General features: G+C 39.3%; 1 protein-coding gene and 1 long non-coding RNA gene across 3 annotated transcripts in view; both read left to right on the forward strand.

Annotated features, from left to right (window-relative positions):
• The first annotated feature begins 11,969 nt into the window (after nucleotides 1-11,969).
• Nucleotides 11,970-30,889, forward strand: LOC140141868 (torsin-1A-like). The gene is made up of 5 exons (XM_072163738.1): nucleotides 11,970-12,264; nucleotides 14,384-14,649; nucleotides 20,310-20,485; nucleotides 28,248-28,363; nucleotides 29,572-30,889. The coding sequence occupies exons 1-5, from the start codon at nucleotides 12,135-12,137 to the stop codon at nucleotides 29,805-29,807; spliced, it is 924 nt and encodes a 307-aa protein (XP_072019839.1). The 5' UTR covers nucleotides 11,970-12,134; the 3' UTR covers nucleotides 29,808-30,889.
• Nucleotides 30,890-66,610: 35,721 nt separating this feature from the next.
• The window catches only part of LOC140141870 (uncharacterized), a 5,870-nt gene continuing 391 nt past the window's right edge, over nucleotides 66,611-72,089 (forward strand). The window contains exons 1-3 of one of the 2 annotated variants that reach the window (XR_011857472.1): nucleotides 66,611-66,822; nucleotides 69,466-69,636; nucleotides 70,171-70,519. This is a non-coding gene — a long non-coding RNA (uncharacterized lncRNA). Of the gene's footprint in view, nucleotides 66,823-69,465; nucleotides 69,637-70,170; nucleotides 70,520-72,089 lie in introns of those variants that run through there. The other variant, XR_011857471.1, reaches the window with a different exon arrangement.

Genomic DNA, 72,089 nt, shown 5'->3' on the forward strand with positions numbered 1-72,089 from the left:
AACCATGAGAAAATGACGATTTCTTAGGTACCTCTTAACACATAAAAGAATAGGAACTTGATTTAGTGGTGTGACCCCTTAAGACCGAGTTCGGTTATAGGCCTGGCTGTTGCAGTAACGTCTGATTTCAATTTTGTGTTTTTTCAGTTGTGTGACCATCATGGATGGAGTAAAAGGAGGCACCCTTCAAGCATTTTTGACTATTTACAAGCAAGATTAATCAAGAAAACAACCAACAAGAAAAGCCTTTAAAAGGGATGCTGGGTTTCATTAGTAATTTCAACTACATGGCATTGCCTACTTGACAGTAGATCTGGATATATAAACATTTGTCTCAACTTTTACATGTGTCCTGTGACTAAATTAAAAACATCTGAAAGGTTGAGAAGCAAAAACATAGGCCCTGCCTGATTATCATATCTTAATGTTGCTATCTTCAGTAGATAGCGCATGATTAGCAATGCACATACTGCATTAATGTGACTCAGAATTATATTTAAAATGATTTCACTTTTAATTGGTCAAGATATGCTAAGAAAGACTGAATATCATGTAACATGATCTTTTAAAACAATTTTTGCTCCCTTAAGGGATCACACCACTAAATCAGGTCCTACCCTATCTGACTGAAGAAATAACAGCCTGTGTTTTTATTCGCTAGCCATACCAGGTGCATTTTAATGGAAAAAAAGTTTGAAATGAAGGCTGGTGTGCCTATTTTTTGGTGATAGTTGTGCTCTTAGGATGTTTTTCTTATCATCCAAGCATAAAATAAAAAAAAAAATATTACAATTCTGACATTTTAGGAAGATTTTTTTAGTTCCATGCACTAAATGACGTCACAGCATAGAGGCGCTGAGATGTAGTGGAAAAAAAGTTTGAAATGAAGGCTGATGTGCCTATTTTTTGGTGATAGTTGTGCTCTTTGGATGTTTTTCTTATTATCCTAGCATAAAATTAAAAAAATATTACAATAATATTCTGACATTTTAGGAAGATTTTTTAGTACCATGCATCAAATGACGTCACAGCATAGAGGCGCTGAGATGTAGGCTTTGGTATGGTTTACATCATGTTCAATGCACCACTGCGAAAATTCGAGCCGCTCAACTACCAAATAATGGTAGTTTCAGGGTAGAATATATCACAATCTTTTAGAAATGTTTTGTTTTGAATGCCCTAGCACGTTCTAACCATGAGAAAATGACGATTTCTTAGGTACCTCTTAACACATAAAAGAATAGGAACTTGATTTAGTGGTGTGACCCCTTAAGACCGAGTTCGGTTATAGGCCTGGCTGTTGCAGTAACGTCTGATTTCAATTTTGTGTTTTTTCAGTTGTGTGACCATCATGGATGGAGTAAAAGGAGGCACCCTTCAAGCATTTTTGACTATTTACAAGCAAGATTAATCAAGAAAACAACCAACAAGAAAAGCCTTTAAAAAGGGATGCTGGGTTTCATTAGTAATTTCAACTACATGGCATTGCCTACTTGACAGTAGATCTGGATATATAAACATTTGTCTCAACTTTTACATGTGTCCTGTGACTAAATTAAAAACATCTGAAAGGTTGAGAAGCAAAAACATAGGCCCTGCCTGATTATCATATCTTAATGTTGCTATCTTCAGTAGATAGCGCATGATTAGCAATGCACATACTGCATTAATGTGACTCAGAATTATATTTAAAATGATTTCACTTTTAATTGGTCAAGATATGCTAAGAAAGACTGAATATCATGTAACATGATCTTTTAAAACAATTTTTGCTCCCTTAAGGGATCACACCACTAAATCAGGTCCTACCCTATCTGACTGAAGAAATAACAGCCTGTGTTTTTATTCGCTGGCCATACCAGGTGCATTTTAATGGAAAAAAAAGTTTAAAATGAAGGCTGGTGTGCCTATTTTTTGGTGATAGTTGTGCTCTTAGGATGTTTTTCTTATCATCCAAGCATAAAATAAAAAAATATTACAATTCTGACATTTTAGGAAGATTTTTAGTTCCATGCACTAAATGACGTCACAGCATAGAGGCGCTGAGATGTAGTGGAAAAAAAGTTTGAAATGAAGGCTGATGTGCCTATTTTTTGGTGATAGTTGTGCTCTTTGGATGTTTTTCTTATTATCCTAGCATAAAATTAAAAAAAATATTACAATAATATTCTGACATTTTAGGAAGATTTTTAGTACCATGCATCAAATGACGTCACAGCATAGAGGCGCTGAGATGTAGGCTTTGGTATGGTTTACATCATGTTCAATGCACCACTGCGAAAATTCGAGCCACTCAACTACCAAATAATGGTAGTTTCAGGGTAGAATATATCACAATCTTTTAGAAATGTTTTGTTTTGAATGCCCTAGCACGTTCTAACCATGAGAAAATGACGATTTCTTAGGTACCTCTTTAACACATAAAAGAATAGGAACTTGATTTAGTGGTGTGACCCCTTAAGGGCGAGTTCGGTTATAGGCCTGGCTGTTGCAGTAACGTCTGATTTCAATTTTGTGTTTTTTCAGTTGTGTGACCATCATAGTATCATGGATGGAGTAAAAGGAGGCACCCTTCAAGCATTTTTGACTATTTACAAGCAAGATTAATCAAGAAAACAGCCAACAAGAAAAGCCTTTAAAAAGGGATGCTGGGTTTCATTAGTAATTTCAACTACATGGCATTGCCTACTTGACAGTAGATCTGGATATATAAACATTTGTCTCAACTTTTACATGTGTCCTGTGACTAAATTAAAAACATCTGAAAGGTTGAGAAGCAAAAACATAGGCCCTGCCTGATTATCATATCTTAATATTGCTATCTTCAGTAGATAGCGCATGATTAGCAATGCACATACTGCATTAATGTGACTCAGAATTATATTTAAAATGATTTCACTTTTAGTTGGTCAAGATATGCTAAGAAAGACTGAATATCATGTAACATGATCTTTTACAACAATTTTTGCTCCCTTAAGGGATCACACCACTAAATCAGGTCCTACCCTATCTGACTGAAGAAATAACAGCCTGTGTTTTTAGTCGCTAGCCATAGCAGGTGCATTTTAATGGAAAAAAAGTTTGAAATGAAGGCTGGTGTGCCTATTTTTGGTGATAGTTGTGCTCTTAGGATGTTTTTCTTATCATCCAAGCATAAAATAAAAAAGATATTACAATTCTGACATTTTAGAAATTTTAATTCTAAGAACTAAATCACGTCACAGAAAAGAAACGCTGAGATGTAGTGGAAAAAAAGTTTGAAATGAAGGCTGATGTGCCTATTTTTTGGTGATAGTTGTGCTCTTTGGATGTTTTTCTTATTATCCGAGCATAAAATTTAAAAAAATATTACAATAATATTCTGACATTTTAGGAAGATTTTTAGTACCATGCATCAAATAACGTCACAGCATAGAGGCGCTGAGATGTAGGCTTTGGTATGGTTTACATCATGTTCAATGCACCACTGCGAAAATTGAGCCGCTCAACTACCAAATAATGGTAGTTTCAGGGTAGAATATATCACAATCTTTTAGAAATGTTTTGTTTTGAATGCCCTAGCACGTTCTAACCATGAGAAAATGACGATTTCTTAGGTACCTCTTAACACATAAAAGAATAGGAACTTGATTTAGTGGTGTGACCCCTTAAGACCGAGTTCGGTTATAGGCCTGGCTGTTGCAGTAACGTCTGATTTCAATTTTGTGTTTTTTCAGTTGTGTGACCATCATGGATGGAGTAAAAGGAGGCACCCTTCAAGCATTTTTGACTATTTACAAGCAAGATTAATCAAGAAAACAACCAACAAGAAAAGCCTTTAAAAGGGATGCTGGGTTTCATTAGTAATTTCAACTACATGGCATTGCCTACTTGACAGTAGATCTGGATATATAAACATTTGTCTCAACTTTTACATGTGTCCTGTGACTAAATTAAAAACATCTGAAAGGTTGAGAAGCAAAAACATAGGCCCTGCCTGATTATCATATCTTAATGTTGCTATCTTCAGTAGATAGCGCATGATTAGCAATGCACATACTGCATTAATGTGACTCAGAATTATATTTAAAATGATTTCACTTTTAATTGGTCAAGATATGCTAAGAAAGACTGAATATCATGTAACATGATCTTTTAAAACATTTTTTGCTCCCTTAAGGGATCACACCACTAAATCAGGTCCTACCCTATCTGACTGAAGAAATAACAGCCTGTGTTTTTATTCGCTAGCCATACCAGGTGCATTTTAATGGAAAAAAGTTTGAAATGAAGGCTGGTGTGCCTATTTTTGGTGATAGTTGTGCTCTTAGGATGTTTTTCTTATCATCCAAGCATAAAATAAAAAATATTACAATTCTGACATTTTAGGAAGATTTTTAGTTCCATGCACTAAATGACGTCACAGCATAGAGGCGCTGAGATGTAGTGGAAAAAAGTTTGAAATGAAGGCTGATGTGCCTATTTTTGGTGATAGTTGTGCTCTTTGGATGTTTTTCTTATTATCCTAGCATAAAATTAAAAAAATATTACAATAATATTCTGACATTTTAGGAAGATTTTTTAGTACCATGCATCAAATGACGTCACAGCATAGAGGCGCTGAGATGTAGGCTTTGGTATGGTTTACATCATGTTCAATGCACCACTGCGAAAATTCGAGCCGCTCAACTACCAAATAATGGTAGTTTCAGGGTAGAATATATCACAATCTTTTAGAAATGTTTTGTTTTGAATGCCCTAGCACGTTCTAACCATGAGAAAATGACGATTTCTTAGGTACCTCTTAACACATAAAAGAATAGGAACTTGATTTAGTGGTGTGACCCCTTAAGACCGAGTTCGGTTATAGGCCTGGCTGTTGCAGTAACGTCTGATTTCAATTTTGTGTTTTTTCAGTTGTGTGACCATCATGGATGGAGTAAAAGGAGGCACCCTTCAAGCATTTTTGACTATTTACAAGCAAGATTAATCAAGAAAACAACCAACAAGAAAAGCCTTTAAAAGGGATGCTGGGTTTCATTAGTAATTTCAACTACATGGCATTGCCTACTTGACAGTAGATCTGGATATATAAACATTTGTCTCAACTTTTACATGTGTCCTGTGACTAAATTAAAAACATCTGAAAGGTTGAGAAGCAAAAACATAGGCCCTGCCTGATTATCATATCTTAATGTTGCTATCTTCAGTAGATAGCGCATGATTAGCAATGCACATACTGCATTAATGTGACTCAGAATTATATTTAAAATGATTTCACTTTTAATTGGTCAAGATATGCTAAGAAAGACTGAATATCATGTAACATGATCTTTTAAAACAATTTTTGCTCCCTTAAGGGATCACACCACTAAATCAGGTCCTACCCTATCTGACTGAAGAAATAACAGCCTGTGTTTTTATTCGCTGGCCATACCAGGTGCATTTTAATGGAAAAAAAAGTTTAAAATGAAGGCTGGTGTGCCTATTTTTTGGTGATAGTTGTGCTCTTAGGATGTTTTTCTTATCATCCAAGCATAAAATAAAAAAATATTACAATTCTGACATTTTAGGAAGATTTTTAGTTCCATGCACTAAATGACGTCACAGCATAGAGGCGCTGAGATGTAGTGGAAAAAAAGTTTGAAATGAAGGCTGATGTGCCTATTTTTTGGTGATAGTTGTGCTCTTTGGATGTTTTTCTTATCATCCGAGCATAAAATTAAAACAAATACTACAATAATATTCTGACATTTTAGGAAGATTTTTTTAGTTCCATGCACTAAATGACGTCACAGCATAGAGGCGCTGAGATGTAGTGGAAAAAAAGTTTGAAATGAAGGCTGATGTGCCTATTTTTTGGTGATAGTTGTGCTCTTTGAATGTTTTTCTTATCATCCAAGCATAAAATTTAAACAAATATTACAATTCTGACATTTTAGGAAGATTTTTTAGTTCCATGCACCGTATGACGTCACAGCATAGAGGCGCTGAGATGTAGGCTTTGGTATGGTTTACATCATGTTCAATGCACCACTGCGAAAAATCGAGCCACTGAACTACCAAAAAAATGGTGGTTTTAGGGTAGAATATATCACAATCTTTTGGAAATTGTTTGTTTTGAATGCCCTAGCACGTTCCAACCATGAGAAAATGACGATTTCTTAGGTAACTCTTAACACATAAAAGAATAGAAACTTGATTTAGTGGTGTGACCCCTTAAGACCGATTTCGGTTAGGCCTGGCAGTTACAGTAACGTCTGATTTCAATTTTGTGTTTTTTCAGTTGTGTGACCATCATGGTATCATGGATGTAGTAAAAGAAGGCATCCTTCAAGCATTTTTGACTATTTACATGCAAGATTAATCAAGAAAACAGCCAACAAGAAAAGTCTTTAAAAAGGGATGCTGGGTTTCATTAGTAATTTCAACTACATGGCATTGCCTACTTGACAATAGATCTGGATATATAAACATTTGTCTCAACTTTTACAATGTGTCCTGTGACTAAATTAAAAACATCTGAAAGGTTGAGAAGCAAAAACTTAGGCCCTGCCTGATTATCATATCTTAATGTTGCTATCTTCAGTAGATAGCGCATGATTAGCATTGCACATACTGCATTAATGTGACTCAGAATTATTTAAAATTATTTCACTTTTAATTGGTCAAGATATGCTAAGAAAGACTGAATATCATGTAAAATGATCTTTTTAAACAATTTTTGCTCCTTAAGGGATCACACCACTAAATCAGGTCCTACCCTATCTGACTGAAGAAATAACAGCCAGTGTTTTTATTCGCTGACCATACCAGGTGCACTTTAATGGAAAAAAAGTTTGAAATGAAGGCTGGTGTGCCTATTTTTTGGTGATAGTTGTGCTCTTTGGATGTTTTTCTTATCATCCAAGCATAAAATTAAAAAATATTACAATTCTGACATTTTAGGAAGATTTTTTTAGTTTCATGCACTAAATGACGTCACAGCATAGAGGCGCTGAGATGTAGTTTAAACAAAGTTTGAAATGAAGGCTGATATGCCTATTTTTTGGTGATAGTTATGCTCTTTGGATGTTTTTCTTATCATCCAAGCATAAAATTAAAAAAAATATTACAATAATATTCTGACATTTTAGGAAGATTTTTTAGTTCCATGCACTAAATGACGTCACAGCATAGAGGCGCTGAGATGTAGTGGAAAAAAGTTTGAAATGAAGGCTGGTGTGCCTATTTTTTGGTGATAGTTGTGCTCTTTGGATGTTTTTCTTATCATCCAAGCATAAAATTAAAAAATATTACAATTCTGACATTTTAGGAAGATTTTTTAGTTTCATGCACTAAATGACGTCACAGCATAGAGGCGCTGAGATGTAGTTCAAACAAAGTTTGAAATGAAGGCTGATATGCCTATTTTTTGGTGATAGTTGTGCTCTTTGGATGTTTTTCTTATCATCCAAGCATGAAATTAAAAAAAATATTACAATAATATTCTGACATTTTAGGAAGATTTTTTAGTTCCATGCACTAAATGACGTCACAGCATAGAGGCGCTGAGATGTAGTGGAAAAAAGTTTGAAATGAAGGCTGGTGTGTCTATTTTTTGGTGATAGTTGTGCTCTTTGGATGTTTTTCTTATCATCCAAGCATAAAATTAAAAAATATTACAATTCTGACATTTTAGGAAGATTTTTTAGTTTCATGCACTAAATGACGTCACAGCATAGAGGCGCTGAGATGTAGTTTAAACAAAGTTTAAAATGAAGGCTGATATGCCTATTTTTTGGTGATAGTTGTGCTCTTTGGATGTTTTTCTTATCATCCAAGCATGAAATTAAAAAAATATTACAATAATATTCTGACATTTTAGGAAGATTTTTTAGTTCCATGCACTAAATGACGTCACAGCATAGAGGCGCTGAGATGTAGTGGAAAAAAAGTTTGAAATGAAGGCTGATGTGCCTATTTTTTTTTTTTTTAGTTGTGCTCTTTGGATGTTTTTCTTATCATCCAAGCATAAAATTAAAAAAATATTACAATTCTGACATTTTAGGAAGATTTTTTAGTTTCATGCACTAAATGACGTCACAGCATAGAGGCGCTGAGATGTAGTTTAAACAAAGTTTAAAATGAAGGCTGATATGCCTATTTTTGGTGATAGTTGTGCTCTTTGGATGTTTTTCTTATCATCCAAGCATGAAATAAAAAAAAAAAAATTACAATAATATTCTGACATTTTAGGAAGATTTTTTTAGTTCCATGCACTAAATGACGTCACAGCATAGAGGCGCTGAGATGTAGTGGAAAAAAGTTTGAAATGAAGGCTGATGTGCCTATTTCCCAGCAAACACAAAAACGTTTTAAAAACGTTTTAAATAAGTTATATTTTGGCTTTTGGTTTAGGTAAAAACGTTTTAATAACATTAAAATGTCGGGTTATATAAAGGTCATGATAACGTTTTAAAACATTTTGTATGAAAACACGCTACAATAATATTTTTAAATGTTTTCAAAAAATGTTATTGTAAACTATTTTTGCAAACATCTTTGCCAAATATTGTGTCAATACTTAAATAAGATTATGTTAAAATATTTGAACCCAGCAAACACAGAAATGTTCTTAAAATGTTTTTTTCAAAACCTGTTAATAACATTTAAATGTCGGGTTATATAAAGGTCATGAAAACGTTTTTAAAACGTTATTGAAAATATTTTGGGCAAACATTTTTCGCAAAATATTTTTTCAACCCCAAAATAACATTCTGTTTAGGATGTTTTGTATCAAGTTTTTAAGAATGTTTTTGGAATGTTATTAAAACGTTTCTATACCCTTTATATAACCCGACATTTAAACGTTTTCTGTAAAACATTTTTGTTTGCTGAGCAGTAGATTATCAAAAAATGTTTTCTAAGGTTATGAAAACGTTTTATACTCTTAATATACCCTTAATATAACCCGACATTTAAACGTTTTCTTACAACCTTTTATAACCTTTTGCGAATGATGTCGAAAACGTTTTGTGTTTGCTGGGTTTTTGGTGATAGTTGTGCTCTTTGAATGTTTTTCTTATCATCCAAGCATAAAATTTAAACAAATATTACAATTCTGACATTTTAGGAAGATTTTTTATTTCCATGCACCGTATGACGTCACAGCATAGAGGCGCTGAGATGTAGGCTTTGGTATGGTTTACATCATGTTCAATGCACCACTGCGAAAAATCGAGCCACTGAACTACCAAAATAATGGTGGTTTTAGGGTAGAATATATCACAATCTTTTGGAAATTGTTTGTTTTGAATGCCCTAGCACGTTCCAACCATGAGAAAATGACGATTTCTTAGGTAACTCTTAACACATAAAAGAATAGGAACTTGATTTAGTGGTGTGACCCCTTAAGACCGAGTTCGATTAGGCCTGGCAGTTACAGCAACGTCTGATTTCAATTTTGTGTTTTTTTCAGTTGTGTGACCATCATGGTATCATGGATGTAGTAAAAGAAGGCATCCTTCAAGCATTTTTGACTATTTACAAGCAATATTAATCAAGAAAACAGCCAACTAGAAAAGTCTTTAAAAAGGGATGCTGGGTTTCATTAGTAATTTCAACTACATGGCATTGCCTACTTGACAATAGATCTGGGTATATAAACATTTGTCTCAACTTTTACATGTGTCCTGTGACTAAATTAAAAACATCTGAAAGGTTGAGAAGCAAAAACTTAGGCTCTGCCTGATTATCATATCTTCATGTTGCTATCTTCAGTAGATAGCGCATGATTAGCAATGCACATACTGCATTAATGTGACTCAGAATTATTTAAAATTATTTCACTTTTAATTGGTCAAGATATGCTAAGAAAGACTGAATATCATGTAAAATGATCTTTTTAAACAATTTTTGCTCCTTAAGGGATCACACCACTAAATCAGGTCCAACCCTATCTGACTGAAGAAATAACAACCAGTGTTTTTATTCGCTGACCAAGTATTGATGTCCATTGGACATCAATACTTGGAAAAATCAAATAAAAAAGCGAAATTGTTTTGGTATTTGCTAATACAACATAACAACATAGACATATGTCATAGAAAATGAGTATGTACATCATTCACAACAATGCAAACAATACTTTAGATACACATTTACACATTCTTACGATCTAGTAGGCCTATATTATTTAATAAATGCTTCATTATTTACCGTAAGCTTTGTCAATTTCATATTTCCATTTGACAACATTTTTTCCCTCCTTCTCAATCTATATCCCCTTTCCCTTCCCTCCCTTTTCAAGTTCTCCCCTCCCTCCCATCCATCTATCCTCGCTCTCTCAAACTTTACCCCTCTTATAATACCCCACTCCAACTCCAGGGCACTCCAGTTTCCCCTACCCAATGGCATTGTCAGGTTTTTTCTTTTAGGAGGGCGTGGGGGACGCGACTTTCAAGGGGAAACATTATTGACAAAAATGGACAAAAAAGGCCTTAAACGTACAATATCACGGCGGCCAGCATCTAACAGGGGGAGGACAAGATGTCCCATGGGGGAGCTGTCCCTCCCCATTAGCTACCGCCACTGCACCTCCCTGTCCACTTCCAATGCCCTCCTTCTCCTCCTCCCTATCCCCTTTGATCCCCAATGACATGTTCTATTTAAAAATATATGCACCTACTTTACTCTTCCAGAGGTATGCTACACTGCTCGCTCCAGTAAAAGCAGACCATTTATACGGGAACTTGATCCCCTTGCCGTTGAAGTTATTAATAAACTTCATTTCGCAAACTGAATTTTTGTACGTCATGAGCACACACAAAAGTATATACCAAGCTTGACGTTTGGAACAGAAAATTATTTTAACGTAATTTAGTTGAGTTCCCAGGGCGGCTTCCCATGCACCTGAATGATCTATTTTTCTAACCTATTTCTTCGTACAGTCATAGTACACATTTTTGCCCCCAAAACAATGACATTTTTTGATGTGTACATAGATAATGAACATGATAGCCCTATTGCTAACTAGCATTATTTAAAATCATTTATCAAAACGAAGATTTTAACACCATTTTCATCAAAATCGGAGCAAGTTTGAAACGTTGACCTTTTAGAGGTCAATTTGAAGTCAATGCCAATGGGTTTCTATGGTCATTGACCTATTTTAATGCGAAATCTAGGTTACAAAACATCATATATATTGCTAATTAGGATTGTTTAAGATCATTTATCAGAACATTTAAAATGTTGACCCTTTAGAGGTCAACGCTTGACCTATGACCTTTTTGGTAATAACTCAAGAACGGTACATTCGACTCAATTTGATGAAGTTTGAAATTTGACCCCATGTAAAGTTAAATGACCTTTCCCCACCCATGGGACAATATTTTGCTTTGGGAACAACAAAATTTGTGTACTAGTAGGGACTTTAAGGATTACGAAGAAATAGGTTATATAAGATGACATCAAGTTGGGGTTCATACTTCAGGATTTCAATCGACATCACAAGTTTCAAGATATAAGGGCAAAATATCGTTTCGCACCCTTGGAACCCAAACGATATAGCTATAGGGCCTACTCTGGAGCTGTACAAACTACAAACAATTTTCATTTTCAGCAGCATTTTAAAAAAACTGTTTTCGACACAGAGATTGTCATTCCCTTTAATTAATCCAATAATACATGCATGGCATTTTGCAACAGGTGATAAAAATAGCCTGGAAAATAATAAACAAACTAACAGGGTTCGAGTGGTAAAGTTCAACGGTTAACGATATACAAAATGGCGTGGTTAGTAAATGTATTACTTGCCACTCCATATATTGCAGCATTTCTTGGAGTTATAATTACAGCAGTTGTAAGCACAGTCGGTATTCGCGACTTTTTTGGTTTAGGGATTAATCAAACGCGGCCTAACATTGCTGATTTAAACAAGAAAATAAGCATCGGCGTCATCCTACCATTGCTTTCGTTTTCTTGCATGCTTGTGGGACCGAGATGAACAAGGCAGACAGTCTTGGAATAAACATCCTTACAACGCGTTCGCTATATTGATACCAACATCGATCGTTTTCGGTTTTTGCACAGGATATGCATTATGGGTTAATTATATACCACACTCATTACCCGACAAAATTGTAGAGTTTACTTTTATTTTTTCATACGTGATGTCCATTCTGCTAGTTTTTGTGCAGTTTATTACAACTGTCGTCTTACCGCAACCGATTACAATATCATCGCTAGTGTCCGAGATTGAAGCATGTAATTCCGACTGGATTTCAGTGGGAAATATTTCAGGTAGAGTACGTAGGCCTATAAATTCGTCCATATGAAAAATATAAAGTAGGGGTGACAGGGGCCGGGGCTGCAGTTCCAGTGGCGTACCTAACCACCTAACCCAGGCCGCTCCCACATGTCCTACCCGGGGGCTGGAGAAAGGGTGAATTTTGCCGCCCCTTCAACAGCCCAAACATGTTGGCCCAATTGTTTTGGAGTAAGTATTTGCATAATCCATATGCCATAGGAAAACAATGCTACCTATAAAAATTAACATAAAAAAATATGTACTCGTGATACTGACAAAGTCAATATATTTTTTGTGAATAGAAAGATTGCTGTGCATGTGCGTATGGTATTATGCATCGCTGCATTTAATTAATACTAGAGTAGATATTTTACCAGCGACTTCGTCATTAAATTTTAAGTTTGATGAATACAATCATGAAATCTTTTATCAATAGGACCCTTTAATTACTCTGTACAAATTATTTTTCTTTCAGAAGTATTCCAAACAGTCTTTTCGACAGAAAGATTATCATCCATTTATTGAAATAATACATGCCAAAATCATGATGATGCGTCACACAGTAAACATAATAAACATATTTGCTGGGTTCAAGGTCAAGTTCAAAGTCAACATTATACAAATGGCTTGGTTAGTTTGTGTACTACTTGCTACTCCAATATTGCAGTTTTTTCTGGGTATCGGCCACTTTTTTGGTTTGGGCCACGGTCAGTAGCGTAGCCAGCAGGGGGCAGTTGGGACAGAGTGCCCCCTGACAAAAAAAAAATGAAAGAGAAAAGTGCCCCTTTGACAAAAATGAAAGAGAAAATCGGGAAGGCAAAGAAAAAGTAAAGGGGCAAGGAGCTTGTTTCCCTCCAAAATTCACCCCGATCATGTGCCAAAATAGTGTAAAATACCAAATTTTTACACGCGCATATTGTCCCAATATAGTCCTTTTTTGGAAGCTCGAACACTTTTAAATGTACAGTCTCTCTCTATTAAACCGGATCACAATGGTGAAACATAATATTCATTCTTCAACTGCTCTGTTTTTCTTCGCAGGTTCTGGGATAGTATAATGTTTTCTTTTCTTTTCGTGTTTTCCTTCTGATGTAAATAAACCAGATTCATAGAGCTCCATATATCATGTTAGACCATTGGAACGCCGATATGATAAGATTACTTCTATAAGTCCCGTAATAGGCTATTCCTGATTTCCGCGCAAATCATTGGAATCAGTACATGGCCATTGTTATTCTCTTTTTTATGTCGAGCATATCTTGGGATTAACAACTGAAATCTAGGAGATAACGCTGACAAAACTTCGGCCAGGCACAAGTGACCTGGTGAAGGGGGTCGCCGTAGATACTTAGTAGCTGGTCGGGGTATTTTTGCAGGACAGGCAAGTGTAACCGACAATCGGGCGTTACCCTGATAAGAACCAACTGTAACGAGGTCTTTTTTATCATGGATCATCTGCCCCGCCATTACCAGATGACGGGGAGTGCGGATATATTTTTTGGTACTGCGTGGAATTGAACCCGGGACCACTCGCACCAAAAGGCAAAGACCTAATCAGTGTGCCACGCTGCTCCCTCTGATCTTAATTTGAAATGAAACAGAGATGAGGAGAACTACTAAGTACCAAGAACTTGTAACACCATTAACGGCATTATTATATTCTAAGAGGTATTTCTGTAATATGTTTGTACAGGATTAAGGAAAGTGAATAGACTGTTATGTGTACATGGTGTATTGGTGTGCTTATTCAAAAATCATTTAATTAAATTTTATATTGGATGATTTTTGACGTAACAGCAGGTTTAATTGTCCACGTCCAACTTTAGTTTCGTTAGCACAGACGTCGACTGTTATCATACTGACATTTACTGATCGTGGGATGTTTCTCACTCAGCAGGTTGAACCAATCAGTAGCTTTATGGCAGCCTTATGATTTTCCCATATTTCTGGTATAGAACGTCAAATGGTGGTTTTTTTTATGTGTTTGGTTGGTTTTGTTTTTTTCAAAATTGGTGGGTTTTTTTTTGCACAATTTTGTTTGTTTATTATTTTGAATTTCAATTTAGACCGAACATAATAGTAATACTCTTTCTTCCTTTCTAATACTTACAGGTTTGCACTACGCCTTCCGTGGACATCTATTCGGTCAACATATTGCAGAGGAACAGCTACCTGTCATTATGCATGGTTTCTTTCATGACGAGAATCCTCAAAGAGCGCTTGTTTTATCATTCCATGGTCGCACAGGGACAGGGAAAAACCACGTGTCGAGTCTGATCGCAGAGAGTATATACAGGAAAGGAATGGGAAGTCAATTTGTGCACCTCAAAGTACCCCAAAGAGATTACCCAGATAAAAACAAACTTCAGAGTTACAAGGTAAATACTTAATAGCTCTTGATAAGACTCTCTGAATAGACCTAGCGAGGCACTGCGCGACTCATTGATCATGTCTGGAGTTCCACAATCTGGTCGTGTTCTTAGAATATACCTTCCAAAGGACCACTTGGGAGGTGACCGATCACCAAGTGAAGTCACTGCTTTCCGACTTGATTCCCTTGACCAATATTAAAGAGGGAGGATATAATTTTTCCAACAGTCAGAGCGCTGGTTAAGCAGGAGGTCGTTGATGTTTTGTTTAACATTCTTCCATTTATTTGATGAATCAGTGACCCATTTAGCAATATTATTTTAAAATTTCCCTTCCATCATGTCCATTGAACAACACCATGCATAAGCATATTGCGCTTCCAATGGCTTTCACGTTCACGATTAAGTTTGGATTTTAAAGCATAAAGAACACATTTGGCAGCCTTTAGCATACATCTTGGTGGGTGGTGGGTGACAAGCTTGTCACAGGTTTAAGTGATGCGTCTAGTGCATGTAGTTGTAGATGTACATGTAGCTGCTGTTTTCCTATCCTTCACACCTATCCTTCCTATTCTCCTATCATTCTCCTAGCTTCACTTCTAGTCTGCTTGCTTGAAACACTCCTATACTGCTAAGCAACCCAACTTGCCGCTGGCTAGCCGAAAGGTGAAAAGACAAGCAGTGTGCGTAAGTCTTCTCCTGCCAGTACACAACCTCTCCTTATTCAAGACTCCTACATAACCTCCCCGTAGGTCACTACCGGTAACTGGATATCTTGCGATTCCAGGCAGATATGCAGGGGATCTCGGAGCAGCAAGCGGCTCTAGAGGTGCAGTATGCATGACCCACCGGCGTGTGGATACGCTCTGGTGCTCACCAACGCTTGCCCCAGCTATGGGCAAATAGTTAAAGGAAGTGTCCGGCAATCACAACATTATGTCTTAAATGTCTGAAAAATAATTATCAAGCACGAATCACATGGTTTTATTCAAAACTAAGTCATACTAACCATAAAAACGAATAAAAACAGCCATCTCTCAACACGCGATATTCAAATTTCCCGGGCCAAAATTGTCTAGAGCAATGACGTCCTAATAATTCAATGAAGCCTGACGAGAAATGATCACAAATAACCACGACGAAAATTTCGGCGCGGGAATTTTGAATATCGCTTGTTGAGAGATTGCTGCTTTTATTCGTTTTTATGGTAAATATTAGTTTAAAAAAAATAAAACCATGTGATTCATGCTTGATAATTATTTTTCTAACATATATAAGACATAATGTTGTGATTGCCGGACACTTCCTTTAAGATATATCACTATATTAGGCGGAGTAGAGATTCAGATTCAAAACGGCAAAAGGGTGCCTGAGATGAGTTCAACCAGCAGCCAGTGATCAAAATCAGGAAGTCCTGAGACCTGAGCTATATACTTGGAGCTATGGTTGGAGACATTAGTGACAAGAGCAAAGGGCGGATGAAGAATTCAGTGCACTGCACATTCTCAACGGCCACTGGATAGCTGTTGATAGGAGCTGCGACCATCAACAGTATTCAGTAATTGAAAGACTTCAAAATGATAGCAACAACTAAACGCACTAGGGTTAAAGCCCCTACCGTAAATCCAAGTTTTGAATCTGTATTAGCTACTAATATTAATGATGTGAGCACCTTAAAGCATCACGGACGGGTGTACACGGAGAGAGGAAGAACAAGGAAAGAAAATCTACTAAAATGTAAGCAATCAATGTTTGTATCAACCTTAAATACAAGGACACTAAGAAGTATTTACCTTCAAGAGGAACTATGTGGCTTAGCTAAGCGTCACAACCAAGATATTTTGGATTACAGGAGCATAAAATAGTCCACCCTGATGAACCAATCAGACATCATGACCTCTTTGATGGATATCACTAGTATCATCATCAGCATGGAGGAATAGAGCAGGCATAGCGGCAGGAGGTGTTGGAATTCTAATGAGTGCAAAGGCAAAGAAGACCCTTCTCTCCTGCATATGCATAACACCAAGGATAATATGTGCTACCTTTGGAGGAAGTCTCAAAACCACCATCATTGTCACATATTGCCCAACTAATGTGTCTGGTGAGAAAGAGTCAGAAGAACGCTATGTGCTACTGGACAAGTCCATCAAACAAGTTCCAGCTCACAACTTCCTTATGGTAATGGGCGACTTCAATGCAAGAGTTGGCAAAGAGCACTACAAATTCCCCTACCATGATTCCACCAACAGAAATGGAGAATTGCTGCACACATTGGCAATAGAGAATGAACTGGAAATAGCAAATGTGGGCTTCTGCAAGAAAAAATCCAGATTATGGACATGTACATTACCATCTGGTTTTAAGGCACAACTTGACTACATCCTAGTACGCAGGAAAAGGAGGAATAGCATTCTCAATTATTGCACCTATATACAACTCCTTCGCAAGCATTGGATTGGATCACCGTGTTGTTACAGCAAAAGTACGTCTCAGATCGAATGGCAAGACACCACCACGGAAGATCAGGTACAACTGGAAGGTTTCGGCACAAGACACGCAACTACAAGACTTGTATGCTGTTAAAGTACGGAATAGATTCAGTGCTCTGCAACATGAAAGTGAGGGCGATGAAGATGCTACATCCACATATCAATGTTTCAAACAGGCAAACAGGGAGGTTACGAAAGAACTGATACCAAAGGCCCCCAAACGCCATAAGGGGACAATCTGGACTGATTCCAGAAAAGAGAGTGCCCGGAATGAAGTGCATGAAGCATATGTGAAGGATGCCCACGAATGCACTAGTGTATCAAGATCCGAACTACAAGCAAGGAAGTATCACCTAAAGAGACATATGACAAAATTAATCAAGAAATCCTGGAACAAAAGATCAGCCAGGTATAGAAAGCAGATCAAAATTGCCAGCACAAAGCTGCATGGGATCTGATAAATGAGATCAGTGGAAGGAGAACTGCCCAAAAAGGTCAGATCAAAGGGGACACAAAGAGTGAGAGACTGCATTATTGGTTTTCTCATTTCCAGCAGCTACTTGGGAATCCACCAGTCATCACCAATGAGGATGAGCCGATATAGCAGGTGCATCGGGAATTTGACATGCGAACAGCCCGGGCGAACAGATGCTTTCGATCAGGAAGAGTACGAGGCAGCAAAGAAGTCATCAATGAAGGAAAAAGTGCAGGTAATGATGAAATCACAAAAGAAGTTTTAAAGAGATGCCACCTTGATGACATCATACTCTATTTCTGTAATGAGGCATTACTGCATGGTAGGAAACCCGAGCAGTGGTCAATTTTCAATCTCATCCCAATTCCAAAAAGTGGTGATCTCAGAGAGGGAAGGATCGGAAAAGAGGCATCTGTTTATCATCCACAGTGGCAAAGACCTACAACAGACTTATACTACTCAACAGAATTCGTCCCTTCCTGGATCCTGTACTAGGAATGAACCAAAATGGCTTCCGCCCTGGAAGGTCGACAGTGTCACAAATACTGGCCTTGAGAAGAATTATTGAAGAGATAAACAACAACAATCTGCAAGCAGCACTGGTCTTCATCGATTTTAAAAAGGCATTTGACACCATCCATCGAAGGAAATGCTAGACATTCTAAGAGCATATGGAGTACCAGAGAAACTTGTGGCGGCTATTGGAAACACCTATGAGAACACTGTTGCCCATGTTACCACACCAGATGGAATCACCGACGACTTCATAATTGATGCTGGAGTACTGCAGGGGGACACACTTGAGTGCACCATTTCTATTTGTAACAGTCCTCGACTATGCTCTCAGGAAAGCACTGCATAGTAATGAAGATCGGCTAGGGCTCACACTAAAAACAAGGAAAAGTCGGAGGATAGGCCCGCAAACAATTACAGACCTCGACTTCGCTGACGACATAGCACTCTCAGTGATGCTGAAGAGCTACTACATCTTGTTGAGACTGCAGCACTAACAGTCGGTCTCAGCATGAACGCCAAGAAAACCAAGGCAATGGTTTGCAATATGGCTGTATCCCCAATCCGAAGCGAGCTTGAAGCAGTTACAGATTTCAAATACCTTGGGGCTTGGATTGACAGCAGTGAAAAGGATTTTAACATCAGAAAAGCCCAGGCATGGAGGGCCTGCAACAGCATGAACAAGATATGGAAGAGCAGCCTGCCTAGAAATCTTAAAACCAAGCTTTTCACCACCACAGTCGAATCAGTTCTGATGTATGGTGCAGAAACATGGACAATTACATCAAAGTTTAGGGAGGCGCTTGATGGTTGTTACACAAGACTACTGAGAAAAGTACTTAATGTTACCTGGCAGTCACACACCTCCAATAAGGAGCTATACGGCAATCTCTCACCAATCTCCGAAAGGCTGAAAACAAAAAGGGTGAGATTTGATGAACACTGTGCCAGAAGTGAAACAGAGGCAGCTTCCAGAGTTTTGCTGTGGCAGCCTATGCATGGTAAAAGATCAAGAGGACAACCACGGAAGGACTACATTAAGCAACTAATCGAGGATATTGGACTAGAAAGACAAGACATTAGAAATTGCATGCAGAACAGAGTATTGTGTAGAGCCATCAGCGGAGTCCGACTAGACAAGTCGACATAAGCAAGTAAGCAATCATACATCTTGCAAAAGAGTATGGGATTCCGTATAAACATCGGAGAGCCTAGGAATGGCAAGACCATTGTGGTTATGAATAATGGCAGGTGTTGGACGACAGGAGGAAAGGCCAAGAAACTACGTTGAGTTTGTATTCTAATGTTGCCATCTCTAATGGCCACATTTTAATGTTTTTGATCTGCTCAGAGAGCTTTAGCTGATATGAGATCAAAAGTGGAATGAAGTTTGCCTTTGAATGTTATTTGGCAACCTAAAACTCCTCGGGCGCATCTTTGACTGTCTTCAGGACATCCTGACCAAGACTAAAATTCAATTGCATTGCGTTGTAAACCTTCATCATTCTGTTGTCTACGTGTAACACAGGTGATGAAATGCGACGGATGAAAATCCCCGCCAAGCCTGCATTATTTCATATTTCAAGTGGGGTGTAGCCGTCAATGTTTGCCATTGAGGTGTACGAATGCGTGAAATTGGAGCTAGAGCAAAACTAGTGACTACAAAAAGCACAACCACCGACACGCAGTCGTATGGTGGTATGTGTATGGGGAAAACCCCGGTACAGCCCCGCTACCGCCTCGCTGCAAGAATGATGGAAATTGCTGTTTGTAGTTTGCCTGAAGTTTCCAGTCTCCCCCAGCGTGACGCCACCGATATGCTTTAACGCATTGATATATTTTGTGGTGTTACAAACTTATATTTACCCTTGCTTTCATGCCCTGCGTGGCTCTAATATAGTTTGGACCACTATTAGTTGCAAGTTTTTACTATTGAAGTCAGCGGTCTCATCCCTGTCGAAATTTGCAGCCTTTACTATGTTAGGTTGGAACGAGGCTGTAGCGAGGCGGTAGCTCAAGCTAATATGCTATTTTATTAATGAATTTGGAAAAGTGAAAGGTGTGTTAGCACAATAGAACTCCATAAATAAATTGTAAGCATTTAAATAATGACTTTCTTGTAATCAAAAACCCAAATAAAGTTCTGCTCGTAAATAATAATACATAAATCATGTTTCATATTTTTTTAGAAATCTTTACGGGAAGAGATACATTCGAATGTGGCTCAATGCGCAAGACAACTTTTCATATTTGATGAAGTTGAAGACTTACCTGATGGCTTACTTGATGTTGTCAAACCATACATAGACTATCATGACAAGTTGGATGGAGTCGACTTCAAGAAATCTCTCTTCATCTTTCTCAGGTAAGAGATAAATGTGCCTAGCGTCAGGCCTATAGTGGGGGTGGAATTAGCACCAACATTTTTCTGCACCTCTTAAAATATGTAGCTGACCTATCTTAACATAAAAATCAACTTGATTTTGAAATCAAATAATTCTAACCCCCCCCCCCTGTACATACTCCTGAACATTTGAAATTAATGGTGCCGAATTCGAAAGACTTGCACTGTATTGTTGGTCCAAGATGCAAGAGATAGCAAGAATTTCTTTGACAAAAATGACCAGGTGTCTTGTTATGATAGTTGGATAGAACATCCCATGGGACATCTGAAAAGTGAAGTCTTCAGTGTCGTGAGCGGTGGAGCGTGACATCAGAGGTCAATGACCTCAAATTTGACCCGTTTTCCTGTATAATTCGTATTATGCATGCCATTTATTAACAACAGCCTCGATTTTCACATTTTTGGTGTCTAATGAAAGATATTGAAATTATCTATCAAACAAAACCAATATCAATGAGATTTGAAAATGTTTCGATCCTAATTTTGAGCCAAAAACGTCAAAATTTAGCATTTTTACCCATATTTTGCAAATTGACCTGACATAAAACTTATAATTTCCTGAAAAGCGTGAATGTATTACTTAAATATTCTTACTCAAAAACTGACCCATTATGTTCACAAAAAGATGACCAAAAACAATGTGTGTGGGTAAAGTCGTTTTTGGGCAAGGACATTTAAAGTGCAATGACCTCTTAAATTTACTATGTGAAAGGTTTTCTGCACATATAGACTGTGGGCTATGCTAACCCCACTCCCCTAGGGGGGATTTATGGAGGCAGGTATTTTTGGGACATTGAGGTTTTGAAATCCACTTGCCTGCACATTTGCCAGCGGCGGGTGAGGCGGTGAGGGCGCTTTTTTCAAAATGGCCGCCAAAATCACAAAAATCAACATAACTAGGCCAGTGAAGCTCCTAGCAGCATGATTATAATGTCTACACCCATGTTTTTAGGGTCAAGGAATCCAATAGTATCACTTACATCAACAGGGGACCTAAATTTCCAAGATGGCTGCCAAAATTTCAAAATGGCCGACATTGAAAATGAAAATTATCTATATCTCAGTCCTTGAAGCTCCTGCAAGCATAATTTTGATTTCTATACCCATGTTTGCAGGATCAAGGAGTCCAATAAAATCACCAAGAACAGCCCAGGACACAAATTCCAAGATGGCTGCCACTGAATTTTAAAATGGCTGCCATTTAAATCAATTTTGTCTATATCTCAGTCCTTGAAGCTCTAAGGAGCATGTCTCTAATGCATTATGCCGTATTGTCGGAATCAAAGATTTCAGCCAATACATTTAGGTTTTGAAATCCGTTCGCCTTCACATTGGCCAGCGGTGGGTGAGTCGGTGAGAGCGCTTTTTCAAAATGGCATCAATAATGACATCATAAATAATCAACGACATGTCTATTACCTAAACACAAGAAGTATCAAAGCCTTAGTAGTATAAGTGGGTAAGTGCAATAGCTGTGTTGTGAACATTTGGCAATATATTGTATATTGTACTCATATACACATGTCAGCTACACATGTCAGCTATTACACTTACCCACTTGGGCACTCAACAGTCGATGTCCCAACTCCAAGATCAACAACTAATCTAATCATATTCAGTAACTCTATTAGTAAAAGGATTAATTCTAGGAAAAAAATGAAACCAAAGCTAAGAGTAGCTTGATGACGTAGCTCCCAGTTGCTGTTTGGTACTGGGTTTACTGTACTGGTGATACTGGTGTTGATACAGTAGCTTCCAATTGCTGGTTGTTACTGGGGTATCTATCTACTGCTGGTATTGGTGATGATAAAGTAGCTACCAACTGATTGTTGCTGGGTTTAGCTATCTACTGCTGATATTGGCGTTGACGAAGTAACTTCCTATTGCTGATTGGTGTTGATGAAGCAGCTTTCAATTGAAGTAAATGTTCATTGGCGCTAAGGTAGCCATCTACTGCTAATATTGGTGTTGACGAAGTAGCTGCCAATTGCTGCTTGTTGCTGTGTTAGCCATCTACTGCTGATACTGGTGTTGATGAAGTAGCTTCCTTTTGCTGATTGTGTTGCTGAAGTAGCTTTCAATTGTTCACTGGCGCTAAGGTAGCTACCTGCTGCTGATATTGGTGTTGATGAATAAACTTTCAATTGTTCATTGGCTCTAATGTAGCCATCTACTGCTGATATTGGTCTTGAAGAAGTAGCTTCATATTGCTGATTGCTGCTGGGTTAACTATCTACTGCTGATATTGGTGTTGAAGAAGTAGCTTCCAATTGCTGATTGTTGTTAATGAAGCAGCTTTCAGCCTTATTGTTCATTGACTCCAAGCTAGCTATCTACTGCTGATATTGGTGTTGATATAGTAGCTCCCAATTGCTGATTTTTGCTAATGTAGCTATCCACTACTGATATTGGTGTTGATGAAGTAGCTTCCAACAGACGGCCTGAAGATGCACCTAGGATAAGGTGTGAAACTGTTGCCTCTCAAAACCGTGATTCCAGTTGAATAGTTTAAACAAATTTTTTTTTCTAATATCAGCAGTAGATACCCCCAACACCTGTCAACAATAGGGAGCTACTTCATAAACGCCATTGACACCAGTAAGCACCAATTAGCAATATACTGCTTCACGAACACAGATATCAGCAGTTGAAAGCTAGCTTAGAAACAATCAGCAATTGGAAGCTACTTCATCAACACCAATATCAGTAGTGAATAGCTACATTAGCAACAATCGGCAATTAGGAGCTACTATATCAAAACCAATATCAGCAGTTAGCTAGCTTAGAGCCAATGAACAATAAGGCTGAAAGCTACTTCATCAACAACAATCAACAATAGGGAGCTACTTCATAAACGCCATTGACACCAGTAAGCACCAATCAGCAATAGGGCTTCACGAACACGGATATCAGCAGTTGAAAGCTAGCTTAGAAACAATCAGCAATTGGAAGATACTTCATCAACACCAATATCAGTAGTGGATAGCTACAATAGCAACAATCGGCAATTGGGAGCTACTATATCAACACCAATATCAGCAGTAGATAGCTAGCTTAGAGCCAATGAACAATAAGGCTGAAAGCTACTTCATCAACAACAATCAGCAATTGGAAGCTACTTCATCAACACCAATATCGGCAGTAGATAGCTAACCCAGCAGCAACCAGCAATATGAAGCTACTTCTTCAAGACCAATATCAGCAGTAGATGGCTACATTAGAGCCAATGAACAATTGAAAGCTTATTCATCAACACCAATATCAGCAGTAGGTAGCTACCTTATTGCCAGTGAACAATTGAAAGCTACTTCATCAACACAATCAGCAAAAGGAAGCTACTTCATCAACACCAATGTCAGCAGTAGATGGCTAACACAGCAACAAGCAGCAATTGGTAGCTACTTCGCCAACACCAATATTAGCAGTAGATGGCTACCTTAGCGCCAATAAACATTTACTTCAATAGAAAGCTGCTTCATCAACACCTATCAGCAATAGGAAGTTACTTCGTCAACGCCAATATCAGCAGTAGATAGCTAAACCCAGCAACAATCAGTTGGTAGCTACTTTATCATCACCAATACCAGCAGGAGATAGATACCCCAGTACCAACCAGCAATTGGGAGCTACTGTATCAACACCAGTATCACCAGTACAGTAAAACAGCACCAATCAGCAACTGGGAGCTACGTCATCAAGCTACTCTTAGCTGTCGTTTCATTTTTTCCCTAGAATTAATCCTTTTACAAATAGAGTTACTGAATATGATTAGATTAGTCGTTGATCTTGGAGTTGGGACTTCGACTGTTGAGTGCCCAAGTGGGTATGTGCAATAGCTGCCATGTGTAGCTGACATGTGTATATGAGTACAATATATAATATATTGCCAAATGTTCACAGGACAGCTATTGCACTTACCCACTTATACTACTAAGGCTTTGATACTTCTTGTGTTTAGGTAATAGACATGTCGTTGATTATTTATGGTGTCATTATTGACGCCATTTTGAAAAAGCGCTCTCACCGCCTCACCCACCGCTGGCCAATGTGAAGGCAAGCGGATTTCAAAACCTAAATGTATTGGCTGGAATCCTTGATTCAGACAATACTGCATAATGCATCAGAGACATGCTCCTTAGAGCTTCAACGACTGAGATATAGACAAAATTGATTTAAATGGCAGCCATTTTAAAATTCAGTGGCAGCCATCTTGGAATTTGTGTCCTGGGCTGTTCTTAGTGATTTTATTGGACTCCTTGATCCTGCAAACATGGGTATAGAAATCAAAATTATGCTTGCAGGAGCTTCAAGGACTGAGATATAGATAATTTTCATTTTCAATGTCGGCCATTTTGAAATTTTGGCAGCCATCTTGGAAATTTAGGTCCCCTGTTGATGTAAGTGATACTATTGGATTACTTGACCCTAAAAACATGGGTGTAGACATTATAATTATGCTGCTAGGAGCTTCACTGGCCTAGTTATGTTGATTTTTGTGATTTTGGCGGCCATTTTGAAAAAAGCGCCCTCACCGCCTCACCCATCGCTGGCTAATGTGCAGGCAAATGGATTTCAAAACCTCAATGCATTAGGGTCCCAAAAATACCTGCCTCCATAAATCCCCCTAGGGGGAGTGGGGTTAGCATAGCCCACAGTCTATATGTGCAGAAAACCTCTCACATAGTAAATTTAAGAGGTCATTGCACTTTAAATGTCCTTGCCCAAAAACGACTTTACCTACACACATTGTTTTTGGTCATCTTTTTGTGAACATAATGGGTCAGTTTTTGAGTAAGAATATTTAAGTAATACATTCACGCTTTTCAGGAAATTATAAGTTTTATGTCAGGTCAATTTGCAAAATATGGGTAAAAATGCTAAATTTTGACGTTTTTGGCTCAAAATTAGGATCGAAACATTTTCAAATCTCATTGATATTGGTTTTGTTTGATAGATAATTTCAATATCTTTCAATATCTTTCATTAGACACCAAAAATGTGAAAATCGAGGCTGTTGTTAATAAATGGCATGCATAATACGAATTATACAGGAAAACGGGTCAAATTTGAGGTCATTGACCTCTGATGTCACGCTCCACCGCTCACGACACTCAAGACTTCACTTTTCAGATGTCCCATGGGATGTTCTATCCAACTATCATAACAAGACACCTGGTCATTTTTGTCAAAGAAATTCTTGCTATCTCTTGGACCATGTGACCTTCGGGATAACATTGTTCAAATACAATGTATTACCACAAAAGTGGTAATTTAAGAGTCGATAATTGTTTGGCATACATAAAAACATATATTGTATGATATTTTGCATTTAATATTCAGTCAGCAGAAGGGGGCACATACCCCAATATTGAAATCAGTGTAAATTGGCCTGGTTCATAACTGTATGGAACCAGGCCAATTTACACTGATTTCAATGGGGCTAATTAGGTATTCATACGTGCATATTTCGGGCCCTCATGATCCGATTCCCACCAAATTTGGACTGTGGATGTTTTTCATCACGCTCCACAGATACATGATATTCAAAATGCTGAAATGCAAAAAAAGTTTTCTGTGGTACTCTATGATGACGACATATGCCAAACTATAGTTCAAGGGGCCACTGTGTATAGATCAGAGATCCCAAAACTTCTGAAGATGCTGCTACCACTTCTGGCAGACGGATTTCACCCATATGCTTTGTCAAAAATGGACACAGACAAGCTTAAACAGGCACCCGTCCATAATATATCTGCAGAACGCAGTGTAGGTTTCATCAATTAAAATCAAGCAAAATACCGCAAATAATAAATGACTGGAATCTGAAACAGGAAGGTCTAACTGTCAAAGAAATCGCAAATGTTGCAGTGGATAGAAGAAGATCTTCAGAAACTGAAAGATCTAGGTGGGCCTTTCACAACTGCAGATGAGGTAGACCAGTACTTAGATAGTGAAATAGAACAAGGGAAAGGATGTCAAGACTTTATCTTGAAGTACGGTACGCCCGGGATACGGCTCTGTCAATACCAAAAAGTAGTGACCAAATTATTTAGACTGAAAAAGGATTACAAGAACCTGCCATTAATCACCTATGCCCACAACTTGAAGCTTTATCTGAACAATGTTAAATTTACTGAGGACCAACCAGGCTGAGTTTAGCACAAGAAACCCTTCGACACCATCAACACGTCCGTTATGTTTTCTGCGACATTACGGAATATCTAAAAGTTGTGGCCAGTACCATCTGACTCGCTAACAGTGTCTTATGGTAGATGGAAGTGTGTTAGAGCCTTTCCAAGTATTCAGCAGGAGTTCTTCAGGGTGGTGCGTTGACACCATTCCTGTTCATTGTCCTGGTAGACTATCTTTGGAATTATCCAGTCCACTGTAGTCGATGCTGGAGTTGTGAAAGTATCAAGAAGGTATCCTGCTATAAGATGCTGAATGATCTGGATTTCGCTGATGACATTGCACTGTTGGAGTAGGCCTACAACCTTAGACCTGTCCAAATCATGGTAGCAGTGGGTGCGAATAAACCATGATAACCCAAGGATGAGAAAGCTTCCTATTCTTCTAGCATTAAAATCCCCGATGAAGAGGTGAATGTTGTGCCTTCCAGGGGTCCCATATGAGCAGATAGAGATGACTAGAAGCCCTCTTTGTCTGAAGATGTTGAGCACACAGTGGGTGCATAATCTCGGCATATACAACAATGGTACTTAGCTGTGGGTTAATTTTATCATGGAATGTTGCAAATACTCCTCTCCGAAACAGCTTCATCACTCTGAAGACACACGTGGATACGTTGACATGAGAAAACACAACCCTCCATCATTATCCATGCTTTTGCTTGGTAGATGAGCTGAATATTAAAATACAAGTATACAACAATAATAGTCCCATTCGTAAACCGCGATGCCCCCCCCCCCCCATAGCGTGGGCGATTTGTTGGGATATTATAGATCATATTATACAGGTATCAGAGTCCCAACAGAGAGCTTATACTACCCAGTTCTAGTTCATGCCTATTTTTACACATGATCATTCATTTCTTATACACACAATCATACTATATACGAGGGGGTATCAAAAAGTTTTAGAAATCGCCCAGAAGTGAAAGAGCTATATCAATGAAATTATGTCAGTGCAATCACTGGTCCTTATGTACATTATGGTCCAAAAATGGTCTCATAAGTATGTTTTCTTTTTTTACAGGTAGCACTAGATGGCAATAACCTGCTGCCCCAGTTACTGCGCATAAACTGCAAGATTGAGAAAATTGAGGCAATCAGCATTATTAAGATCCTGCTTTTGAAGGGTTGCAGTGCCTAGAAAATTTATGATGAAATGAAAGTTATCTTTGGTGGTGATTGTGATAATGTTACTGTCACTTTTTGGAAAAGGAATTTTTATTTCATCACAGATTTTCTGGGCGCTGTAACCCTTAAAATGGAACTTAATCATGCTGCATGCCTCAATTTTGCTGGTTATGCGATTACATAGGCAGGTAGTGACATCTAGCTCCTGTAAAAAAAGTAAACATACTTATGAGACCATTTTTGGACCATAATGTACATAAGGACCAGTGATTGCACTGACAAAATTTCATTGATATAGCTCTTTCACTTCTGGGCGATTTCTAAAACTTTTGATACCCCCTCGTATAGCTCATACTGAACACTTTGTATTATATTGTCAAATTGTTGATTTTCTTTTCATGCAGCAATGTTGCAGGGAGAGACATTTCAGAAATAGTTCTAAATCACAACTCAACACGCGATACGCTGCGCATACGTAACTTTGAAAAGGTGATTGAGAAGATGTCATTCAACGCAAAAGGTAATGTCTTGTAAAATAACCTTTATTGGGGAACTTATTGGTGTAATTCACCGTCCAGTTACTTCCCCATATCCCCCATATCTCGGGAAATATGGGGCACTGGCGGGGATTGCATTGATTTAACGGGTTGATGTGACCAGGGATGGAGGCATGTACTATATGTAGCATCATAGACCATTGTTTTAAATGGTCTATGGTAGCATTTTGTAACATTGTTTTTCCCGGCCTTGCAACCCGAGGGATTGGCAATTCTAGAAACAGCAGCTAAATAGCGTAAACCCGCCGGCGGCAGGAAAACAACTTCTGAAAGGTCACTGTGTTGTTCAATTACCCCTCCCCCTCCCCCTCGTGGGGGATGTGGGACTGATGGGGCTTGTAATATTCGGACTAATTACTTTTAAGTATGTGATATTCCCCACTCCCTGGGATCACTGTACCCATCACGAATTCTTAGGGTGATCTAATGATCCATTTGTTATAACCATAGACCTATTACAACTAAGAGGGAGGTTAGAAAATTATATTCCCTCCTCTCCTTTAAACATGTAGGCCTACTTCTGATTTCTGTTCATGGCTTGGAGCTTCGATTGGGGTCCTCAATATCTCAGCTAGGGGCAGTGCATGACAAAGACGGGGATGAGTGATACGACATCCTCTCCTCTTAAGCTCTCTAAATACCTTCTGGTTTCTCTTGACTTCTTGGACCTACTATTGAATTCTTCATCTGTCCTGAGGTGATTCAATGATCAATCTGTCAGTCAAGAGAGCAGAATAAAACCATGATGGGGGGGTGAATTATGTAAAACGACATTCCGGCCTCTCCTTCAAACACCTTATTTATCTTGACTGCTTGGACCTCCAATTGGAATTCTTTAATTGTCACTTAGGTGATCACAATGATCAATTTGTCAATTCATTGATAAAAACAAGACGGTGTATAAACTGGCCTTCACTCCTTGGTTTCACATGAGCAGATCAGGTCCTCCCTAAACTTAAAATGGAAGTTGCTAGCCTAGTCAGAAAAATAGGCGAATACTCCTCACTTTCCCCACTAAGATATGATTTGGGTAGGTGGAATGAGCTATTAACACATTTTAAGGCTACGAGATGATGACATGTTTGAAATAACATGACATGCTAATATCATTGATACAAGTTACAAATAGGCCTATTATTGTAGACATTTTTCGCTCTTTCTTTTCATTCAGAAACTGGTTTTCACCGCAGTCGACTGCTGGAATCCAGTCTTATAAGTCATTACATACCATTTCTGCCACTGGAAAGTCAACACATCGAATTATGTATCAAAGAAGAGGCAATTAAGGCGGACTTTCCCCACTTTCCGAGACGGCAATCGCTGAAATCATGGAAGAATTGCAGTTTTGGCCAGAAGACACTCAAAAGTATGCCGTTAAAGGATGCAAGAATATTCGTGAAGAGCTGAACCTATATGCTTATAGCCAGAAAAAGAGTGATCTCTAAACATGTTGCGATATCTTTTTACAGAAGACGAGAGGCAGTGTGGTGGGTGGAGGGGAGGGAGGAGAGGGAGGGAGAGAGAATGAAAGAAAGATGCCAAAACAAAAATGTACAAGCATGAAAAAATTAAAAATGAATGTTCTTTTGAAACTCAGTCCAGTTATGCCTCGCCTCTCCTCTCTCTTGCCCTCCATATCTATATAATGTACGCATATCACACTTTCTCTTTTCCTCTCACTACTTCATGTTGTATATACTTGTATATTTTAGAGTATCTTTTAATATATATCTATTTTCTTAATGTTTATCTATTTTTATATACATACATACATACATTTTAAATATTTATATAGCGCTGCTACATTTAGAACGAAGCACTCAAAAAACACAGCAAAAGAAGAACTTGAAGAAAAAATAAATGAGAACTGCCTGTGATATAAAGGCTACAAAATCGATGGAAACAAATGTGACTTTAGAACCTGCTTGAATATACCCACTGATTGTGATTCCCTGATACCAATTGGCAGTCTATTCCAGGTTCGAGGTGCAACATAGGAGAAGGTCCTTGTGACGATGAGAAGGTAGTTTCTCATCGATTAATAACTTGCCCGAGCGGTAGGCCTAGAGGCAATAAATGTTCACACTTATAACTGGTATATAAACATGAAGATTGAGACAGAGTGTATCAAGATTCCATCACAGAGTCAAGTTGTGTTAAATACATATAAACATAGTTTTATTTCTTAGAAGACTTGCATATCATACATGTAGATGTAGATTCAACTTCTTCAACTTGTTCTAACACTGGACTTGTCTTGTACCGGACTCATTTGGTTTAGAAAAATGTCCATAACTATATACAGTAACATAAAATAAAAGATCACCGTAAAATCTTGTAAAATAAGTTTTTAACCAATGGGCTATTCCAGAAAATAAGTGCACACCCCCTATAGAGGAGTGAATTTGAAATGAGAGAAAAACTCGGATTTCCAAGCTTATCACTCTACAAAAGTCTGGATTTCCGGTCACAAATAATCAAAGAAAAAACCCGGAGTTCCATATTCTTCATTAAAAAGTGAAAATAACCCGAAATTTTAATGGAAGTTTCGAATTCCAACTTCATATTGTACAGAAGGGTATAGAGGAGTGGCATTAAATATGAGGAAAAATCCGGATTTTTTAGTGACAAGTGGGTAAAAGTCCGGATTTCCAAGGGGTATAGAGGAGTGACATCAAATAATGTTGAAAAAATCCGGATTTCCAAGGGGTATAGAGGAGTGACATCAAATATGTTGAAAAAATCCGGATTTTTTAGTGCAAATGTAAAAAAGTCCGGATTTCAAAGGGGTATAGAGGAATGACATTAAATATGTTGAAAAAGTCCGGATTTTTTTTAATGACAAATGTCAAAAATTCCGGATTTCCAAGGAGTATAATGGATGGCCTTAGATACGATGAAATGTCCTGATTTTAGCAACAAGTAGGAAATGTTCAGATTTCCAAGGGTTGTAGAGGAGTGGCATTCAATTTGATCAATAGTCTATTAGAAAAAAAATATTTTGAGGTGATAGACATTAATTATGATAAAAGCAACAAAAATTAAAAAATTAAAATTTTGACTGTGAGTGTATGGGGAACAATTTGAATATAGTATTTGTATTTTTAGCCACAGCCTACATGGTTGATTTTTTACTGGTTTAAAAGTTTAGGACTTATAATTTCTCTTTTATATTTTTACATATTAAATAAATGTCATTTTTATTTTTAACATGATTGTGAATTTCATATAAGCTGTACAAATGTGTATGTTGTTTATTATTGAAGTTAATGGGCTAAAAGTACTATTGAAAACTTTTAAATTCCTTTCTTTTCAAGACATATAAACCAACTGCATGATTTTTGAATCACACTTCTGATAGTAATCTGATATGCGTGTATTAAACTATGCTTTATCACAGACACAGGCAGAGCAGGGTTGTATATCTGATCTTTAACCTTGAGCCAACCACTATTTAACCTCTAGCTCTTTGATACTGTATGTAGCGGGGAAATTTGATTTTTTAAGGTGGAGTATTTGCACTGACATACAAATTGCATGTAGGCTATATTAAGTATACTAGTACATGTACTTTTTATGGCATTGGCATTATGCTTTTGGCATTTTGCATATATATATACTTATTTACACCTATTGAATATGTCATATAATTAAATACACAAATTTGTTTGTAACAATTTCCAAAGGGGTTTATGGAAGTTCCCGAGGGAAGTTCATTGCTTGAAGGATAGGAGTCATAGGACTACTTCCAATTCCAGAATTTGGGATCATATTATCCTGTTTTGCCAACTTGCTAGTAACACAAACTATTATACTGAAAAGTCATATTTAAATAATTTAATGTTTTATTGGTTATAGGTCTATATACCAAAAACATGTTTTATAGGGTGTTTTTGTATGCTGTGACAATCAACCCTATAGTAAATTGTACATATTCAGTAAATACCAGTCTATCATGAATCATGATATCAACATGTGACCAGCACTGACAAAACCAGGAACAAGTCGCATTTTTGACATTTCATAATTTGAATAAAAATGTAAACACAAGACAATAAGCTTTAAAATGATACCAAAATTATATAAATAGCATCAATACTTTTCAAGATGAATAATTTTGTAAATGATACCTTGATATTTTTGTCAAATTGCTATTCTGAGTAATGGGCCAATTAGTTTCATAGCATCAATACTTTTCAAGATATGGATAATTTTGTAAATGATACCTTGATATTTTTGCCAAATTGCAATTCTGGGTAATGGGCTAATTAGCTTTCTGCCTATTGAATAGGGATTATCATATTTCAACTGTTATTTATTGATTAAATAAACCTCTTTTTAATAAGTACTTTCAATGATTTGAAAGTCCACTTAGTCCCACAGGTTTATACCATGAAATTAAGAATTCCACAATTTAATTTCTTTATGGGAATGTAATCTTTAAAGGCCTATAACTCAAAAAAACATGTCTGGCGACTTGTTCCGGGTTTTGTTGGAGCTGGTCACATATGCAAAGGAGTGTTCAGAAATGGGGGTTTGAAAATAATATTTTGTAATGAGTCGAAATGGAACGTAATGGAAATGGGTCCAACTATTTACCAATAATGGAAATAGGTCCAAAATGACCCAAAATAATAATATTAATAATAATTATGATGATGATGATGATGATTAAGTTTTGTAACCTTAGGCCAAAAAAAAATTGTTCATTTGTGGTAGGTAGGCCCCCTCTAATGATCACAAAACCTTCCAAAAGTGTTTCTTATATAAAGCATTTCAACTTCCTAGACATCTTTCAAAAAAGGTTATAACTCAATTTCAAAAAACTTTGAAATTGAAGTTACCTCAAAAAAGGAAGCGGTAGGGGATGAGAAACATGTTTTTTTTTACTTGGCCTTATACCGGTACTGACTGGTATAAAATGAACATTTTATTTTAAAAGTTGATTAGTTGAATATGAACCGACCACAGAGAAAAGTTCCATTGTCTACCCCGGGTGTTCCGGGGAGAGGGGCACTCCCACTTTTGAGGTGACTTTTTGCATGCTTTGCGCGCATTTTGGACTATTTTCATATTTTTAGCTTAAAGTTATTTTTCAGGGTCACTGACAGCCAATTTTTTGCACATGTTCATAATGAACCCAATTTTCTTGGTGCCCTTTTTTTCGACAAAAACTTCCATAGACCCCTAGTGTTGTAAGGCACAGGTCACTTTCATATTCGAGTCCCCCCGGCTAAATCCTAGTCAAATTTCAATAGTTTTGCAATTTGAGGGAAAATTGGCTAAAAACATGCAATTTTGCATGATTTCTTACAATTGCAGTCACAATATTCATGTATTCAAAATTTTGAGTATAGGCTATGAGTTTGTTCATAAATTTAATATTTTATGTTAATTTTGAAAATTGAGAATAAAAGATATAATTTTTATTTAGAAATTGTGCTTTCTGAAAATTAGAATCCATAACCTGAAATTGGTTTTAGTACAAGGCTGGTCTTGATTGTCACGGCCAGGAGTTAGCCAAACCTATATTTCATTTGCCAAAACAGGATAATATTTATTTTATTACAAAAATTAGTATTGTATTTTTTTCTGGAGCCGGAGTAGTGTGAGCATCGGTATTATTGGGATTTTAGATGCAAAATTTAACATGGACTCATGCGAAAAGGTCTAGTGTATGACAATTAAAGCCACAAGACGTTCTGAGAATTACTTGGGCAAAAATGCAAATTTAAATGAATATAAACGGACTTATATAGTATTGGGACTCGCCATAAGTACAGGTACGGGTTTTGGACCATGAGTACGGGTACGGGTCCCAGACCATGGGTACGGGTATGGGTCCCAGTTCATGAGTACAGATACGGGTCCAAAGTCAAAATAGGGCATGAGTACGGGTACGCGTCTGAAGCCGTGGGTACGAGTACAATGGTACGGGTACAGAAATTGGGACTTGAGTATGGGTACGGCTCCCAATATGGGTACGGGTACGGGCCATGGGTACAGGTGATGTAGCTTTCGAGTGTGGACTCGACTCAAGTTCACTTTTGCTGGACTTGGTCGGATTCTGCAAAAAAGTACTTGGGTTCAAGTCGACCCCGAGTCCGATTCCAGTCCAATCAATCCATGTACAATGTGGAAAAATTATTTATCACAAAACATCAATTGGAATTACATTAATTGTCCACAATTTTCCAAGTAAGTGGAATCATTCATGCAGTTGACATGCACATCTACATCCTCCAGATTATCCATTAGCTTAATCATATAATTATTATCATTAATTATGCACATCCAGTTTATTATATCCGTGTTTTATTAATACCGGTATTTAAAACCCCCTATAAATCTCCTATTAATCCCAAATTTCTGTATATGGTAAGGACCTCTGTATTCATTGACTCAGATCACAGACCCTCCTTCTAGGGTGTGTGCTCAGATGCACTAGTCCAAGCCTGGGCACAATGTGATGTGGCTGGCAGAAAATCTCACACCAGTCACATTATAGTTCCACATGTGTGCAGCATACAAGTAGTGGAGTGTATTTGGATGGGGAATATCAAAATGATTAATAAACATAAAAGCTATACATAATAATGATATTTTAACATGATAATTTGAAATTCCCCACAAAAGAACAAATCTTTTTGCTGGTTTTTTTCTGTATTAATTGATCAGTCATTGTGTGAATGAGACATGTAGCATACGATACATGAATATGGGTGGCCCGATGGGTGGCAATGTGCACAGGCTGTTACAGTGTAGCAGCATTCATGATCATTTTGTGGAGCCAGGGCTGGGTTTATCTTTTTCAGGGCCATGGACCAAGCTTAAAGGCCCATATAAAATTAACAGATGTGGAAATAGGAGGATAAACTGACCAGTAGATACAAGTTGTAGTCCTACTAATTCATGGCATATTGGATGGCCTAGGGGAAAGTTAGCCCATATTAGCAAGACTATCCTTGCCTTCAAGGTGAAACAAACCTACTCATGTTACCCTCTGGCCATGGGCTGGGCTGGTATCAGATCTTACCCAGGGAAAGATGACATTCCAATATATGCCTTTAAATAAAATTACTAAGGGCACTTGCTATAGCTTTCTATCTGGATCCATGTGTTACTCACCACCCAACACTGACACTCCTAGTCAGGACTTATGTCTGGCCTTGGAGGAATCTGCTTGTTTTTCACCCGGGGTTTTTCACCTGCCATGGTGTGAATTCACATACATTTGCACCAAAACTACATGATTTGGATGCATTTCTGTGTTATTAAGTTCACAATTACACCCACTTGGCACCACCAAGGGACTAAACTCTGTAATTGTAACTAATTATTATAATGTCAGTTTTTACCAATACATATACCGTATTCGTTCCAATAAGCGCCGTGTTCTAATAAGCTACCCACCCAGGAAATTTCCAATTTGCTATTGGGTACCATCAATGTTGAAGTGACAAATAGACGCCGACACGGTGACATGGCTGGAGGACTACAAGTCCTGTGTAAACTTGCAATACATTTTCTACGTCAGAAAAGCTACTAGAACGTCTCAGGACTCTTTTAAAACATACGTAAATTTGTCTCTATTCAACACCCCTTACGAAAAAATTATGTAAACTAGGTAAAAAATAAGCGCCCACCCAAAATGACTTTGTTCAGCGCCCACGCTTATTGGAATGAATACGGTAGGTCCTATTGAAATTCAATTACAAAATTTGACCAAGCTGTAGTACATTTCAATACTAGGCCTACATGCAGTAAGTTACACGGCAAATGAAATAAAGTGTCCAGCTTGTCCGAGTCCGAGCCGAGTCCTTTTGAGTCCGAGTCTAGACTCGAGTCCAACTCGATCCGGGTGCCGAGTCCGAGCCAAGTCCGAGTCCAACAAAAATAAGACTCGAGTCCGTGGACTCAGTCAGAGTCCATGCCGGGGTTTGGTGTTGGGAGTCATTTAACTTTATGTGACAGGTATCTGTCTACTGGCATTGCTTAGTAGGGGCCTATTTGTATAAAATGATGCTCTAAAAAGGGGTCACAGGGTATAACAAAATGAAAAAGGAGTAATTTGGTATAACATCTTGAAAAAATGGATCATTTGGTAGAACATTTCCAAAAAATGGAGAAAAATTCTAGATTTTGCTGAAATAAGAGAATTTGAAAGTTTCCTCTTTATATTTTATGGCATTTTGAAAATTATAGAAAGATAGCCAACCTCAAATGCCCAGCTCAAATGGAGCCTATAGTGACAGACTCATAGTAGGGGAGACCGGGGCAAGTCCGCCCTCGGGGCAAGTCCGCCCACCCCATGTTTCTGATCTCGTGACTGCTGGAAAAGTACAATGATGATGTAATAAGCTGGCACACGTCATAGCTAAGTACCCAAGAAAACCAAGACAGTCCGACACATTTCGCCAGAGTAATATTATTATTATCGTCAAAAAACATTTTTGAGTCGAGGAAGTTAGTACATTTTAAAAATTAGTAATATTGCAATAATCTCAAGACCTTACAGAGACGGTTTGGGTTCTTAAATTTAGTTGGAAGGTGAACGTTTTGCCAACATATTATGCAATTAAAAGATCAACATATTGTGTTTAGTCATGTTAGTAGGCATAACACAAGGTAAAGAAAAAAAAGAAAAGAATCCGCCCCAGGCGGACTCCCGGGGCGGATTCGCCCCATCGGCGTATTATGCAAAATACTGATAATAATACCTTTAAGAATGGTAAAACTACATGCAAGCATATTTTTTAAAGTTAAGTGGTATCAGTATTACTCATACCACCGTTTATGCTCTAAAACCATAAATGTCGAAGTTGTAAATAAAGGTTTGTTCATTTTGGTCCCCTACATTTATTAGCTTACATTATACCCTCCATTAAATTTAGTAGACTCTTTGGAAGAGAGTGAGCGCCTAATATACCCTTTACTAAACGTTTGCATTAAATTTATAATTGTTTTGCAATATTATTTCTTTTATCAGGGCGAACTTACCCCACCATAGGGGCGGACTTGCCCCAGCACGGGGCAAGTCCGCCCTGTCATCATGATTTTTATTTACCCTTCTCCTGCCGTTACTGAAAGCTGAATGTTCTTACAAATGTGGTAGTATTTAGCTATAGTATACAGCTTAAAAATGTAAAAACTATAGCCTTCTAACATGAGAATTGCTCTAGGCGAGATTGAAGAAAATAGGGCAGACACGCCCCGGTCTCCCCTACCTGTCACTTGTAAAGTTGAGTGCCCCCTGCCAAATCCATGTCGAATATTAAGTTATAATGTTATAATTTTATAGCAAAGATTCCAATAGAGAATTTTGAACCAATTCCATAAATATGGTAGATGCCTCATTTAAGGGATCACGATATGGTAATGATTACCTCATTTACATGTGTACTATACATCATTTGCATGTGTACAGTACATTTGCATATAATACACCAACCATCGCCAGCTATCACTAGCTATCACCAACCATCACCAACCATCACCAGCTATCACCAACCATCACCAGCTATCACCAGCCATCACCAGCTATCACCAACCATCACCAACCATCACCAGCTATCACCAGCCATCACCAACCATCACTAGCTATCACCAACCATCACCAGCCATCACCAACCATCACCAACCATCACCAACCATCACCAGCTATCACCAGCCATCACCAACCATCACCAGCTATCACCAACCATCACCAGCTATCACCAGCCATCACCAACCATCACCAGCTATCACCAGCTATCACCAGCCATCACCAACCATCACCAGCTATCACCAGCCATCACCAGCTATCACTAGCCATCACCAACCGTCACCAGCTATCACCAACCATCACCAACCGTCACCAGCTATCACCAACCATCACCAGCTATCACCAGCCATCACCAACCATCACCAGCCATCACCAACCGTCACCACCTATCACCAACCATCACCAACCGTCACCAGCTATCACTAACCATCACCAGCTATCACCAGCTATCACCAGCCATCACCAACCATCACCAGCTATCACCAGCCATCACCAACCATCACCAGCTATCAATAGCCATCACCAACCGTCACCAGCTATCACCAACCATCACCAACCGTCACCAGCTATCACCAACCATCACCAGCTATCACCAGCCATCACCAACCATCACCAGCTATCACCAGCCATCACCAACCGTCACCACCTATCACCAACCATCACCAACCGTCACCAGCTATCACCAACCATCACCAGCTATCACCAGCCATCACCAACCATCACCAGCCATCACCAACCGTCACCACCTATCACCAACCGTCACCAGCTATCACCAACCATCACCAGCTATCACCAACCATCACCAGCTATCACCAACCATCACCAGCCATCACCAACCATCACCAACCATCACCAGCTATCACCAGCCATCACCAACCGTCACCAGCTATCACCAGCCATCACCAACCATCACCAGCTATCACCAACCATCATCAGTCATCACCAACCATCACCAGCTATCACCAACCATCACCAACCATCACCAGCTATCACCAGCCATCACCAACCATCACCAGCTATCACCAGCCATCACCAACCATCACCAGCTATCACTAGCCATCACCAACCGTCACCAGCTATCACCAACCGTCACCAGCTATCACCAACCATCACCAACCATCACCAGCTATCACCAGCCATCACCAACCATCACCAGCTATCACCAACCATCACCAGTCATCACCAACCATCACCAGCCATCACCGACCATCACCAGCTATCACCAACCATCACCAGCTATCACCAGCTATCACCAGCTATCACCAGCCATCACCAACCATCACCAGCTGTCACTAGCCATCACCAACCGTCACCAGCTATCACCAACCATCACCAGCTATCACCAGCTATCACCAACCGTCACCAGCTATCACCAACCATCACCAACCATCACCAGCTATCACCAACCATCACCAGCTATCACCAGCCATCACCAACCGTCACCAACCATCACCAACCATCACCAGCTATCACCAGCCATCACCAACCATCACCAGCTATCACCAGCTATCACTAGCCATCACCAACCGTCACCAGCTATCACCAACCATCACCAGCCATCACCAGCTATCACCAACCGTCACCAGCTACCACCAACCATCACCAACCATCACCACCTATCACCAACCATCACCAACCGTCACCAGCTATCACCAACCATCACCAGCTATCACCAGCCATCACCAACCATCACCAGCTATCACCAGCCATCACCAACCGTCACCACCTATCACCAACCATCACCAACCGTCACCAGCTATCACCAACACCCATCACCAGCTATCACCAGCCATCACCAACCATCACCAGCCATCACCAACCGTCACCACCTATCACCAACCGTCACCAGCTATCACCAACCATCACCAGCTATCACCAACCATCACCAACCATCACCAGCTATCACCAGCCATCACCAACCATCACCAGCTATCACCAACCATCACCAGTCATCACTAACCATCACCAACCATCACCAGATATCACCAGCCATCACCAACCGTCACCACCTATCACCAACCGTCACCAGCTATCACCAACCATCACCAGCTATCACCAACCATCACCAGTCATCACCAACCATCACCAGCTATCACCAACCATCACCAACCATCACCAGCTATCACCAGCCATCACCAACCATCACCAGCTATCACCAACCATCACCAGTCATCACTAACCATCACCAACCATCACCAGATATCACCAGCCATCACCAACCGTCACCACCTATCACCAACCGTCACCAGCTATCACCAGCCATCACCAACCATCACCAGCTATCACCAACCATCACCAGTCATCACCAACCATCACCAGCTATCACTAGCCATCACCAACCATCACCAGCTATCACCAACCGTCACCAGCTATCACAACCATCACCAGCTATCACCAGCCATCACCAACCATCACCAGCTATCACCAGCCATCACCAACCGTCACCACCTATCACCAACCATCACCAACCGTCAGCAGCTATCACCATCCATCACCAGCTATCACCAGCCATCACCAACCATCACCAGCTATCACCAGCCATCACCAACCGTCACCACCTATCACCAACCATCACCAACCGTCACCAGCTATCACCAACCATCACCAGCTATCACCAGCCATCACCAACCATCACCAGCTATCACTAGCCATCACCAACCGTCACCAGCTATCACCAACCATCACCAACCATCACCAGCCATCACTAGCTATCACCAGCTATCACCAACCGTCACCAGCTATCACCAACCATCACCAACCATCACCAGCTATCACCAACCATCACCAGCTATCACCAGCTATCACTAGCCATCACCAACCGTCACCAGCTATCACCAACCATCACCAGCCATCACCAGCTATCACCAACCGTCACCAGCTATCACCAACCATCACCACCTATCACCAACCATCACCAGCCATCACCAACCATCACCAGCTATCACCAGCCATCACCAACCATCACCAGCTATCACCAGCCATCACCAACCGTCACCACCTATCACCAACCATCACCAACCGTCACCAGCTATCACCAACCATCACCAGCTATCACCAGCCATCACCAACCGTCACCACCTATCACCAACCGTCACCAGCTATCACCAACCATCACCAGCTATCACCAACCATCACCAACCATCACCAGCTATCACCAGCCATCACCAACCATCACTAGCTATCACCAACCATCACCAGTCATCAGTAAACATCACCAACCATCACCAGATATCACCAGCCATCACCAACCGTCACCACCTATCACCAACCACCGTCACCACCTATCACCAGCCATCACCAACCATCACCAGCTATCACCAACCATCACCAGTCATCACCAACCATCACCAGCTATCACTAGCCATCACCAACCATCACCAGCTATCACCAACCGTCACCAGCTATCACAACCATCACCAGCTATCACCAGCCATCACCAACCATCACCAGCTATCACCAGCCATCACCAACCGTCACCACCTATCACCAACCATCACCAACCGTCACCAGCTATCACCATCCATCACCAGCTATCACCAGCCATCACCAACCATCACCAGCTATCACCAGCCATCACCAACCGTCACCACCTATCACCAACCATCACCAACCGTCACCAGCTATCACCAACCATCACCAGCTATCACCAGCCATCACCAACCATCACCAGCTATCACCAGCCATCACCAACCGTCACCACCTATCACCAACAGTCACCAGGTATCACCAGCTATCACCAACCATCACCAACCATCACCAGCTATCACCAGCCATCCCCAACCATCACCAGCTATCACCAACCATCACCAGCCATCACCAGCTATCACCAGCGATCACCAACCATTACCAATTGGGCGACTTTTTCAATTTCTTTATTTTAAGTCCTCAGTACACCGATAACATGCGGGTATAGCCGTATTTGTGTACAAATATATAGCCTTCTAGTTACTCTTCTGGTTCGCTCGAAATTCGCAGCATTTCCCAGCTGTATAAAGAATGTCATGCTTTTAAGTTTGTGCATCTTAAAAGGGCATTTCGTGATCCACAGCATCATCCCCCCACTTTTCTCAAAAAAAGTTGAGATTTTTATATCACTGGAAACCTCTTGCTACATAATGTTTACATGTATGTATAAAATATTTCTTGCAGATTAATTCGTTTAGCAAAGATATCGTGAAATTTGAATTTCGTTCTGGTGCACCAGAACGAAATTACAACACATTGTCCATGGAGCAGTGCAATATACATAATCATGCATAACTCGCAAACGCACGATCGGAAGCAACTGAAATTTTGGGAATAAGCTTTTTTCGTGGATATCTGAAATATGTCATAAAAAGAAGATGCTAGGATCACGAAATACTCCTTTAAAAGAAGCTTCGACTCAAGAGTTCAGGATGCGTTGGTATCAAAGCTGGCTAGAGAAGAATCATTTTCTCGTAAATTTTCCATATTATAATTCATTATAGTCAGAACTTGTACAATGAAGCTGTAAAGCTCTGGAAAATAATCCGACCCGTAGCAATCCAGTGCCCACAAAAAAAGGTAGGGCCCCCCTATTGTTGGTAAGATCAAAGAGTTTGTCACTGATGAAATCCATAACCTGTGGAATTCTAAAGTCTCATCGGACCATTAGGCCTATCTTAAAGACATGATTAACATAAAAATCATCAGTTATGGTAAGGCCTATTTTTGGGTCCTCCGATGTGGTAGTAGGACAGGGCTTGGAATTCCCGGTTGGAATTATGGGTTCCGAAGTAAGCGTCACAGCTACAAAACAGAGTTAATAGTTGTGTCTTGATCATTGAGAGACGTATATCGTAGTAGTTTGGAAGGTCAGGACAAGTTAGTACACTAAGACAAAAAAAGAAACTTATAATTTTTCACAAGGTCATATCTTAAAATCCTGTCTATCAAAATTAACCAAAATTACACACAGGATTGCCTCAATACTCTTCTCTAAAGACATGTCACTAACTATGCAGTTGTCCAACTGACACAACAGCAAAATGCACTGACATGCAACACCTTCCTGGACCACATTCACATCGCAACAGATTTCTTTGGCTGGGTTCCAATTATTCGCCTGTGAATGTGATCCCGGAAGCTGTTCAGTGTCAGTGCATTTTACTGTTGTGTCAGTTGGATAACTGCTTGGTTACTGACATGTGTTTAGAGTAGAGTATTGAAGTAATCCTGTGTGTAATTTTTGTTCATGTACAGGCGAATAATTGGAACCCAGCCAAAGAAAGCTGTTGCGCTGTGAATGTGGTCCAGGAAGGTGTTGCATGTCAGTGCATTTTGCTGTTGTGTCCGTTGGACAACTGTTTGGTTACTGACCAGTGTTTAGAGTAGGGTATTGAAGTAATCCTGTGTGCAATTTTTGTTCATTTTTATGGAGAGGATTTTAAGATATGACCTTGTGAAAAATTATAAGTTTCTTTTTTGGCTTAAGCGCGCTTCAGACTCCGTATTGTACGTACAATATTGTATGTACAATACTTTTCGTGACGTCAAAAAGTATTACACGTGCAATAAATAGTATGTACCGGGAAAATATATATTTTGCTACAATCATAGGTTGCTTAATTGATACGGAGTTGCCAAAATTTCTAAGAGTTCTAAATTTAGTGAGTGCACGGAATGATGAACATCTTTTAATGTCTTCTTGTATTCAACCATGGTAGGTATCATAATACCTACCATGATGCAACTGTACTTGAATTATTATATAATCAATGGGCACCTTTTTAAAGTTAATAATACGTCGTATTAATACTAATATTAATAATATTAAAATTGTAATAATAATATAAATGGCACATTCAGATCTTATTTATTTATTTATAGATTTATCTATTTAGGCCTATTTATTTATTTATTTCTTTATTTATTTATTTATTTATTTATTTATTTATTTATTTATTTATTTATTTATTTATTTATTTATTTATTTATTTATTGATTGATTGATTGATTGATTGATTGATTGATAACTGATTGATTAATTGATTTAGAGATTCATTTATACTGATATTTAGTCATATATTGATTTAGAAAGTTTAAAAGTATTATTTGTAGGCCTTTGTATTTATTCTGGTTCTGATTTTATTGATACTGATATTTTTGTTAATTTTTTAAGTTTTGGCATAGCATTTGTTACATTATAACACGCTGTGTTATGAATTTGCAACACCTTTTTACATATTGATATCGTTGAGGCATGTTATGATAGGCCTACTTATGATCATCACAATACATCCATAAACGTGTTAATGCAGTAACCGTAGCATTAGGGGCACGGAAGCCCCCCCCCCCCCCCATTGATCTGAAATATTAGAAAATCCCATAGGAAAACTGCCGAAAACGGCTTGTGCCCTCCCCTCATCAGAACCGGATGCAACGCCTTCTATACTTTTTCATTCATTAATTATAGGCGTATTAATAGTAATGCGTTGAGTTTTTAAAAGTAATATCCGCCTTTTTTTCTTTCTTTTTGAAATGACATACGGTACTTGTTACAAAAACAAATCAGCATGAAAAACATTTTTTTTCGTCAGAGGCAGATATTTGGCCTATTCAGTGTCATAAAGCTACAAAATAGACGATCTTTTAAAATCATTTTTAAATGGCTATTTATTTTTCAACCTTATTGTTTGTATTTGTAATGTTCACATAATCTGAACATGTGCTTGTAGGACAACGATTTTGAATTAAACATGTTATTTGTGATATTTTAATTCCCCTAGAACACCACAGTTAAGCGTCCAAAATTGTAAGTGGGTTTTCTTTTATTTAACCTCATTATTTCGCTAAAATTACTCGAAAACCGTCCTAAGAGTTGTTGTTACTAATAAACATTTCATAATTTTGGGCAAAGGATAGCCAAATAGTTGACCGAAATCGTATATTTGCACCAATATTTGACTGAAATCGTATATTAACATTACCGCCCCTTCGTGGCTTTATTGCAAGCCAAAGTGTGAAACGAGATTACTTGAAATATATATTTCAGAGTTGAAAGAGTTTCAGCCCTACGAATATATTTCTGAAATATGTCTCTCTGATTGGTTGATGGTCAAGAGGATTACGGCATCCTCAAAGCCTCTTGCTGTAATTCTCTAATCGATATCTATTATAGGACCGATCTTCTGAAATCCATACAACCGTGTCAAATGAAATAGTCTCGAATCATAATTTGTGCACGATACAACGTTGATACGTCAGATTTCGGAATTTTATTAAACATAGGCATAAATCACATTGAACAGGTTGAATGCTGGCAAAAGTAGATAAAATAACTATGGGTCGAATTTACATTAATCAGTGTCCTGGGGCCAGGATAACATTTAGGACTCCTTCGAATTCTAAAACAATACTTCGCCAAATGTCCTTGCTTTCATTTTCTCATTTAGTTTGTTTTAATTTTAATTAATTTCTTTATCCACTGGCTCTCTGGTAAATCCGGTATTGCCAAATATTTCTTGTCCATTACCCGTGTTAATCTATTTATTTATTAAAATGAACCATCTATTAAATTCCTATAATACAATGTATAGGCCTAGTGTATTTGATAACAAATTTGTTTTTATTTTTGATTGGAATTTGGGTTCCATTACACGATTTCATAATAAGATATGTTTGAGCATGGCGGAATTAGTATATGATTAAAAATAGATATACTCTTAGGCCCCCTTTTTTAATGTTTGTAGGCCTACATTATTGATATCAATATTTATGTACAAAATGCAAAAGAATGTATATGGTCGAATCCAACGAAAAGTGTACACGGCATGTTCAGGGCCATAACTTAAAAGTATTAATCAACTGGCATTCGTTTTTCTATTGTGTTTATTCGCCTTGATCATACGCTTCGCGCCATATATAATTAGACCCCCTTCTGTGAAAAACTTAGACACAGAGACCCCAAAACATGCTATTTATACCCATTTTTTCAAAATATTTCTTAAAGTATTTTTAAAAACATCTAAATCAGTTATGAAAAGAAGTCATTGGATTGAATCTAAATTGATTTCCTGAAAGTTGTGTATTCAAAGATTGCCTGGTCAATTTTTCACATATTTGTACATAATTATGAATTTTTTGTGATAATAATTTTTGAGTGGTATTTTTTACATTACCTACGAATACAATTTTTCATAGCACTAGATATATCTTTAAAAATGGAAATCACTAATAAATGCGCAATTGATACAAGCTTTGATATGTCCAATACTGAAATGCATTGCATTCGGACATCTTTATTATTGTGTTTAGCTGCCAGAAATTCTAAATGGCACAAAGGTAGGTTTGGTAAAAAATATGCATTACCTCCGAATACATGTTAAAAGCTGTGCCATTTCCACAAAGTGAGAGAATAGTAAACAATAGTTAAGCAATAGGTGCAGGGTAATACACTCTTTATTTCTACCAAGTTTCAATAACCTGCGTTTAAATATTTCTGAGATGTCAACAATAAAAGCAAGTATTCGTAGGTAAATTTCGGTAACCGAATGTTACCTACGAATACACTTTGACATCATGACAGTATTGTGAAACACCGCCATTCATGCCAATGCCCATATTGGTACATAACGAAGGCCTGTATGTTTGCTATCAAATCATATGTCAATGAAAGTTGCGAATTCTCATACATGCCCACCATGCAAAACTGAATACGGCTTAATTGGTGAAAAATATGTACTGAAATAGACGACGGTCTGCTCATTTGAAAGAAAAATCAGATTCAAAGAAGATTAGAAGGGATAAATACTTGGATTTGTCAACTGTCATGTGTGCTTCATTTTAAATGTTTACCGACCTTCTGGTTTCTGAGTAATTTGTGTCAAAATTGATTTATTCGCAGGTAACTTTTGACGTTTTCGCTAAGGTTACCTACGAATACCGTGGAAAAAACGACTGTTCTCATTGCCTCATGATCTAGACAACACATTGATAGACCCTGGTATAAAGCTAATTGTAGTTGCCCTCAAACGAAAGGCCACAAGACGTAACTGACTACAAGATGGACTTCACAAGTCTGCAATAACGGTTTCAAGCGATTTGTGTGCAATTAAGCAAATTAAAGTCACTTTAGTGCCTTTGTTTCTTACTTCAATCCTCTTTCAACCGCTGTGAACCGACATTATTAATACATGATAGGGTCTAAATTATCAATAAATGCATATAAAGAAAATAATACATTCAAAGTGCTTTATAAAATGAAGTTTAGATTGCGATATCCACCAAAAGTCTAATTCTTACCTACAAATACTGAAATGTTACTTACGAATACAGCATAATACATGACATGTGTAATGAAGTGTCCCTACCAATGGAAATTAATTGTCAAAAACTTAAGCGGTACCCCAGGACACTATTATTACCCATATACGGATTCATTCAACAAATATTTATTATGTAACATTGCTGATTAACTACTTGTATATCAAAATGAAGTGGTCAAAATCTTGCTAAAAGCATCAAAAATGTTTGATCTAAGGTAATAGCATTTATTCATTTGGACGTACCATCTGAAAGAGATCTAAAACTACCATTTTATTACTTCATTACCATAATAGCAAAATTTAAACCTATAGACTCAATATAGATATTGTTAAATCGCTCATGTTACCTACGAATACCCGGGTTTCTTCACCTTTTCATTGTATAAAGCGTTAGGTGTATGCGTATAATTCCTAATATTCTTGAAAACATATATCCTACTCGTTCTAATACAATGTGTAAATTGATTCATACTCATTTGATAAATAAAATACAGAAACTGACCTAAACTTCATTTTCAAAAATAAACTTGCATAAATTGACTAAGATCATATTGATCGCATTATAAAAATAAAAACAAATATTTTCTGGTTGAGTTAGCATTTTCCTGACACCCTGTGGTCTACATTACACGAAAAAAGCGTTAATGGGAATATTCCATTTGTTTTAGGTTGATTAGTATTGCGATAGTGAAAGCATCCTAGTGGTATTCGTAGGTAACATTGGGTTTTGATATCACATTTACTATCACACGTCCTGGATTTATTTTTCAAGATTAGTAATGGCACTTTTGGTTCCTATAAGGCCAATATGTCATCAATCAATGGACAAAAGGAAAAAATTGTGGAGACATTTTTATTTCGGACTTTTATTTTGGGCCCGTGAACACTTTTGGTTGGATTCAACCATATATATTTGATTGTTTTGTAAACATTAAATTTGATGTTTACTCATAATTATGTCTGGAAAGTCAGGGAAAAACTAAGGAGTATCGGTATTTAGTTTCCTGGGAAAGTGGATCAGATGAGCAGTGAGTAAAAACATTTGCCCTAAATCTTTATTTGATTTTTATTGTTTTATGGATTTATTAGGGCTACTGGTAAAGTGCAGAAAAAACCTCCAAACGCACTCTAGGATTTTTCATCAGCAGCAGTAGAAATTTCTCTTGCATAGATTTTCTGGTGACCTCGCTTGGATTTAGCAAACAATGAACCGTCAGGGTTATAGCGCGTTATTTAATCTGATTCAACTCGTCGTGGCACGTATATTTATTGCACGTGTAATACTTTTTGACGTCACGAAAAGTATTGTACATACAATATTGTACGTACAATACGGAGTCTGAAGCTAGCCTTAGTGATGGTAACGGGTGTTGGGTAATTAGAGATAAACATAAACATAAACAATGCGATTTATAAAGCGCCTTTTACAAAAGTAGGCAAAGCGCTAAAAGAGAGAAAGACAAGAAAGGAAAAAGAGCTAATGGCCCATTCTCCGTTAAAGCGTCCAAGTTTGGTCTCAGGAATGACAAAATGCCAACCACAAAGAATTCATAAAATTCATTCAGGATCGTAAACTTTAATAGTTTAAGAACACAAAACAATGCATGGGTGATTTTTCAACAATATTTCATTTTTGAGCAATATTACTTGTACGTATTGGGGGTAACGTATCAGTGGTAACGTATCTGTGAAACCCTTTCCCATCTTTGTCTTAATCGTGCAAGTGTAAAACTGACCGACTTAATACCCATACTTGATCAGTCATCACCCAATGTACTAAAGTCTGGTATGGTATTTGGCTTAATTTATCACATCGTTTTTCCGAGGAGAGTAGAATTTAGGTAACGTATCTGTGAAGGCATGAACGTAACGTCAGGACTTTTGCCATTAATAGACCTGATTTTTTTACTTTGAAACCATTGTGTTTTGTTCCATATATATAATATAACTATGGAGCCTGCTTGATCCATCACATATGAGAACATTCATCTAGCCAATTATTTTCACAGATTGTTATCCATTAAATATGGTAACGTATCTGTGAACAATATTGGCGACATAGTCTGAAAGTCCTGTTGGAAAAATTTAATTATCTGTGTTGTGATGATTTATACTTTACAATTAGGGCATGATACCAGCTAATGAAAAGTACCTATAATCCATTATGTGCGCGCATGTTTAGAGAGCAGGGACACGTTATACTGAACACACCTCGGCTGGCGACATGGAGGAAAACAATGGACATGCATAATCAGCTGTATTGTTTTATATTTTCTAGGCATGTTACAACCTCTAGCCTCACACATTTTAAAAAGCAACCCCTAAGTATAAGTTATATTAATAAAAGTTATTTCTTTCTGAAGAAACAAGTCTGAATACAACTTGAAACTATGGGCGACACATATTTGGCATTTTGGACACTTTATCGGAGAATGTGCCTAATGAGTGGGAAAGAGGTGGGTTTTAAGGAGATTCTTGAACGTGGTAATATTTTCTTGACCTCGGACAGTGGTGGGCAACTCGTTCCAAAGGCGCGGCCACACTGTTGAAAAGGCGCGATCGCCAGCCCCGGGTCGCCAGCTTGTTTCTTGGAACGAGGCACTTCAAATGTGACAGCAGCGTCAGATCGAAGCGCATAAGATGTTTTGTGGGTCCGAGGTTTTTGAGTTTGTACTCCACCACTGAGCGATCTAGCGATCGATTTCTAGCCAATCAGATATGACTCCTTTTCTTGTCGCCCGTCGCTCACCAATGGAGTATTAAGTTTATATTTATAATATATAGTACAGGGTGTCGACACTGTGGATCGTAGCATGTTTCACTCAGGCAGTATAGATTTTCACAAAATATCCCTACTTATTTGCCATTTCTAACTGTATAACTCTATGATAAAGAAATCAGTAGGAACAACTCTGGAAAAGTAGACGACGGAAAGTAGTTAAAATACCGTACTCGGATGCTGGCGTTATTAACCAATTAGATGTCTGGATTACCTAATAAATATATATGAGGTATAGTAATGGTTAATAGCGCCAGCCTCCGAGTAGGCCTATACGGTCGTTTGAATACTTCCCCGTGTCTGTTGGGGTAGGCCTATTTACGTAATAAAATAGCAATTCGGTGTGGTATTGAATGCCATTTAGGCCCTAGGCTTGTAATAATCATCATGATTCATGGACCCTAATCGCATCAGCGATTCTCCCCATTTTAGTAATCGCTCCCGTTTACTCAATTAGCGGAGGCCCGCAATGTATAACTTGTAAACTCAAAATCATAATCAACTGAAATGTTGGAATAAGTTTTAACATAGATATCTACCGGAACATACCATAGAGAGGGGGGATTTTAGAAATACTCCTTTAACAGTACTGTTGATATTATCAATATCATTGTAATTTTTGATTAATAAAACGGTGACAATATCTTGAATAACTGATTTCTTTTATAATTTATTTTGTACACGTTGTATTACTAGTAGTCTTCAGATTTCTGAATGTCCATTTAGTTAACTGTCCTACACAAATGCACCATTGGATTCCTAGAGATGCTGGATGGTATTTGATTAATTGCTTCATATAACTTGCTTCATATTGCTTCATATAATCTTAAAACCATGAATCATTAAGGGATTTGGAATGAGCATTTTGAGCGTTTGGACAGTATTTTTGTGGGACATGAGAACACATCAGACATATCGAATTGCATTCTAAATACGAAGAATGTCTTTCTGATATCAAATAAGTTTCATTTTTTTGGAATTCATGAAATAATACAAATTTTATGACAAATTATTAAAATTGGCTATTTTTCACATTTTTGATATATAACTGTCATCGAAGTAAATTTGATAAATCTAACGATATATTCTTAAAGTGTATGTAGCTGGGATGAAAAGCCGACGATCAAAATTTTGACCTTTCATATTGACGATATGGGTTTTTTCCCCCAAAAGACCAAATTTGTGTGTGTGTGTGTGTTTTGGGGAAAAAATCCATATCTTCAATTCAAGAGGTCGAAATTTTCAATTGATCGTCGGCTTTTCATCCCATCTACATACACTTTAAGTATAAATCATCAGATTTATAAAATTTACTTCAAGTACTGTTAAATATCAAAAATATCAATTTTTAATCATTTGCCATAAAATGTGTATTACATTGAGAACGTTCATACCCTATCCCTTAATGTGTTAAACAACAAATTAAATTTAAAAAATACTGACTCAACTTCCAATACCCTATGGTGTGTCTTTGGTTTAAAAATTACGTCGCTGTTTTACAATAGTATCTGTTAATGTGATAATACTACAGGGTGCCCCCCCCCCCCAAAAAAAAAGAGGCCCCTCATTGCGTCCTCTTTTTCTCCTATTTCAGAAAAGTTGATCAAGTATAATTATTATGTTGGTTGCAATGATTTTTCATCAAATTTACCCCCATTTTCATTCAAAATCGAGGACAAAACTGACCAAAAACAACCCTTTTTTTGCGGTTTTCAATGACTAGAATTTCAAACACCCGCTTTCAATGATTAGAATTTCAAACACCCCTTATCAATGACACTAAATATTGACATAAAATTTCTGGATTTTCTCAATTACCCTTTTATCAAAATTTCGCAGACAGTGCAAATTAAATACCCCTATTATGCTAATTTCACTGTCAAATTTTACGGACAGTGCAAATTAAATACACCCTATTTTGCCAATTTCAAGGTAATTGCTACTGGTAAAAAAATAACCACTTTTCCGCGCAATTTGGTAACTCTCATGGTTGTCAACTTTTGTGCCATTTGAGTTGGGGGCCGGGCCACTGATCAAGTCACATCATGGCATGTGTGTGTTTGTTTGTTTGTTCATTTGTTTGGTTGTTTCATCGTTCACAGACTTTCAAACATTTGCTATGAATTTGCCCAGCATAACTGTAATAACTGAAGTGAGACATTTACAAAACATGTCATGTTTCATCCAGTGGCGTAGCTGCCGGGGGAGGACATTGCCTATTTGGGCCCTCGCCCCTAGTGCAAGAAAGAAGGAGGAGGAGAGAGAGGAAAAAGAGAGGGAGAGAGAGAGAGAGCGAGGGACAGGAGGGGCAGAGAGATGGGGAATCCATACGATATGCGTCTATAACCCCGCCCCCCCTGGAAATTTGGTGGATTTGGGCTCCGCCCCATACAGTCTAGACTACCCCGTAGTCCACTTGCCCATTGTGCATACTCTGGATATTGTATTTAAGCTTAAAACTCTGATTTAATTAATTTGTGCACAATTGATAGATTTTCACATCTGATCTTTTCAGTCACCCTACTCCCTCTCTTTGTTAGCTTCCCAAGTAGACTACTGACTTTGCCTTGCGGTTAAGATTTTTAACACGGGACTCTATGGAGAGTTAGGCCAATTTCTGGCCTAACTAAAATTGGCCATGATGTAATGCATCTTTAAATGGATCTGCCTTGTGATTGGTCGCCCATATCTCGCTATGGTTTAAATCTTCTGGGCCCGCGCCTTATACCATTAACTACACTGTACACAACTGTCTGTGGTATTTGCGGCGCTTTTGTGTTGACGCGAAAGTTAATCTCTCATCAAACATCTAGCGCGTACTTGTGGTTAATGGACTGATAAACAAGTATGCTTGACAGTGTGTTTTTAGAGAGCAAAGTCCAGGGGGTAAAGTTCTGCTTACAATTCAAAGTCCATAGTCGAATTTTCGGGGTTCGCTATCAATAAACTGGTAGAGTCCAAAATCAGAATTGTTCAGTATTAAAGTGAGCCATTATAATTATGCAAGATAATGTTGCATTCAATTACTTTTATTGTCACTAATCATCTGATATTTTTAACTCTTTATGACCATTTTACTATTGAATACTTTAATTTTAATAAACATCAGTATAATTTTTGAGTTCAACGAAATGGGTTCATCATGACTAATAATAACATATTTTTAATAAAATTCGACTATGGCATAGTCTACATACAGTCTTGCCCCTCCTGGAAAAAATCCCAGCTACGCCGCTGGTTTCACCCGTTTAAACATTCTGAACATGGTTTCATCTGCCCTATCAAAATCGGAGTAAAACCCCTCTATACATATGCATAAATGTTGACGGATCCCTAACCCATTGAATGTAGAGGTCGCTTGCACTACAGGCTATAAATCTGCCTACGTTGGTATCCAAATTTATGTCGAACGCCTTTCCAATAAATAAATATAGTGGAATGAGCTCTAGTGAGTGCACGGTACTATCCAGGGTCCATGCTTACTGGTAAAGCCTACGCACGGAAAACGGGGAGTACCCAAACAAAAAGGGAGTATTATTAAACAAAAAGGGAGTATTATTTAATAAGGGAGTACTCCTCAACGAAAGTTTGGAAAGTTTTTTCAAGCATCTATATCTCAAATTATTTGTGACATATTCATATCGTGTTGCATATCACTGGATAGCTACAATACTCCCCTTTACAATGACACCCCATTTGAAACAATAACATTTTTCACGGCTGAGTACATGCCTTGTGATTGTAGTGGGGTCTCAAAATGAATTTGCCAAATTGACCATTATTCTGTGCAGCAAGCTGCAATCCCATAACTTCACAATCTGGGACCTAATGCAATCCTCCAAGATGACACTGCTCGCCCCACATATCCACGGTAGTCAACGACTACCTACAGAATATGGGAGTAGAGTCAAAATGGCCTGCCATCAGGCCAGACCCGGGGGCAGACCTCAACCCGATTGAACACTTGTGGGACCAGCTTGATCGTGCTGTGCGTGCCAAAGAAGCCCATAGGCAACCACATTGAATGACCTGCGACGAATCCTTGTGGAAGAATGGAATTCCATCCCACAGTAACGTGTAACCAGGTCGGTGAGCAGCATGAGGAGAAGGTGCCTGACTATTGTGGCTGCCTGTGGTTTTTCCACCCGCTATTGAGGTTAGTGGCTAGCTTTGTTTGAGCACAGAATAATGGTCAATTTGGCAAATTCATTTTGAGACCCCACTACATTCACAAGGCGTGTACTCAGCCGTGAAAAATGTTGTTGTTTCAAATGGGGTGTCATTGTAATGGGGAGTATTGGAGCTATCCAGTGATATGCAACACGATATGAATATGTCACAAATAATTGGAGATACAGATGCTTGAAAAAACTTTCCAAACTTTCGTTGAGGAGTTTATTAAAAATGGGTATCTATTTGTGAAAAGCGGAGGAAAGTAAAAGGGTTAAAATTAAATAGCGGGAACTATTTGCAAAAAGGGGAAACTATTTGCAAAAAGGGGATATTAAAAAGGGGGAACTATTTGTTAGAAAGGGGAACTATTTACAAAAAGGGGGAAATTAAAAAGGGGAGCTATTTGTAAAAAGGGGAACTATTTTCAAAAAGGTGGAAATTAAAAAGGGGAATTAGGCTTATTTGTAAAAAGGTGAACTATTTACAAAAGGGGGAACTATTTGTAAAACGGAGTAAAGTAAAAAAGGGGAACAACTATTTACAAAAAGGGGAACTATTTACAAAAAGGGGGAAAGTAAAAAGGGAAACTATTTGTAAAAAGAGGAATTTTTGCAAAACATTTCATGTCATCCTCCCCCTGCTCTCGGCCAGCCTAAATTTGCCAATATGCTGCCGTGTTTATTTTTTGAAAAACAAAATATTTTAGGTGGCTACGTGCAGCCAATTTGCCTACACAAAATTTCAAAATCCCGCGTAACCTTAATGCAGTCAGTTATGTTATCTTCAGTGGATAGCAATATTGATGGCTAGTGGTAGCTGGTGATGGCTGGTAATAATTGGTGATAGCTGGTGACGGTTGGTGATGGCTAGTGATAGCTGGTGATGGTTAATGATGGCTGGTGATGGTTGGTGATGGCTGGTGATGGCTGGTGACGGTTGGTGATGGCTAGTGATAGCTGGTGATGGTTGGTGATAGCTGGTGACGGTTGGTGATGGCTTGTGATAGCTGGTGATGGTTGGTGATAGCTGGTGCCAGCTGGTGATAATTGGTGATAGCTGGTGACGGTTGGTGATGGCTAGTGATAGCTGGTGATGGTTGGTGATAGCTGGTGACGGTTGGTGATGGCTAGTGATAGCTGGTGATGGCTGGTGATGGTTGGTGATAGCTAGTGACAGTTGGTGATGGCTAGTGATAGCTGGTGATTGTTGGTGATAGCTGGTGATGGCTGGTGATAGCTGGTGCCGGCTGGTGATAATTGGTGATAGCTGGTGACGGTTGGAGATGGCTAGTGATAGCTGGTGATGGTTGGTGATGGTTGGTGATAGCTGGTGACGGTTGGTGATGGCTAGTGATAGCTGATGATGGTTGGTGATAGCTGGTGAAGGTTGGTGATGGCTGGTGATAGCTGGTGCCGGCTGGTGATGGTTGGTGATAGCTGGTGATGGTTGGTGATGGCTTGTGTTGGTTGGTGATAGCTGGTGACGGTTGGTGATGGCTAGTGATTGGTGGTGATGGTTGGTGATAGCTGGTGACGGTTGGTGATGGCTGGTGACGGTTGGTGATAGCTGGTGATGGCTAGTGATAGCTGGTGATGGTTGGTGATAGCTGGTGACGGTTGGTGATGGTTTGTGATAGCTGGTGACGGTTGGTGATGGCTGGTGATGGTTGGTGATGGTTGGTGATAGCTAGTGATGGTTGGTGATGGCTGGTACCGGCTGGTGATGGTTGGTGATAGCTGGTGACGGTTGGTGATGGCTAGTGATAGCTGGTGATGGTTGGTGATAGCTGGTGACGGTTGGTGATGGCTAGTGATGGTTGGTGATGGCTGGTGATGGTTGGTGATAGCTGGTGACGGTAATTGATGGTTGGTGATGGTTGGTGATAGCTGGTGATGGATGGTGATGGCTGGTGATAGCTAGTGATGGTTGGTGATAGCTGGTGACGGTCGGTGATGGCTAGTGATAGCTGGTGATGGTTGGTGATGGCTGGTGATAGCTGGTGATGGTTGGTGATGGCTGGTGATGGTTGGTGATGGCTGGTGATGGTTGGTGATAGCTGGTGATAGCTGGTGATGGTTGGTAATGGCTGGTGATGGTTGGTGATAGCTGGTGACGGTTGGTGATGGCTAGTGATAGCTGGTGATGGTTGGTGATAGCTGGTGACGGTTGGTGATGGCTAGTGATAGCTGGTGATGGTTGGTGATAGCTGGTGACGGTTGGTGATGGCTGGTGATAGCTGATGCCGGCTGGTGATGGCTGGTGATAATTGGTGATAGCTGGTGACGGTTGGTGATGGCTGGTGATAGCTGGTGCCGGTGGTGATGGCTGGTGATAGCTGGTGATGGTTGGTGATAGCTGGTGATGGCTGGTGATAGCTGGTGATGGTTGGTGATAGCTGGTGACGGTCGGTGATGGCTAGTGATAGCTGGTGATGGCTGGTGATAGCTGGTGATGGTTGATGATGGCTGGTGATGGTTGGTGATAGCTGGTGACGTTTGGTGATGCCTAGTGATAGCTGGTGATTGTTGGTGATGGCTGGTGATGGTTGGTGATAGCTGGTGATGGTTGGTGATGGCTGGTGATGGTTGGTGATGGCTGGTGATAGTTGGTGATAGCTGGTGACGGTTGGTGATGGCTAGTGATAGCTGGTGACGGTTGGTGATGGCTGGTGATAGCTGGTGATGGTTGATGATGGCTGGTGATGGTTGGTGATAGCTGGTGACGGTTGGTGATGGCTAGTGATAGCTGGTGATTGTTGGTGATGGCTGGTGATAGTTGGTGATGGTTGGTGATGGCTGGTGATAGCTGGTGATAGTTGGTGATGGTTGGTGATGGTTGGTGATAGTTGGTGATGGTTGGTGATGGTTGGTGATAGCTGGTGATGGTTGGTGATTGCTGGTGACGGTTTGTGATGGCTGGTGATGGTTGGTGATAGCTGGTGATGGTTGGTGATAGCTGGTGACGGTTGGTGATGGCTAGTGATAGCTGGTGATGGTTGGTGATGGCTGGTGTGTGATAGCTGGTGATGGTTGGTGATAGCTGTTGACGGTTGGTGATGGCTGGTGATGGTTGGTGATAGCTGGTGACGGTCGGTGATGGCTAGTGATAGCTGGTGATGGCTGGTGATAGCTGGTGATGGTTGATGATGGCTGGTGATGGTTGGTGATAGCTGGTGACGTTTGGTGATGCCTAGTGATAGCTGTTGATTGTTGGTGATGGCTGGTGATGGTTGGTGATAGCTGGTGATGGTTGGTGATGGCTGGTGATAGCTGGTGACGGTTGGTGATGGCTAGTGATAGCTGGTGACGGTTGGTGATGGCTGGTGATAGCTGGTGATAGCTGATGCCGGCTGGTGATAATTGGTGATAGCTGGTGACGGTTGGTGATGGCTGGTGATAGCTGGTGCCGGTTGGTGATGGCTGGTGATAGCTGGTGATGGTTGGTGATAGCTGGTGACGGTTGGTGATGGCTGGTGATAGCTGGTGATGGTTGGTGATAGCTGGTGACGGTGACGTGACGGTCGGTGATGGCTAGTGATAGCTGGTGATGGCTGGTGATGGTTGGTGATGGCTGGTGATGGTTGGTGATAGCTGGTGATGGTTGGTGGTGGCTGGTGATAGCTGGTGATGGCTGGTGATAGCTGGTGATGGTTGGTGATGGCTGGTGATGGTTGGTGATAGCTGGTGATGGTTGGTAATGGCTGGTGATGGTTGGTGATAGCTGGTGACGGTTGGTGATGGCTAGTGATAATTGGTGATAGCTGGTGACGGTTGGTGATGGCTGGTGATAGCTGGTGCCGGTTGGTGATGGCTGGTGATAGCTGGTGATGGTTGGTGATAGCTGGTGACGGTTGGTGATGGCTGGTGATGGTTGGTGATAGCTGGTGACGGTCGGTGATGGCTAGTGATAGCTGGTGATAGCTGGTGATGGTTGATGATGGCTGGTGATGGTTGGTGATAGCTGGTGACGTTTGGTGATGCCTAGTGATAGCTGTTGATTGTTGGTGATGGCTGGTGATGGTTGGTGATAGCTGGTGATGGTTGGTGATGGCTGGTGATAGTTGGTGATAGCTGGTGACGGTTGGTGATGGCTAGTGATAGCTGGTGACGGTTGGTGATGGCTGGTGATAGCTGGTGATGGTTGATGATGGCTGGTGATGGTTGGTGATAGCTGGTGACGGTTGGTGATGGCTAGTGATAGCTGGTGATTGTTGGTGATGGCTGGTGATAGTTGGTGATGGTTGGTGATGGCTGGTGATAGCTGGTGATGGTTGGTGATGGTTGGTGATGGTTGGTGATGGGTGATGGTGGTGATGGTTGGTGATGGCTGGTGATGGCTGGTGATGGCTGGTGATGGTTGGTGATGGCTGGTGATGGTTGGTGATAGCTGGTGATGGTTGGTAATGGCTGGTGATGGTGGTGATAGCTGGTGACGGTTGGTGATGGCTAGTGATAGCTGGTGATGGTTGGTGATAGCTGGTGACGGTTGGTGATGGCTAGTGATAGCTGGTGATGGTTGGTGATAGCTGGTGACGGTTGGTGATGGCTGGTGATAGCTGATGCCGGCTGGTGATGGCTGGTGATAATTGGTGATAGCTGGTGACGGTTGGTGATGGCTGGTGATAGCTGGTGCCGGTTGGTGATGGCTGGTGATAGCTGGTGATGGTTGGTGATAGCTGGTGACGGTTGGTGATGGCTGGTGATAGCTGGTGATGGTTGGTGATAGCTGGTGACGGTCGGTGATGGCTAGTGATAGCTGGTGATGGCTGGTGATAGCTGGTGATGGTTGATGATGGCTGGTGATGGTTGGTGATAGCTGGTGACGTTTGGTGATGCCTAGTGATAGCTGGTGATTGTTGGTGATGGCTGGTGATGGTTGGTGATAGCTGGTGATGGTTGGTGATGGCTGGTGATAGTTGGTGATAGCTGGTGACGGTTGGTGATGGCTAGTGATAGCTGGTGACGGTTGGTGATGGCTGGTGATAGCTGGTGATGGTTGATGATGGCTGGTGATGGTTGGTGATAGCTGGTGACGGTTGGTGATGGCTAGTGATAGCTGGTGATTGTTGGTGATGGCTGGTGATAGTTGGTGATGGTTGGTGATGGCTGGTGATGGTTGGTGATAGCTGGTGATGGTTGGTGATGGTTGGTGATAGCTGGTGATGGTTGGTGATGGCTGGTGACGGTTGGTGATGGCTGGTGATGGTTGGTGATAGCTGGTGATGGTTGGTGATAGCTGGTGACGGTTGGTGATGGCTAGTGATAGCTGGTGATGGTTGGTGATGGCTGGTGATAGCTGGTGATGGTTGGTGATGGTTGGTGATAGCTGGTGACGGTTGGTGATGGCTGGTGATGGTTGGTGATGGTTGGTGATAGCTGGTGACGGTTGGTGATGGTTGGTGATGGGTGACGGTTGGTGATGGCTGGTGATGGTTGGTGATGGCTGGTGATAGCTGGTGATGGTTGGTGATAGCTAGTGATGGTTGGTGATGGTTGGTGATGGCTAGTGATAGCTGGTGATGGTTGGTGATAGCTGGTGACGGTTGGTGATGGCTAGTGATGGTTGGTGATGGCTGGTGATGGTTGGTGATAGCTGGTGATGGTTGGTGGTGGCTGGTGATAGCTGGTGATGGCTGGTGATAGCTGGTGATGGTTGGTGATGGCTGGTGATGGTTGGTGATAGCTGGTGATGGTTGGTGATGGTTGGTGATAGCTGGTGATGGTTGGTGATGGCTGGTGATGGTTGGTGATGGCTGGTGATGGTTGGTGATGGCTGGTGATGGTTGGTGATGGTTGGTGATGGTTGGTGATGGCTGGTGATGGTTGGTGATGGCTGGTGATGGTTGGTGATGGCTGGTGATGGTTGGTGATGGCTGGTGATGGTTGGTGATGGTTGGTGATGGCTAGTGATAGCTGGTGATGGTTGGTGATGGCTGGTGACGGTTGGTGATGGCTAGTGATGGTTGGTGATGGCTGGTGATGGTTGGTGATAGCTGGTGATGGTGGTGATGGTTGGGTGGTGGCTGGTGATAGCTGGTGATGGCTGGTGATAGCTGGTGATGGTTGGTGATGGCTGGTGATGGTTGGTGATAGCTGGTGATGGTTGGTGATAGCTGGTGATGGTTGGTGATGGCTGGTGATGGTTGGTGATGGCTGGTGATGGTTGGTGATGGCTGGTGATGGCTGGTGATGGTTGGTGATGGTTGGTGATGGCTGGTGACGGTTGGTGATGGCTGGTGATGGTTGGTGATGGCTGGTGATAGCTGGTGATGGCTGGTGATAGCTGGTGATGGTTGGTGGTGGCTGGTGATAGCTGGTGATGGCTGGTGATAACTGGTGATGGTTGGTGATGGCTGGTGATGGTTGGTGATGGCTGGTGATGGTTGGTGATGGCTGGTGATAGCTTGTGATGGTTGGTGGTGGCTGGTGATAGCTGGTGATGGCTGGTGACAGCTGGTGATGGTTGGTGGTGGCTGGTGATAGCTGGTGATGGCTGGTGATAGCTGGTGATGGTTGGTGATGGCTGGTGATGGTTGGTGATGGTTGGTGATGGCTGGTGATAGCTGGTGATGGTGGTGATGGCTGGTGATGGTTGGTGATGGTTGGTGATGGCTGGTGATGGTTGGTGATGGCTGGTGATGGCTGGTGATAGTTGGTGATAGCTGGTGACGGTTGGTGATGGCTATGGCTAGAAGGTAAAAACTACATGTATCACATGTCAACAGTCCGCTGTAGGGGTATTTGTGTGTGTGACCAAAGTATTCTAGTGTGACACACACTATATGTGACGTGTCATGTCAAAAGGAGACACTTTTGGGCATGATTGTAAATGGAGAAATAGCCAAAAATCTGCCCGGGGTGATTTTTTCACAATTTGGGTTTGTTGTGAATTTGTGATGTTATTAATGTTAAAAATATTGTCTGGTAGTTTCAGACTGGAATATAACTGGTATCTTTTATTTTTCGAGACATTTTTCAAGGTAATTCCTACTCTCAACATTGTCAATAATATTTTTAAAGGCCGATATCTCAATTTCCAATTTTATAATACCATAACTTACGAACTCAATATCTTCGCTTAGGAATATCCAATTTCATTGGGGAAAATGGCGTTGTGGAGCAAAATATCTCTATATTGAAGATATGTAAAAACCTTAAAATTGATAACCTGCCCAAAAGTGTCTCCTTTTGACATGAGACGTCACATATGTAAGTGGCCAGGTACTAGAGAAGTGTCACTAGGTTGCATGTGCAGCATACATTGTCATCATCATCATCATCTTCATAATAATATTAATACTTATAGAAATTCACCATTTCAGAAATAATGTTTTGTGTGATATTAATCAATTATTCTAAACATCTTTTTTAAAATTCTTAAATTGGATAAATATCCCAGACAAATGTTCAGTGACTGCCCGTAAGTAGTGAACACAAACACTAGCCCTATGGATGGGGTGTACATGTCTGTGTGCATGTTTTCTCTCTTTCAAGAGTTTAGCTCCATGAAAGAAGTTTTAGATATATTTATACAGTCAAAATGTTTATTAAATTCTGTATAATTATCAATTATTTCATTAAAGATAACAGTATTGATTCTGGGAAGTGACAGATAAATCTAAATAATTTGGTGGATATGTAGGATATTATGACAGATCACAGATTTGACAGCCCCAATTAATTAGGAAAATGGGCAAAAGTGAAGTCAACAATTTTGAATCAAATTTGAGATCTATTTTGACATTTTTAGATAATCATTTCACATTTTACACGGATTTAATTGGACATTTTGTGTCCAAGTTTGAGCCGAGCCGAGTCTGTTTTTGTCCGAGTCCAACAAAAAGTGGACTCGAGTCCGGACTTAGAAGTAGATTTCGCAACTCATTCATTTTACACTATTCAATATGCAAGCTACATTATGTTGAGAAAGGACTGGCATAAGGCAAAAAAAAAATTGTTGTGTTGCCCTCAACTGCCCGACCCTAAATCCTGAAAAATCAGGGTCGGCATTTTTTTTTTTTTGAATGATGAATTTTACAGATTTGTTCAAAAAATCAATGTTTTTCACTTAAAATTAATATTTTATTGAAAGACTAGTCTTTACTTGATGTCTAACAGGTATCCAGAAGTCAAAATTGACAAATGTCCCTAATTGAAGAAGCATTATTTAATATTTGAGGAATTAAAAAAAAAAAACTCAACACAACAATTTTGTTTTTGCCTAACTTCACTGTGTACCCGGCTGTGCTTCACCCAGTATCAACAGGTATATTGAGAAGTTGATGCATATTTACAATTTAAGAGACTGAAAATTAATAAATCAGCCGCTTGATAGCTTGATAAATGAAGAAATTAAACTTATTTGATTTTTTATATTCTGTATGATTTGTTTAACGCGGCTGTGTACTCAAGACATTGTTTCTTTCGCGAAATTGAGCTTTTTTGAAATGTATTTACTTTGTTATGTTTTTTATAAATACAAGGAAAGAAAATCCAGATTTGTTAACTCCAACTGCTCTATTAATGGATTTTATTTCACTATTTCACTCGTTTCCGCAATTTAAAAGGAAAGAAAATCTTTGTTGTACCATCGGGGTACACGCAAGCAACAACGCATCGCGTTTTGTAGACGCCAAGCAATTTGTTAACGCACAGATACGCTTACGCATACGCTAACGCTTAGCTGCATGCGCCGCGCATCTTATGGAAGCACCGCGAAGCACTGATTTCATAAAACCTAGCGGTCAAATGGCTCCGTTTTAGCTGATAAAATGTGAATTTTTTCAAGTTCTTTCCCCCGATTTAAACATCAAGATATGAATAGATTTCGCCCAAACTTCTCAAAGGGCTGTGGATTTACCCGATGTTCACGTAATGTAAGGTAGAAAAACGAGAACTGCCGCATTCTCCTGTGAGCTTCGATCAAAGTGCAAAATATGACCACTTTAAACTTCAACGGCCTTTATTTCAATGTTCATTTTCTCGGTAAAATGACGATTTAGGTACACGATAACTCAATAAATACAGCATCTATAGGTAAGCAATTATGCTCATCATAAAAAGCATGATCGACTTAAGAAACGGTTTTCTCATTTTTTTATATTTTGGTCTATTTCCGATTTTAGGCATCATTTTGTGCAAATAGGCGTTTGTGAATTTTAAAAGTTCATTTTGATGCCTTATATGGTCAATATCTCAAAAAATAAGGCCAATATCAAAAACTAAAAAAACGTTTTTGGAATGGTGTCTCAAGATTAAGAAAAAAATAAAACAAAACTTTTTGGAAAGAATGTTTTTTTGTTATGATGTACCGAACAAAAATTGCCAAAAACTCACTTTTTGTGATTTTCTTCATAATTGTTGTTTTACACCAAATTTGTATTTATATTAAGATTCATTGATGTCTTGCCTTTATAAAAATGTATACTTTTATATGTCTTGTGTTAATAATTACAAAGTTATGGCACTTTTACTACATGCATGTCTGAGAGTACACAGCTGCCTTAAATTACAACCTCTTTACAAAAGAAATTTTGAACTCAATGATTTAAATTCATTAAAAGTAGCATTTCATCCAACCCTAAATTGTCAATCAATTTACAGCCGTTTTAGCCTAATTATATAAAAAAAATTGAATTAATAATTTTGACCCCAAGTTTCCAAACCTGCCAACTTGATGCAAAAAATTGTAACTTTAATCAATATCACATGTGGTTTGTTCAGGGACCTGTGGTATTGAAGTACACATACTATAAAAGCTGGAGCATCAGAGCTGCTGGGCTGGAGCACAGGGTGGCAGTTTGAACCAAAATCTGTGTACACTGCATGTGAAACAAATAATATTGTATTAAAACAAGTAAAATACCCCGTGTGGGGTTCTACCTGGTTGAAGGTATGTGGGGATATGCCATGATTTTGGGGTCCTTTTCAACGATTTTGGTATTCAGTGGAGACCAATATTTGGGGGAAGTGCCAAATTAGGGTAAATTTGGGTGCTTTTGTGAAAACTTGGAATACTCATAGCCGAGTGGCTTAAGCAGCAAGAAGTAGGCACAATTTTTCAGCCTGATGTGTCAGCAGGCCCATTACACAGGGGGTATACAAAAGTATACAAAAAGTCCCAAAATTTCAGAATCTGCGAGCAAAAATTAGGTTTTTACGCTTTTTTGGTCAAAAGGTCCAAATTTGGGGAAGAAAGTCCACTTTTCACAAAATTGCCCCCTTGTAAAAAAAAGTCCACTTTTTCAAAATCAGCACCCCCAAAAAATCCTGCGTCACGGGCGCCTGTGTGTCAGTGACGTAATGCGTTGAAGCAGCTGATCCATGCGTGCATCTATTGCGCGTCTTTAATCACGTGTGTGCGTATGCCAGCACTTTAAGCGTCCACCAGCTACATAAATAAATAAATAAAGCTGTGTAGCTGTGAAGCACATGAAGCTGTGTAATGAAATGCACACTGACATCACTGCTATATCAGGGTCAAAAATGGTTTAGAGAAATGCGTGGCACATCCCTGTTATCAAAATTACACCCCCTCCTCTGCGGAATGCCTTTTCTTGTTTGGTTGGCGTTAATGTGTGTGTGTGTGGGGGGGTCATATGATTTTCATGTAGCTCGGAGGGGGGGTCATATGGTTTTTTTTTTTTTTTTAGGGGGGTCATATAGTTTTCGGCAGTGACTTTCTGTCTGCTCCCCCCCTCCAGTAGAAATAATGAACGGTCCCTAAACTTTGTGAGAAGTTGAATGTTGAAGTGGGATATATCTAGGCAAAATATGTATTATGATTATAAATAAATATTCTGTTATTAATTGATAATATTATTACGATTCAACTATTGTGACAGATAAATCTAAATATAGACCCCTTGGCAAATAAGTGAAGCCAACCAATTTAGGATCAAATGATCAAATGACTCGGCTCCAAGTTAGTCATAATTTTGGGTGGTGGTGGGGGAGGGGAGGTGGTCATCTCCTATTTCATAAAAAAAGGGATATATATTTATGATCTTCTGGCCACTAGAAGATCATGGCCACTATTTTTATAATCTTCCGCTTTGAGACCCACCCCTGCAGATACCAGACATTTGTACTGACCCTTTCAATTCACAGACACAAATACCCAGATATCTGTATTATTTTGTACATGTACATTGATTAAAAATTGTCTTCTTGATGGTAGTAAAAACAGTGACCCACTGACCCCTCCCTTTCCGAAGAAAATGACTGCCCCTTGTGTCCGAGTGTGAGTATAGCCAAGTCTGTTTGTGTCGGAGTCCGAATCCGACAAAAAAGTCCGAGTCCAGACTCAAAAGATGAAAATCTGGATTTCGGAGCTTGGATGAATAGAAAAGTCTGGATATCCAAACTCCTCTATAGGTCAAGCGTATGGCTATGTCTGAAAAGTCCGGATTTCGGAGCTTGTATGCATAGAAAAGTCTGGATATCCGAACTCCTCTATAGGTCGAAGCGTATGGCTATCCAGCGGTACTATGTAGGAAAATGTTTGAAAAGTCCGGTTTCGGAGCTTGGATGGATAGAAAAAGTCTGGATATCCGAACTCCTCTATATGAAAAGTCCGGATATCCGGAGCTTGGATGGATAGAAAAAGTCCGGATATCCGAACTCCTCTATAGGGGGTGTGCGCTTATTTTCTGGAATAGCCCAATAGGTAATCCCGAAAGTAAGATAATCTATTTCCTTAACCAATCATAGTTGTAATTAATATTCATCAAATTGAATTTCCAAGATGGTCAAGTGGGCGAGGAAGAACAATTGTGGTCCACTGCCATCCATTGTCTTTCTTCATTTTTTGGAACTTTTCCATTACTAGGAAATTTGGGAAGGACATGACGTTTGCATCTCTTTTGTTATCATAAAGCCTTGAGGAGGTTAATAACTCCATGAAGAGATTAATTACTTCATGTATAACATTTTGTACTGTTAAAACATCATATATCCCTCTTGTGTTCATTAATTAGGACGATTAATCTCTAATTGAATCCATTGGGAATATAAAATCATATTTCTAATTATTGATCATGATTCTTCATTTCAATAGACACATATATATCTAAAAATCTCAGAAGTCATATTTTGGAAAATATGTGTAGAGTTAGATAATCTTCATAACAATTTTGTGTAATAAATTAAGCTATCTGCTTCTAACTCGGGATTATATAATATAAATGTATCATATCCACCAGATATGAAATTAGTAAGTTAATTAAGGGAGGTGGAATGGGCGTGGTCCAAGACCCCTCAAAAAAAATTTCCAAAAAATTTTTTTTGCCATATTTTGTTTAAGAAAATCATAAGCTATCAGGTCAGCCAGATAAAGTTAAAATTTCCTTTTCAAAATGCGAATTTGAGGGGAATTTCATCTCTTTCAATTTAAAACGATTTATGGCAGGGTTGACTTGCTATACATGCCGTAACCAGTTTGGTTTACGACTGGTGGGAGACTAATCAACGAATCAGCTGATCAGCTGGATTGGTATATATATGTACACACATGCGAAGAAGAATTCCAGTCATCTTATTCTTTCTAGTGAATAATTCATCCACTAATATTACTTTTACTGATATCCTGGCATGCCTGGAGAAAGAAAGAGGCGTCGTTAGCAGCTATCACCTATATTAAGTAAGTACTTCAGTCTAAAAATATGTGTGACGTGTGTTTAGTAACTAATTAGCCCGGGTAACAACATGGGTAAGCTTAAAGTAAACATGATAAAGATATTTAGCATTCTCTCGGTCGGGGCTGTTCCCGGGCATGCCGGGGACTGTTCTATCTATTGCACTATACCTACTTCTGACGTAGGGGCTGTGCAATAATTATGAGCCGGGGGGGTTGCGGGTGGGGGTGGGTGCGATGTAAATTGCCACCCCAACTGGAAAAAAGTCCACTTGTACAAAATAAGCACCCCCTAATGCCCTATAAAAATTCCTGGCGGTAAAATGGGAGGGGGGTGCCAAGAAATTTTATCGAGCGAAAGGGGTGGGGCAAGCAATTTTTGGCAAGCCGAGCCGAGGGGGAGCAAGTGATTTTTGGCACACATGGGTGCCTTGCTCCAAGTTGCTCGAGAAGAGATAGCCAAGAATTTGTTCACCGATAGCTTCACATTCTAGGTATGCCAGGCAAACACATTTGCTAGTCAGCCAAATTCACCGACAATGTCAATGCATTTTACATAGAAATTTAAAACTTGTGCCCGAAGAAAGAAACCTACATAAATATGTTTTCTATACTTCACTTGACCCAAATATATGATTTTTTATGGTGATAAGTCACTCAAGCACATGGAATTTTTGATTTTGATAGCAGTTCCATTAAAAAAGCTGCTATCATAATGAGACTAAGATCTAGAAACACCCCGAAATGCCGTTTGGGGAATTTTGCTAGCTGAATCTTTTGACATTGTTTGATGAAAGTCAATCTTTGACAAGATGTAACTTTGCTGAAAGTGCTATGAAAAAAAAGGTTTTCAGTTTTGGCTTTGTTTACTCAAGGGCTTTAATTTGATATATAAAATGATGCAGTTTGATGGCAAATTTGAATTCACCTAGCATACCTACATTCTAGAGACCATTGCATTCAAAATCTAGTCGGATTTGCTGAAGCATGACACGTACCGTGTAAAGCAATGGAAGTTCAGAAGTAAAATAGTAAATTACACAGCTGATCACGACAGACAATCGCATCAAAAATGTTGCTAAAATTAAACTTTAGCAAAATTTTAGACTGTTCAAAATAGGCAAATCTTGCTCAAAAGATACCGTACTGTAGTTGACTCATCAAAATAACTTTCATCCAAATTTCAACATTTAAACAGAATAAATATAACAAAAGATTGCACGCTGTCCCACGAAAAACATTTTAGCAATGCACTCTAGCATCGAATGCGTAACTATCGTGTGCAAAAAAAAAAAAATTTGAAATTGAAGCTAGAGTTATCAAGTAAGGCGCCTTTTAAATAAAACACTCTAAAATGGCTTTATAAAGGAAAACAGTTATGGAAACACTTTGCCAATTTCCTGCTCGCTGCGTTCACAACAAGTATCATGTACATTAGGCTTCCTCAAATATGTTGAAGTGCCACATGAAATAAAAGAAAACAGCAAAGTGCCACTCAATGGCTGCTTTAGCACCTGGGGTGGGGAGCCAGAGGGTGTCCCCCTGTGAAGCTATCGATTTAAAAAATTTGAGGTGCAAATGACGCCATTTGGTGCAATATTTTGTACTATTTTAGCCGTTGGTAGAGGACATAAAAAGGGCAGAATGGCAGTCAGGAAGGGCATATTTTACCTGTATCAAATTTCGTGTCAATAAAATACATCATATAAAAAATTCGATATATACATCATGCATTATCTATAGTATATTCCTTTGCTAAATCGTAAATAAAAAATTGAAATGTAGAATATTGGAGATATTCCTGCTGGATGAAGTTTGATCAAGGCATTTGATTTGATTTTTATTTTATCCATTCTGAGGGATAAATCACAAATAGTACCACAAATAGTCTTGGAAGCTACAATCAAGGAATTTAATAGTTGGTACACCTTGACAATATGTTGGAACTCTTCATTGCCGCTCTGAGAGTTAAGTGAAATTAGTATAACTATGTTTGATGAGAAGTACATACCTTCTCCTTTCCTCTTCCCTCCCCATTCCCCTCAATCAATGTTGGGGAGACTGGAGAGCCCAATGGAAAAAGTGCTTTCATCAACATTGAACTGGGGGAGAGGGTGGCGATTTACATTTAGTATGCCCGAGTGTACCAACATTAATTTCTTTGATTGTAGGGCTTAGGCAGCCAGCAAATGTTACACACCCAAATTTGTACACGTCCCAGTTTTTGCCCACATGGCCTATACTTTGTACACAAATGTTTAAATTTACACACCCAGTTTTTTCAATTTACACACCCAAACCTTCAAATCTTGCCTAAGACCCTGCAAAGTGATCCATGGATGTTCTTTAATAAAATTATTTTTTATGTGCAAATGCCCCCTGCCCCTAGTAGTGCCACCACTGTTTAGAACTGAGGTATACTTTTATTTAGACATTTGATGAATTTAGTTGTACAGCTGTCTTTCAAAAGTTTCTTTAAGGGTGGTTATTAGGAGAAGGGAACTAATTATGGTGAATACAGTACCTGTAGGCTACTTATGTGCCGTTGACAGCTAAATAAATTTGAGCCAATTTTTTAACTTTCATTCAATCTCCATGAACTTTGCCAGTAAGTGTTATAATTATACTGAACTGTTTTACTACTTCCAGATGGTGGAGCTTACTCCAGGCATGGCAGTGTTTGTGTTTCCAAGTACACTGGATATGGAGAAGACATTTGCAAAACTATGTAGAAGATTGATGGATGATTTTTACAGTGGGGCAGAACAGGATTAGATGTGATCAAACAAGACCATGAATGACACACACCAGCCATTGTTGGTAAGAACAGCTATTCCCGTATATATGTTTCTTTTCATGTTGCCTGGTGTAGCTAGGGGGTTGTGCGCCAAGGGCAAGGATACAAAATGGATGTGGCCCAAAGCTGTGAAAGTACCAACTTGTCAAAATTATCACTTGGTCATTTTGTGAAATGCAGTTACACAAATATCTAGAAACAAAATCAGTGGCTCCAGAATAGGGTACATCTCGTGCCCCCATCACCTCATGTCACACAAATTTCTTGTCCCCATTGCAAATTTAAAATTATTCCAAAGTCGTTTTGGGGGTCAGTAGAAATAACATATGCATAAGGCAGCTATTTTATTCATGCATTGTGTACATTACAAATGACTGCTGTACTAGTAACTTAGTCCTTACTACTATCAATGAATAAAAGATGATCAAAATAACAGTCTTACTCAAAAAATAACAAGGCCAAGTTTATGTAAACAAAATTGGCTGCCATTTGCTGTCTTTACTGTGTAATTGTGAATACATAACGTTACTGTTTTTGTGCCAACTTTGACCTGTTAGGCTGATACTACTACAGAAGAGTGATCGCACATTTGCACATTTATAGACCTTGCTCAATTTGATGAGACAGCAGTCACAGCACCCAATATGTTAAAAGAATGGAGGCTGAGGTTCTTCAAATCTTCAGATGGGAGTTCTCAGCAGAGGTGGTTTATATCGTGAAGTTGTGGATAGGTAGTGGTGAGCAAACTCAGAAGTTTAAAATTCTAGAGCATTGTAGATGCTAGGCCAGATGAAAGGCAAAGTATGAAGCAGAATGACGTAAATAATCATGACACATATATGCCTTATTGGAACTGGATTTGGGAAACCCTCATCAGTGTCTACAGAAATGACTCCATCTGCAGCCCTTGCTGATCTAGCTGTGCAATGTGCATGATCCTTGGATCACACTTCATATTCAGAGATAAACAATATGGTCCTGATTTCCTTTCCCCAGAATGTTGAGACTCTGAAGCATACATGTACCAAAGCATCACTCAATGACATTAATGCCCTCAATATCAATGAGCGTTGAGCATGGAGTAAAACCCAGCTTTGATTTCCTGCGAGTGCCAATCAAGATATCCAATCTCAAGATTTGAAGAACCTCAGCCCTCTGGCTAGCCCTCTAAGTTTCCTCCCTCATGACCAGCACTTGAATCCTATCACAACTTTTGGGCTTGGCAAGTCCATGATCAGGGATGTAGCTACAGTGGGCGGTGGTGGGCGGTAGAGCCCACCAAGCGGTTTTGGAGCCTATCACTCGGCTCCAATTTTAGCATTGGAGCCCACCACTCAGAGGCCAAAATTGCAGCATTTTATTGAATTAGTTAAGAATTTGGTCTATTTTGGCAAACAATTTCCACCTGGGAACCAAGCGAGAACAATGCCAGTGCATTGATTGGTCACCCCAGGTTAAATAATAAATAAATAAATAAATAAATAATAAATAAATAAATAAATAAATATGCAAGATTTTCATCAAATGCCACCCAGCACTGAAAATATCCTAGCTACAACCCTGTCCATGATATGACCATCACAGACTGTGGCTGCTTATAATCATGTGTTTTAAGTTGAACAATCAAACTCGGGTTGTGCCTGCGAGCTCGCATGGCGAGACCAGGCTGTTTGCCGGTTCGTAGACTGAGCCCAAGTTCAACTTTTCAGCATACACGGTCATTAATAGCTGTAATCTGTGGCCCTCACTGACTTCATGAGCCCAAAAATAGTTCAAGCAGGGAGGAAATCTTAGAAGGCCTTGAACAAGGCTACCCTCGAGCTCATCAGGCCTGTGTGTGTTGTCTCATCAAATTGAGCAAGGTCTAGATGCAAGTGTGTGATCTCAAGTCTTTAGTATTATCTGCCTAACAGGTCAAAGTTTATAGCACAAATAGGAAAGTTATGAATATTTTAGCAATTTCACAATTACACATTAAAGACAGCACAAGGCAGCCATTTGTGTTTACATAAACTTGGTCTTTGTAGATAGCTCCCTTATGTTTAATTTTGAGACAAGTATGCTTTTTTAACATCTTTATTCATTAATAGTCCTAACTGCATGAACTAAAATGCATAAGGCAGCAATAATTTCTAACATTAACATTAGGGTATGGTCATTGACCAACAATTTCAGCATCACGGAGGCCCCTATTATGATTTTGGAATAATTTTAAATTTGGTATGCAGTAATATATTGACCAATGGCATGTTTTGAGACTAGGGACAAGAAATTTGCTTGACAAGAGGGGCATGAGATGCACCTTACTCCAGAACCAGGGAAAGGTTGGGACTGGGGTGGCACCAGCATACAAAATATGGCCGGTCAGTCGACCATTGGCATGTAACTTTTTGGCCTTGCCGGAAATTTTCTGACTGGCATCTAGTTGGCTGGCCGGTAACTTTTTTAAAAGGTCAAGCCTGGCTGGCCTGTAACT

This window comes from Amphiura filiformis, chromosome 20 (assembly GCF_039555335.1).
Source record: "Amphiura filiformis chromosome 20, Afil_fr2py, whole genome shotgun sequence".
Lineage (NCBI taxonomy): Eukaryota > Metazoa > Echinodermata > Ophiuroidea > Amphilepidida > Amphiuridae > Amphiura > Amphiura filiformis.

Bases quoted from the DNA above. Each gene is read 5' to 3' on its own strand.
- LOC140141868 (XM_072163738.1), top strand. From the start codon at position 12,135: ATGTCCATTCTGCTAGTTTTTGTGCAGTTTATTACAACTGTCGTCTTA. The intron at 12,265-14,383 runs GTAGAGTACGTA...TAATACTTACAG, and splicing joins TTCAGTGGGAAATATTTCAG to GTTTGCACTACGCCTTCCGT. The intron at 14,650-20,309 runs GTAAATACTTAA...ATATTTTTTTAG, and splicing joins ACAAACTTCAGAGTTACAAG to AAATCTTTACGGGAAGAGAT.